This window comes from Heptranchias perlo, chromosome 2 (genome assembly GCF_035084215.1).
Source record: "Heptranchias perlo isolate sHepPer1 chromosome 2, sHepPer1.hap1, whole genome shotgun sequence".
In the NCBI taxonomy this organism is placed as follows: domain Eukaryota; kingdom Metazoa; phylum Chordata; class Chondrichthyes; order Hexanchiformes; family Hexanchidae; genus Heptranchias; species Heptranchias perlo.
This window is the reverse complement of record NC_090326.1, coordinates 42,603,715-42,675,803: the sequence shown is the minus strand read 5'-3', so window position 1 is coordinate 42,675,803 and position 72,089 is coordinate 42,603,715. Positions and strand designations below refer to the sequence as shown.

The 72,089-nt window shown below is 44.5% G+C and overlaps 1 long non-coding RNA gene across 1 annotated transcript; it reads right to left on the bottom strand.

The window, feature by feature from the left end:
* Positions 1–37,196: 37,196 nt before the first annotated feature.
* LOC137333461 (uncharacterized) lies at positions 37,197–66,797 on the bottom strand. Its single transcript, XR_010965896.1, has 3 exons — positions 66,709–66,797; positions 38,756–38,857; positions 37,197–37,276 (listed from the first exon to the last, which is right to left on the bottom strand). It is a non-coding gene; the product is annotated as an uncharacterized lncRNA (long non-coding RNA).
* Positions 66,798–72,089: the final 5,292 nt, after the last annotated feature.

Sequence of the window (72,089 nt, the reverse complement as noted above, 5' to 3'; positions counted from 1 at the left end):
GAAAACATCGCCGGGAATTTTCTCGGGGATTCCTCGAGGCCGCCATACCGTAGATCAGCGGAGACCGTATTAATGCAGTTTATCTGGGGTTTTCGCCAAAGTTACAGATCGGGACTTTCCCACCACATCTGTTTACCCTCATTCTTCAAATTCCATAATATTCAAAACTAGAAACTTATTACAAAAACAATGGCTCTCCCATAGTATTGCATGTGGACAAAAAGTAAACGAGCAGTGTCTCTCTTTCTGCAATCACAGTATTTTGCTCTGTTTCTGTAATTGTCTTTCTGCTTGTCTCCCACACTTTAATACTTTATTTCTCCTTCTTTGTCTTTCTGTTTGTCTGCAAGTCTTTCTCTCTCTCGATGGCTTATGCACACATTCTTTTATTGACATCCCTATAACCTTTCTCTTCACTCTATCTCTCTCCTTTCTGTGAGTCTCTTCTTCCCCCATCTCCTATATCTTCTGTAAGTCTGCCATTCACTCTGCATGCCTCTGACACGTGTCCCTTTATTGACTTACTCAGTTTGTATCTTTTACTTTTGTTAAAGCCTACATGCAGAAATGGATTAGACGTGGGCACCAGGGCCTGGCACATACAGGCTGGGTCTCTGGTTTAGGTGGGGAGAGGCCAGCTGGGAGCAGCTGCAATGCAAATAGGTGGCAAAAAAGCAGGGATCGGAGCCTGGGCTGGGAAGGAGCAAGGGAATGAGTCCAGAATTGAGTGGGGGGACCGGGAGCCTGGGCTGGGAAGGAGAGGAAGTCCACATAGTCTGAGGCTGGGGCGTAGAGGGAGTGGGAAGGACCCTGCGGGAAGTGCAGGGGTGAAATTAAAAAGGAAATTAGGAAAGCAAAGAGAGGGCATGAAGAAATACTGGCAAGTAAAATCAAGGAAAGCCCCAAAATGTTTTATAAATACATAAAGAGCAAGAAGATAACTAAGGAAAAAGTAGGGCCTATTAGAGACCAAAAAGGTAACCTATGTGTGGAGGCGGAAGATGTGGGTATGCTTTATGTCTGTCTTCACAAAAGAGGGGGATGATGCAGAAATTGTAGTTAAGGAGGAGGAGTGTGAAATATTGGATGAGATAAACAGTGAGAGAGGAAGTATTAAGGGGATTAGCATCTTTGAAAGTAGATATATCACCAGGCCGGATGAAATGTATCCCAGGCTGCTAAGAGAAGCAAGGGAGGAAATAGCGGAGGCTCTGACCATCATTTTCTAATCCTCCCTGGCTATAGGCATGGTGCCGGTGGATTGGAGGACTGCTAACATTGTAACATTGTTTAAAAAGGGAGAAAGAGATAGGCCGAGTAATTGTAGGCCAGTCAATCTAACTCGGTGGTGGGCAAATTATTGGAATCAATTCTGAGGGACAGCATAAATCGCCATTTAGAAAGGCACGGGTTAATCAAGGACAGTCAGCATGGATTTGTTAAGGGAAGTTCGTGTCTGACTAACTTGATTGAATTTTTTGAGCAGGTAACAAGGAGGGTTGATGAGGGTAACGCGTTTGATGTAGTGTACATGGATTTTAGCAAGGCTTTTGACAAGGTCCCACATGGCAGACTGGTAAAAAAGTAAAAGCCAATGGGATCCAAGGGAAAGTGGCTAGTTGGATCCAAAACTGGCTCAGTAGCAGGAAGCAAAGGGTAATGGTTGATGGGTGTTTTTGCGACTGGAAGGCTGTTTCCAGTGGGGTCCCGCAAGGCTCAGTACTCGGTCCCTTGCTTTTTGTGATATATATTAATGATTTGGACTTGAATGTTGGGGGCTTGATCGAGAAGTTTGCAGATGATACAAAAATTGGCTGTGTGGTTGATAGTGAGGAGGAAAGCTGTAGACTGCAGGAAGATATCAGTGGACTGGTCAGGTGGGCAGAAAAGTGGCAAATAGAATTCAATCTAGAGAAGTGTGAGGTAATGCATTTGGGGAGGGCAAACAAGGCAAGGGAGTACACAATAAATGGGAGGATACTGAGAGGTGTAGAGGAACAATGGGATCTTGGAATGTATGTCCACAGATCCCTGAAGGTAGTAGGACAGGTAGATAAGGTGGTTAAAAATGCATACGGGATACTTTCCTTTATTAGCCGAGGCATAGAATATAAGAGCAGGGAGGTTATGCTAGAACTGTATAAAATATTGATTAGGCCACAGCTTGAGTACTGCGTATAGTTCTGGTCACCGCATTACAGGGAAGATGTGATTGCACCAGAGAGGGTACAGAGGAGATTTACGAGGATCTTGCCAGGGCTGGAAATTTTTAGCTATGAGGAAAGATTGGATAGGCTGGGGTTGTTTCCCAATTTTCCAATGATTAAAACAAAATGTTATCTGAATATTCTCAAACTGGTGTTCAAATTAGAAACAATATTTTGCTCCAATAAATATATTGTGGGAAAGTTTCCGCTTTTACATCATTTTTCCAGGGTTTCTGCAGCTCTTGTGACGAACTTAAAGTGGGTGAGGGGGGCACCCCCACAGAAATTCACCCCCCAGCTCCTATTAGCTATTATTAGTAGTAACTATAAATTGTATTCCAGACTGGAGGAAACTTATGATAAATAAAACAAACCTAATCTCTACAAATTTTTCCTACAAATGGATCTCCATATTAGTGACAGAAACAGTAGAGATAATGATAACATTTCTTGAGGTCCCCAGTGGTTATACCAGGATGCTTTAGAAAGAATAAGTTAACAATGGGAAATACATGAATAATGTTAAAAAGTAGGTAAACAATTTATTATGGGGATAATTAAATAGCGATAATGAAATGTGCATCTCGCAGTGATTATTCTTTCCAAATCAATAAATTCAAAATAAATAAGTTGTTAAAAATAGCACAGCGGCCTGTTCATCTGTTTCTTCTCAATAAACTCTGTATTTGCTGTACCGTTCAATAAATCTATGTGATTGTTTTCTGTTTCTCCTAGCTCTTACAACTTCCTGATTACACTGTAAAAGTACTTCTTTGGCTGTACAGCGCTTTGGGATGTCCTGAGGTTGTGAAAGGCGCTATATCAATGCAGATTCCTTTTATTCTATTGGTACCAGGTGTTACAATCTACCGTCGATTCCTGATAATTAACTAATTGTTTCACAGCGCACAGTTGAATCCACTCATCAAGAACGTGGAGAGAATGAGGCCAGTAAAGGCAAGAGTTGGGGCAGGAAGCCAACAACAGCAAGAATGCTTCTGGGGACTGCTGGCAAGTCCAGGGCCGGGAATCGGCTTTTCAATGATTTTTACCTGGTGGTTACGGTGACAGACCAGTAAAACTATTTCAGCACCAGTGGAATGATTCTGTCCTATTCTCAGTTGAGCAGGATTCAACTTGTGTTTAGAATCCGCTCTCTACACCCTCCACCACAAAAGCCATTAAAGAAAACTTTGCCAATTGATCAGGCTTCCCATCTTCTCCTTCTTGATGCCTAAGGATGTGTTTCCAGTTCAAAACCCTCCAGGTCGCCAGCCCCAGAATCAGCCGTAAGGTATAATGGTTAATGGATGTTTTTCAGACTGGCGGGATGTACACAATGGTGTCCACCAGGGGTCAGTGTTGGGAACAATGATCTTCTCAAAACCAGCATATCGCTCTGAATTTCCATAGGAGTTTTCCTGATCTCTCACTGTAACTTACAACATTTCTCTGTTAAACTGAGGGCTCGTCTGCCCTCTCAGATGGATGTAAAAGATCCCATGACGCTATTTCAAAGAACATCAGGGGAGTTCTCCCCGATGTCGTGGCCAATATTTATCCCTCAACCAACATCACTGAAACAGATTATTTTTATTCATTCATGGGATGTGGGCATCGCTGGCAAGGCCAGCGTTTATTGCCCATCCCTAATTGCCCTTGAGAAGGTGGTGGTGAGCCGCTGCAGTCCGTGTGGAGAAGGTTCTCCCACAGTGCTGTTAGGTAGGGAGTTCCAAGATTTTGACCCAGCGACGACGAAGGAACGGCGATATATTTCCAAGTCGGGATGGTGTGTGACTTGAAGGGGAACGTACAGGTGGTGTTGTTCCCTTGCGCCTGCTGCCCTTGTCCTTCTAGGTGGGAAAGATCGTGAGTTTGCAGTCGAAGAAGCCTTGGCAAGTTGCTGCAGTGGATGGTATGCACTTCAGCCACGGTGCGCCGGGGTGGAGGGAGTGAATATTTAAGATGGTGGATGGGGTGCCAATCAAGCGGGCTGCTTTGTCCTGGATGGTGCCAAGCTTCTTGAGTGTTGTTGGAGCTGCATTCATCCAGGCAAGTGGAGAGTATTCCATCACACTCCTGACTTGTGCCTTGTAGATGGTGGAAAGGCTTTGGGGAGTCAAGAGGTGAGTCACTTGCTGCAGAATATCTAGCCTCTGACCTGCTCTTGTAGCCACTGTATTTATGTGGCAGGTCCAGTTCAGTTTCTGGTCAATGGTGACCCCCAGGATGTTGATGGTGGGAGATTATGTGATGGTAATGCCATTGAATGTCAACGGGAGGTGGTTAGACTCTCTCTTGTTGGAGATGACAATTGTAAACAATTTTACAACACCAAGTTATAGTCCAGCAATTTTATTTTAAATTCACAAGCTTTCGGAGGCTACCTCCTTCCTCAGGTGATCGATGTGGACACTACCATTGTTGGAGATGGTCATTGTCTGGCATTTGTCTGGCGCGAATGTTACTTGCCACTTATCAGACAAAGCCTGGATGTGGTCCAGGTCTTACTGTATGTGGGCACGGACTGCTTCATTATCTGAGGGGTTGCAAATGGAACTGAACACTGCAATCATCAGCGAACATCCCCATTTCTGACCTTATGATGGAGGGACAGTCATTGATGAAGCAGCTGAAGATGGTTGGGCCGAGGACACTGCCCTGAGGAACTCCTGCAGCAATGTCCTGGGGCCGAGATGATTGGCCTCCACCAACCACTATCATCTTCCTTTGTGCTTGGTATGACTCCAGCCACTGGAGAGTTTTCCCCCTGATTCCCATTGACTTCAATTTTACTAAGGCTCCTTGATGCCACACTCGGTCAAATGCTGCCTTGATGTCAAGGGCAGTCACTCTCACCTCACCTCTGGAATTCAGCTCTTTTGTCCATGTTTGGACCAACGCTGTAATGAGGTCTGGAGCCGAGTGGTCCTGGCGGAACCCAAACTGAGCATCGGTGAGCAGGTTATTGGTGAGTAAGTGCCACTTGATAGCACTGTCGACGACACCTTCCATCACTTTGCTAATGATTGAGAGTAGACTGATGGGGCGGTAATTGGCCGGATTGGATTTATCCTGTTTTTTGTGGACAGGACATACTTGGGCAATTTTCCACTTTGTCGGGTAGATGCCAGTGTTGTCGCTGTACTGGAACAGCTTGGCTAGAGGCGCAGCTAGTTCTGGAGCACAAGTCTTCAGCACTACAGCCGGGATGTTGTCGGGGCCCATAGCCTTTGCTGTATCCAGTGCACTCAGCCGTTTCTCGATATCACGTGGAGTGAATCGAATTGGCTGAAGACTGGCTTCTGTGATGGTGGGGATCTCAGGAGCAGGCCAAGATGGATCGTCCACTCGGCACTTCTAGCTGAAGATGGTAGCAAACGCTTCAGCCTTGTCTTTTGCACTCACGTGCTGAACTCCGCCATCATTGAGGATGGGGATGTTTGCAGAGCCGCCTCCTCCTGTTCGTTGTTTAATTGTCCACCACCATTCACGACTGGATGTGGCAGGACTGCAGAGCTTTGATCTGATCCGTTGGTTGTGGAATCGCTTAGCTCTGTCTATAGCATGTTGCTTCCGCTGTTTAGTATGCATATAGTCCTGAGTAGTAGCTTCACCAGGTTGGCACCTCATTTTTAGATATGCCTGGTGCTGCTCCTGGCATGCTCTTCTACACTCCTCATTGAACCACGGTTGATTCCCTGGCTTGTTGATAATGGTAGAGTGAGGAATATGCCAGGCCATGAGGATATAGATTGTGTTGGAATTCAGTTCTGCTGCTGATGGCCCACAGCACCTCATGGATGTCCAGTTTTGAGCTGCTAGATCTGTTCTGAATCTATCCCATTTAGCACGGTGGTAGTGCCACACAACACGATGGACAGTGTCCTCAGTGTGAAGGCGGGACTTCGTCTCCACAAGGACTGTGCGGTGGTCTCTCCTACCAATCCTGTCATGGACAGATGCATCTGTGACAGGTAGATTGGTGAGGACGAGGTCAAGTAGGTTTTTCCCTTCTGTCGGTTCTCTCACCACCTGCCGCAGGCCCAGTCTGGCAGCTATGTCCTTCAGGACTCGGCCAGCTCGGTCAGTAGTAATGCTACTAATCTAATTATCTGATCATTATCACATTGCTGTTTTTTGGATCCTTGTTGTGTGCAAATTGACTGCTGTGTTTCCTACATTACAACAGTGACTACACTTCAAAAGTACTTCATTGGCTGTAAAGTGCTTTGGAACGTCCTGAGGTCGTGAAAGGCACTATACAAATCCAAATCTTTCTTTCTTTCTTTATTGCTCCTACAATCCTCTTCTTTGAACCTGACAACTAAATTTAAACAGTTTCCATACACACCCTCAGACATACCTTATCATCCTCAATTTTATTCTATTTAATTCTCATTTCCTGACTGCAGGGACAAGAGGGAGAGAAGACTGATTTTCTTTGCCCCTTGCTGTAGTAATGGCAGATTTGAGACTTGAACTAGGTGGGCTTCAGATGTCCCTAGTGTTCGAATCCCTGAGCTTGCCATTATAGACTTTTTTCCAATAAATGATTATGTCTTTTCTATTTAAAAGGTTTTCTGAGTAACACAAAAAAAATAGTAAATTCTACTTGTTATTTCATTTTTATTATTTAAATTTCCTTAATAGCTGATAAAGGATTTAAATCTTGTGTTAACCTTGCACATTTGGGCTCCATTTGCCAAATAGATTTTTTGAAAATTTAACACCAGTTAATTTACTAATAGGGGAAAAGTAGATTTAAACTTAAATTTTGAACTGAATAAAATTGAATTTATTTTTTAAAAAACACCCTTTTGCCCCAAAATGCCTGAATGTCAAATGGGTGAATTCACACTCTGGCCAAGATATCCATAAGGCTCCTGTTCATCACCAATCAAATAATAAAACAATACCATTTAATAGAGATGCTCAGGCAGAGTGGAGACTGAAACAGAGGGAGACTCCTTGAGAAAGGAACAGGGACATCTGGAGAAGAGCGGGGACTGCCAGAGAGACTCCTTGAGAGAGAAGCAGGGTCAGAAAGACTCCTTGAGAGAAGCAAGGGTCAGAAAGACTCCTCGAGAGAAGCAGGGTCAGAAAGATTCCTTGAGAGAAGCAAGGGTCAGAAAGACTCCTCGAGAGAAGCAAGGTCAGAAAGACTCCTTGATAGAAGCAGGGTCAGAAAGATTCCTTGAGAGAAGCAAGGGTCAGAAAGACTCCTCGAGAGAAGCAGGGTCAGAAAGACTCCTTGATAGAAGCAGGGTCAGAAAGACTCCTTGAGGGAAGCAAGAGTCAGAAAGACTCCTCGAGAGAAGCAGGGTCAGAAAGACTCCTTGAGAGAGAAACAGGGTCAGAAAGAATCCTTGAGAGAAGCAGGGTCAGAAAGACTCCTTGAGAAGCAGGGTCAGAAAGACTCCTCGAGAGAAGCAGGGTCAGAAAGACTCCTCGAGAGAAGCAGGGTCAGAAAGTTTTCTTGATAGAAGCAGGGTCAGAAAGTTTTCTTGATAGAAGCAGGGTCAGAAAGACTCCTTGAGAGAGAAGCAGGGTCAGAAAGACTCCTTGAGAGAGAAGCAGGGTCAGAAAGACTCCTTGAGAAGCAGGGTCAGAAAGACTCCTCGAGAGAAGCAGGGTCAGAAAGACTCCTCGAGAGAGAAGCAGGGTCAGAAAGACTCCTTGAGAGAGAAGCAGGGTCAGAAAGACTCCTTGATAGAAGCAGGGTCAGAAAGACTCCTTGAGAGAAGCAGGGTCAGAAAGACTCCTCGAGAGAAGCAGGGTCAGAAAGTTTTCTTGATAGAAGCAGGGTCAGAAAGTTTTCTTGATAGAAGCAGGGTCAGAAAGACTCCTTGAGAGAGAAGCAGGGTCAGAAAGACTCCTTGAGAGAGAAGCAGGGTCAGAAAGACTCCTTGAGAAGCAGGGTCAGAAAGACTCCTCGAGAGAAGCAGGGTCAGAAAGACTCCTCGAGAGAGAAGCAGGGTCAGAAAGACTCCTTGAGAGAGAAGCAGGGTCAGAAAGACTCCTTGATAGAAGCAGGGTCAGAAAGACTCCTTGAGAGAAGCAGGGTCAGAAAGACTCCTTGAGAGAGAAGCAGGGTCAGAAAGACTCCTTGAGAGAGAAGCAGGGTCAGAAAGACTCCTTGAGGGAAGCAAGAGTCAGAAAGACTCCTTGAGAGAGAAGCAGGGTCAGAAAGACTCCTTGAGAGAGAAGCAGGGTCAGAAAGACTCCTTGAGAGAGAAGCAGGGTCAGAAAGACTCCTTGAGAGAAGCAGGGTCAGAAAGACTCCTTGAGAGAGAAGCAGGGTCAGAAAGACTCCTTGAGAGAGAAGCAGGGTCAGAAAGACTCCTCGAGAGAAGCAGGGTCATAAAGACTCCTTGAGAGAGAAGCAGGGTCAGAAAGACTCCTCGAGAGAAGTGCGGGGACAGGCAACAATATTCCTTAGGAGAGGAGTGGTGATAAAGAGACCCAACACAACATCAGAACTGTAGGAGAAGCGGCAGTGAAAAGACCCTGGTAGTTGGGAAATGCGGAGGCCAAGCAGCAGAAGAAACAACAGGACTTCCGCAGGCTAACTAAACAACTGATTATTCACCGTCAGGATCTGTAGTTAGACAATGAAACCAGAGAACTGGAAAACAAATTGAAATATAAGGCCATTTACCACACAGGTTAAAACAAGCACTGCAAACGGACAAAGTAGCACAATCACGATTTGAAGGAGTATTCAAAGACGAAGGAATGCCATTTTAAAATTTGGGTTTGCCACTTTTAGGACATCATCGAAATTGATCTGCAAAATCAAAACAATCAGGAGGTACAAGGGGCGATTTTAACTAGCAACCGGCTGGCCAATCCCTCCAGCAGGAAACCATTTTGAGGGCAGGGCCTCATTAATGTGCTGCCGGCGAGCTGCACGTCCTGAATGGGTGTCCCATGGCAGCTCACCGGCTCCGGACCACTGTAAAATCGGGCAGCCTGGAGGCCAACCTGGCTGGAAGCTAGGTAGGTCTAGTGGGGGGGGAGGGGCGGGGGGAGGGGGGGGCGCGGAACAATCGTGAATGGTGGAGAGCCCTGCGTGGCAGCGGGCCACGTTATTCTGTGGAGCTTGGAGGAGCACTCCCGCTCCTCCTCACCCCACAAAAGTAATTTTAGGCTCACCTTTTTGGTGCCAGGTTTTCCAAACTCCATCAGGGTCCGGTGTACATCAGAGGACCCCAATTTGCATACATCAATGAGGCTCCCACCTGAGCCGTTCAGTGGGAGGCCTGAGTTAAAATAACAGGAACGTGGTGGTAAGTCAGCCACCTCGATTTGCGCCAGGTGTGGGCGGGAGGGAGGAGGGGAGTCAAAATTGCCCCTTATTAGCTCCTTAACCCAGCCAATTGAAAAGGATAAGCAAATATGATAGTTTTGTGGGCATTTGTTACCTGGTGCCAACACCATCAGCTCCTGGAAATTTAAAAAGAAAGCGAAAACTTGAGTGGGCTAATTTGGAGAATTGCTGCGGTTCTACCAATTATTCACAATATTTATTAACAACTTAGATGAAGGCATAGAAAGTCTTATATCTAAGTTTGCTGATGACACAAAGATTGGTGGCATTGTAAGCAGTGTAGATGAAAACATAAAATTACAAAGGGATATTAATAGATTAGGTGAATGGGCAAAACTGTGGCAAATGTGAGGTCATCCACTTTGGATCAAAAAAGGATAGAACGGGGTACTTTCTAAATGGTAAAAAGTTAAAAACAGTGGATGTCCAAAGGGACTTAAGGGTTCAGGTACATAGATCAGTGAAGTGTCATGAACAGGTGCAGAAAATAATCAAGAAGGCTAATGGAATGCTGGCCTTTATATCGAGAGGACTAGAGTACAAGGGGGCAGAAGTTATACTGCAGCTATACAAAACCCTGGTTAGACCGCACCTGGAGTACTGTGAGCAGTTCTGGGCACCGCATCTTCGGAAGGACATATTGGCTTTGGAGGGAGTGCAGCGTAGGTTTACTAGAATGATACCCGGACTTCAAGGGTTAAGTTACGAGGAGAGATTACACAAATTGGTGTTGTATTCTCTAGAGTTTAGAAGGTTAAGGGGTGATCTGATCGAAGTTTATAGGATATTAAGGGGAAGGGATAGGGTGGATAGAGAGAAACTATTTCCACTGGTTGGGGATTCTAGGAGTAGGGGGCACAGTCTAAAAATTAGAGCCAGTCCTTTCAGGAGCGCTGAGAGGAGCCGAGCCGAGCGGAGGGAGCGTCCGATAAAAGGCGGGATTTCAGAGCGCTGAGAACAGCTGAGAGGAGCCGAGCCGAGCGGAGGGAGCGTCCGATAAAAGGCGGAATTTCAGAGCGCTGAGAGGAGCCGAGCCGAGCGGAGGGAGCGTCCGATAAAAGGCGGGATTTCAGAGCGCTGAGAACAGCTGAGAGGAGCCGAGCCGAGCGGAGGGAGCGTCCGATAAAAGGCGGGATTTCAGAGCGCTGAGAACAGCTGAGAGGAGCCGAGCCGAGCGGAGGGAGCGTCCGATAAAAGGCGGGATTTCAGAGCGCTGAGAGGAGCCGAGCCGAGCGGAGGGAGCGTCCGATAAAAGGCGGGATTTCAGAGCGCTGAGAACAGCTGAGAGGAGCCGAGCCGAGCGGAGGGAGCGTCCGATAAAAGGCGGGATTTCAGAGCGCTGAGAACAGCTGAGAGGAGCCGAGCCGAGCGGAGGGAGCGTCCGATAAAAGGCGGGATTTCAGAGCGCTGAGAGGAGCCGAGCCGAGCGGAGGGAGCGTCCGATAAAAGGCGGGATTTCAGAGCGCTGAGAGGAGCCGAGCTGAGCGGAGGGAGCGTCCGATAAAAGGCGGGATTTCAGAGCGCTGAGAGGAGCCGAGCCGAGCGGAGGGAGCGTCCGATAAAAGGCGGGATTTCAGAGCGCTGAGAACAGCTGAGAGGAGCCGAGCGGAGGGAGCGTCCCATAAAAGGCGGGATTTCAGAGCGCTGAGAACAGCTGAGAGGAGCCGAGCCGAGCGGAGGGAGCGTCCGATAAAAGGCGGGATTTCAGAGCGCTGAGAGGAGCCGAGCCGAGCGGAGGGAGCGTCCGATAAAAGGCGGGATTTCAGAGCGCTGAGAACAGCTGAGAGGAGCCGAGCCGAGCGGAGGGAGCGTCCGATAAAAGGCGGGATTTCAGAGCGCTGAGAACAGCTGAGAGGAGCCGAGCCGAGCGGAGGGAGCGTCCGATAAAAGGCGGGATTTCAGAGCGCTGAGAACAGCTGAGAGGAGCCGAGCCGAGCGGAGGGAGCGTCCGATAAAAGGCGGGATTTCAGAGCGCTGAGAACAGCTGAGAGGAGCCGAGCGGAGCTGCGACCGAGTTCGAAGTGACGTCAGGAATCAGATCGGGACGCGACACAGGGGAGGCACCTGATTGGTGAGTAGGTTCAGGTGAGTATTTCTCCTTATCTACAGTAACTGAAGTAAAAGGAAAGGGAAGGTCTGCAGGTCTTATAGGAAGTAGCGTTTATTTTTTAGTGAATCAAGGTCCCTAGTGTAGTTAACATTCTCTAAATTGAGAACAATTTAAAGGAGTAAACTCCTTAAAGGGAGTGGTAAGTAGTTTTTCTTTCCTTTTTTTTTCTCTTGACATTGTAGTTGTTCTTAAGCTAATTTAAGGGTTAAGTCATGGCAGGAGATCCCAGCGCCGTGTCATGTTCCTCTTGTGGGATGTGGGAATTCAGGGCTCCTTCCTGTATCCCTGATTCCTTCACCTGCGGGAAGTGTGTCCAGCTGCAGCTATTGTTTGACCGCTTGACGGCTCTGGAGCTGCGGATGGACTCACTTTGGAGCATCCGCGATGCTGAGAAAGTCGTGGATAGGACGTTCAGTGAGTTGGTCACACCGCAGATAAAAATTACTGAGGGAGATAGTGAATGGGTGACCAACAGACAGAGGAAGAGTCGGAAGGCAGTGCAGGGGTCCCCTGCGGTCATCTCCCTCCAAAACAGGTATACCGTTTTGGATACTGTTGGCGGAGATGGCTCACCAGGGGAAGGTGGCAGTGGCCAGGTTCATGGCACCGTGGCTGGCTCTGCTGCACAGGAGGGCAGGAAAAAGAGTGGCAGAGCTATAGTGATAGGGGACTCGATTGTAAGGGGAATAGACAGGCGTTTCTGCGGACGCAACCGAGACTCCAGGATGGTATGTTGCCTCCCTGGTGCAAGGGTCAAGGATGTCTCGGAGCGGCTGCAGGACATTCTGGAGGGGGAGGGTGAACAGCCAGTTGTCGTGGTGCATATAGGCACCAACGATATAGGTAAAAAACAGGATGAGGTCCTACAAGCTGAATTTAGGGAGTTAGGAGTTAAACTAAAGAGTAGGACCTCAAAGGTAGTAATCTCAGGATTGCTACCAGTGCCACGGGCTAGTCAGAGTAGGAATGACAGGATAGCTAAGATGAATACGTGGCTTGAGAGATGGTGCAAGAGGGAGGGATTCAAATTCCTGGGCCATTGGAACCGGTTCTGGGGGAGGTGGGACCAGTACAAATTGGACGGTCTGCATCTGGGCAGGACTGGAACCAATGTCCTAGGGGGAGTGTTTGCTAGTGCTGTTGGGGAGGGTTTAAACTAATGTGGCAGGGGGATGGGAACCGATGCAGGAAGTCAGTGGGAAATAAAGTGGTGACAGAAACAAAAGGCAGTAAGGGAGAGTGTACAGAACATGACCGGACAGATGGTCTGAGAAAGCAGGGCAAAGACCAAGGGAAGACTAGATTAAACTGCATTTATTTCAATGCAAGAAGTCTGATGGGCAAGGCAGATGAACTCAGGGCATGGATGGGTACATGGGACTGGGATGTTATAGCTATTACTGAAACATGGCTAAGGGAGGGGCAGGACTGGCAGCTCAATGTTCCAGGGTACAGATGCTATAGGAAAGATAGAGCAGGAGGTAAGAGAGGAGGGGGAGTTGCGTTCTTGATTAGGGAGAACATCACGGCAGTAGTGAGAGGGGATATATCCGAGGGTTCGCCCACTGAGTCCATATGGGTAGAACTGAAAAATAAGAAGGGAGAGATCACTTTGATAGGATTGTACTACAGACCCCCAAATAGTCAACGGGAAATTGAGGAGCAAATATGTAAGGAGATTACAGACAGCTGCAAGAAAAATAGGGTGGTAATAGTAGGGGACTTTAACTTTCCCAACATTGACTGGGACAGCCATAGCATTAGGGGCTTGGATGGAGAGAAATTTGTTGAGTGTATTCAGGATGAATTTCTCATTCAGTATGTGGATGGCCCGACTAGAGAGGGGGCAAAACTTGACCTCCTCTTGGGAAATAAGGAAGGGCAGTTGACAGAAGTGTTAGTGAGGGATCACTTTGGGACCAGTGATCATAATTCCATTAGTTTTAAGATAGCTATGGAGAAGGATAGGTCTGGCCCAAAAGTTAAAATTCTAAATTGGGGAAAGGCCAATTTTGATGGTATTAGACAGGAACTTTCAGAAGTTGATTGGGAGAGTCTGTTGGCAGGCAAAGGGACGTCTGGTAAGTGGGAGGCTTTCAAAAGTGTGTTAACCAGGGTTCAGTGTAAGCACATTCCTTATAAAGTGAAGGGCAAGGCTGGTAGAAGTAGGGAACCTTGGATGACTCGGGAGATTGAGGCACTAGTCAAAAAGAAGAAGGAGGCATATGACATGCATAGGCAGCTGGGATCAAGTGGATCCCTTGAAGAGTATAGAGATTGCCGGAGTAGAGTTAAGAGAGAAATCAGGAGGGCAAAAAGGGGATATGAGATTGCTTTGGCAGATCAGGCAAAGGTGAATCCAAAGAGCTTCTACAAATACATAAAGGGCAAAAGGGTAACTAGGGAGAGAGTAGGGCCTCTTAAGGATCAACAAGGTCATCTATGTGCGGAACCACAAGAGATGGGTGAGATCCTGAATGAATATTTCACATCGGTATTTACGGTTGAGAAAGGCATGGATGTTAGGGAACTTGGGGAAATAAATAGTGATGTCTTGAGGAGTGTACATATTACAGAGAGGGAGGTGCTGGAAGTCTTAACGCGCATCAAGGTAGATAAATCTCCGGGACCTGATGAAATGTATCCCAGGACGTTATGGGAGGTTAGGGAGGAAATTGCGGGTCCCCTAGCAGAGATATTTGAATCATCCACCGCTACAGGTGAGGTGCCTGAAGATTGGAGGGTAGCAAATGTTGTGCCTTTGTTTAAGAAGGGCGGCAGGGAAAAGCCTGGGAACTACAGACCAGTGAGCCTGACATCTGTTGTGGGTAAGTTGTTAGAGGGTATTCTGAGGGACAGAATCTACAGGCATTTGGAGAGGCAGGGACTAATTAGGAACAGTCAGCATGGTTTTGTGAGAGGAAAATCATGTCTCACGAATTTGATTGAGTTTTTTGAAGGGGTAACCAAGAAGATAGATGAGGGCTGTGCAGTAGACGTGGTCTACATGGACTTCAGCAAAGCATTTGACAAGGTACCGCATGGTAGGTTGTTACATAAGGTTAAATCTCATGGGATCCAAGGTGAGGTAGCCAATTGGATACAAAATTGGCTTGACGACAGAAGACAGAGGGTGGTTGTCGAGGGTTGTTTTTCAAACTGGATGCCTGTGTCCAGCGGTGTGCCTCAGGGATCGGTGCTGGGTCCGCTGTTATTTGTTATTTATATTAATGATTTGGATGAGAATTTAGGAGGCATGGTTAGTAAGTTTGCAGATGACACCAAGATTGGTGGCATTGTGGACAGTGAAGAAGGTTATCTAGGATTGCAACGGGATCTTGATAAATTGGGCCAGTGGGCCGATGAATGGCAGATGGAGTTTAATTTAGATAAATGTGAGGTGATGCATTTTGGTAGATCGAATCGGGCCAGGACCTACTCCGTTAATGGTAGGGCGTTGGGGAGAGTTATAGAACAAAGAGATCTAGGAGTACAGATTCATAGCTCCTTGAAAGTGGAGTCACAGGTGGATAGGGTGGTGAAGAAGGCATTCAGCATGCTTGGTTTCATTGGTCAGAACATTGAATGCAGGAGTTGGGATGTCTTGTTGAAGTTGTACAGGGCATTGGTGAGGCCACACTTGGAGTACTGTGTACAGTTCTGGTCACCCTATTATAGAAAGGATATTATTAAACTAGAAAGAGTGCAGAAAAGATTTACTAGGATGCTACCGGGACTTGATGGTTTGACTTACAGGGAGAGGTTAGACAGACTGGGACTTTATTCCCTGGAGAGTAGGAGGTTAAGGGGTGATCTTATAGAAGTCTATAAAATAATGAGGGGCATAGATAAGGTCGATAGTCAAAATCTTTTCCCAAAGGTAGGGGAGTCTATAACGAGGGGGCACAGATTTAAGGTGAGAGGGGAGAGATACAAAAGGATCCAGAGGGGCAATTTTTTCACTCAAAGGGTGGTGAGTGTCTGGAACGAGCTGCCAGAGGCAGTAGTAGAGGCGGGTACAATTTTGTCTTTTAAAAAGCATTTGGACAGTTACATGGGGAAGATGGGTATCGAGGGATATGGGCCAAGTGCAGGCAATTGGGACTAGCTTAGTGGTATAAACTGGGCGACATGGACATGTTGGGCCGAAGGGCCTGTTTCCATGTTGTAACTTCTATGATTCTATGATTCTATGAGTGAGATTAGAAAACCTATCTACACACAAAGGGTGGTAGAAGTTTGGAACTCTCTTCCACAAACGGCAATTGATACTAGCTCAATTGCTAAATTTAAATCTGAGATAGATAGCTTTTTGGCAACCAAAGGTATTAAGGGATATGGGCCAAAATCAGGTATATGGAGTTAGATCATAGATCAGCCATGATCTTATCAAATGGTGGGGCAGGCACGAGGGGCTGAATGGCCTACTCCTGTTCCTATGTTCCTATGTACCTGCCGTCCTAGCAAAACCCACTAATTCAGCACAGACCATAGATCAAGGCCCCAATATTTACAGGGAGGCTTGGATGGAACAGGGGGAGGTTTATTGGCCAGGAAACGCGGGAATACGGGTTTCCCGGAGGTCCTGCTGAATTTTACGGCCGGACCTAATTAACATTTTTGGACTCCGTTTCCCGGCCTTAGCCAGCTAGATTGAAAGGCTGGCTGCCTGTCGGGCAGATAGGCCTGCGGCACCAGGCTGCAGCCGGGGAGCAGAGAGGAGGGAGGGAGGGGGAGATCGTGGATTAGGAGTGGACATCGGTGAGGGGAACCCAATTGTGGGAGGGTGTGATCCCGGAGACGGAGTCCAATCACGGGGTTAGGGGTTCTGATTGCAGGGGGTGGTCCAATCGCTGGGGGGAGGGGGTCCGATCGCGGGGTGAGGGGGCTCCGACCATGGGGGTGTTCCGATCACAGTGGGGGCTGCAGGGTAGTCCGATCATTTTCCTTGGGGCCATGGTGCAGGCAGGCAGTTTCTAAATAACCGATTGATTTTCTGAGCTCTACTGGGTTATTCCTGCCCGGACTTGGCTTCAAGGCCCAGAACTACTGTTTTTGGCTCCCACCTGGGTCCTGGTGCCAGTGGAAATCACTAGAAAAATTATTTTACTGAACTGTGATTATAAACTTCCTTACAGTTACATTTTACACACAGAGCAAAACCTATCCCCAGTGCTCATGTAAACGTACACGCTGCCTTACAAATTCAATCCCACTGTATCTCAAACACTTTCTCATAAACACACATAAACTCTGACACTAGTGGCTTAATTCCAGGAATTCAGTAATTAGTTGGACAAATGCCAGCAAATAAATAAAGCTGCCTAGGGATCAATAAAATAACAGTACTTGGTACAAGGACAAACCCTTGAACACAAATCATCCACCAATGCATGCTTGCATCCTTTCAAATGCTCTCATCCCAGTTGCAGTGAGTGTTGGTACTATTATGACAATCTCCCTAATCAGACTTTTCCTGCATATTGCATGTTTGTTCCTACAAAGCCAAATGCTTTTTATGCATTCTTTGTATACCCAAAGTTGAAAACACAATCAAAAAACAATTTAACAAAATATTAGAACAATTGTAGTTCAATGTGGGCAAGTGCGAGGTCGGCCACTTTGGACCCAAGAAATATAAATCGGAGTATTTTCTAAATGGTGAGAAACTAGGAACTGTAGAGGAGCAAAGAGATTTGGGAGTCCAAGTACACAAATCATTACAAGGTAGTAGACAGGTACAAAAAACAATCAAAGAGGCCAAAAGAAGTTTGGCTTTTATCTCAAGGGGGCTGGAATACAAAGGGGAGGAAGTTATGCTTCAGTTGTATAGAGCCTTGGTCGGACCCCATCTGGGGAACTGCATTTAGTTTTGGGCACTGCACTTCTGGAAGGCTATATAGGCCTTGGAGGGAGTACAGCGCAGACTCACCAGAATGATACTGGGCCTTAGAGGGTTAAATTATGAGGACGGGTTGTTTAAACTTGGCTTGTATTCCCTTGAGTATTTAGATTGAGGGGTGATCTGATCAAGGTGATTAAAGTGTTAAAAGGATTTGATAGGATAGATACGGAGAAACTATTTCCTCTGGCGTGGGAATGAAGAACAAGGGGACATAATCCTAAAGTTAGAGCTAGGCCATTCAGGAGCGAAATCAGGAAGCTTGTTCACAGAAATGGTAGTAGAAATCTGGGACTCTCTCCCCAAAAGGCTGTGGATACTGGGAAAATTGAAGCTTTCAAGACTGAGATTGAAAGATATTTGTTAGGTAAGGGTATTAAGGGATATGGAGCAAAGGCGAGCAACTAGAGTTAAGGTGCAGATCATCCATGATCTAATTGAATGACGGAGCAGGCTTGAGGAGCTGAATGGCCTACTCCTGCAAAACAAAGAATATAGCAGTTGCACCAGGCTCAGACTGGCCTAACTCATTAACCTACAATAGCCACTTACATAAAGAGTCCAATACACTATATTCCTGTCTGTATCTTGATCCATGTACAATAAAGGCAATACTTTCTGCCCCCTGTAATTTCTTCTCCTGAAGGTGCTGCCTCACCCTGAGCCACAATTCCACAGATGGTAACTGTCCACCTGTACCTCGCCTAGGTGGAATTCTTCATGCATGAGCTCAGACAATGAGTGTTAACTATTTTTATTTGACTATAATTGATTTCACAGTTGAGTCTAGCCCATGCCCTGAGTTTAGTGACCATCTGTATACTTTCTGGGAGGATTCACAGTATACCATTCAGAAGGTTGAATGATTTGGCTGATTTTTCCCCTCCACTGCCCGGTTACATTGAAGTCAACTGCAGGGACCCTAATGGGCAGTACATTTACCAGTTGAGCCCTTGGGGCAGGTGTTTAAGACATCCCTCTGCAAATAGGAGCACTGGGATTTGGTCGTCTGCAATTTAGCTGAATTTCACAATCACTTGTGCCAAGTAATTGCATGGCATGATTCCAATTTCAGAATCTAGTGACTAATGTAACTTGCTCCATGTCAAAATGCCCAAATCACAATGTTTTGTATTTGTGCCAGCTAGGAACATCCTATAAGTTTGTACACTATCCCTGCAGTATTTTTGAATGAAGTTATCATTGTAAAACAGTCTGTGTCCGGTTTAGACTACTCCCCCCATCACTGATAAGGGCATCTTTAACCATTTCCTCATATCCCTCATCACCCATTTCCCATCCTTTTCCAACCCCACTTTCTCTGGGTCCATTCCTAGAAAAAACTCTCTCCCAAGTCACTTGCAACTGCACCTTTCTGAAACAATTCATAGTGCAGCAACATCGCCCTATCCCAAATCAATGGCACTGCACGCCTTCATGAAATTAAATTTGCAACAGCAAAAATATTAAATACAACTAAACATAAAACACTACCCATTTAAAGAGACTATACTTTCCTCCACCTGTCCCATCGAAACCGCCATGGTGGGTCCCTTAGCACCAAGTCACACCTTGGTCTCAGCTCTCATTCCTCTGGTACATTCGGCTCCTTTGAGCACCTCACCTTCTTCCACCTCTCTAGACTCTTCTGTAAAATCCTTATTGTCTGCCGCACTCGCCCAAATCCCACCCCTAGTTTCTCCCCAAGCTATCCTCTCACCTTTCTTCCCTTAGACTCTGCACTGACAGGAAGTTATATTAGATAACTCCTAAAAACGGACGATGGGATTACAGAACGTGCTTAACCCGTGCCCGTTTGTTGCGATGCAGGCTACGCCTGAGAGAGAGCATGCACCAACATTCTCTGATGATGCACTAGAGGCCTTGGTGCAAGACGTGAACAGAAGGAGCGCCATCTTATATCCACAGGGGGGGCAAGAGGCCCTCCAGACAAATGCTGAAGAGGCAGTGGGAGGAAGTAGTGGATGAGATAAACGCCAGGAGCATAACACCAAAAACAGGGATGCAGTGCAGGAAGAAGTTCAATGATTTAACACGAGTTGTCAAGGTGAGTGAATTCAAGTTTCAAGTGGCATATCATACCAACTGCACCACGAGCCTAATCCACTGCTCCACACACTACACCCCCAACACCCACCTACCAACAATCTCGTTCAATCAGTATTCAACCGTTCAAATCAGATGCTTCATCTGACCCTCACACATTACCACTGTTGAAAGCCACACACCCATAACTCACCGGTCATGCACACTGGCAATTATTCAACTATGACAGCCACATCACCCAAACATCTTGCAAGACACTCACTGACACACTTCCCTCTTTCTTGCAAGAGAAGGTGGCGCATAGCAGAAGGCAGCAAGAAAGAACTGGATGAGGACAAGCACGCCTACACGTCCTCACCCCCATGGAGGAGACACTGAGGGAGTGAAATCCCTTTCTGTTCATGAATATGATCGGGTTCAGATGTGGAGCACGCATGACAATATGCATGCAGTCAACGGCACCCTGCATCATGGGGAAGCCTGCTATGCGAGCAAACCCTCATGTTCACTCCTCCTGCTTGTCTCTGACAAGAGGGAATGAGATGAATCTGTTTCTCATTGCGTACAGAGTCTCAGTGACCTCCCCATACAGCAGTGCACCGCAAATAGGTCCTGTTCCCTTGACCCCGTTTCTACCAAACTGCTAACCATCCACCTTCCCTCCCTGGCCTCCATGCTACATGACATTGTAAACGGTTCCATGACCTCAGATACTATTCACTTCTGTTTCAAAAACTTTATAATCACCCCCCTCATAAAAAAAATACCCTTGACCCCGGTCTCATTGCCAACTAAGCTCCCATCCAACCTCCCTCTCCACTCCAAAATCCTTGATCATGTTGTCACCTCCCAAATCCGTGCCCATGACTGTAACCGTGGTGCATCATCCTTCTTTGTCCTCATTGACCTCTCTGCTACCTTTGACATGGTTGACTTCACCCTCCTCCTCCAACGCCTCTCCTCAACTATCCAGCTCGGTGGGATTACCTTGATTGGTTTCATTCATACCAATCAAATCTTAACTAGAACATCTCCAGCAATGGCTTCTCTTTCCTTACACCCCCCCCCCCCCCACTACACCTTTACCTCCTGAGTCCTCTGAAGATCCATCCTTGGCCCCCCCTCTTCTACATGCTTCCTCTTGGCGACACCATCTGTAGACATGTATGCTGATGACATCACTCTTCCTCTCCACCACACTTCACGACCCCTCCACTGCCTCTGTGTTGTCAGACTGCTCATCAAACATCCACTCGAGGATAAATGCAATTTCTTCAGCTAAACATTGAGAGGACACTGCCACAAACTCTGTACCCTTCTCACCAATTCCATTCCCCTCCCCACCTACTCTCTCAGGCTGAACTAGACTGTTTGCAAACTCAGCAAACTATTTGACCCTGAGATGACCCTCTAACCACCTCTGTAAATTTCAGTTCATCCAAAACTCAACCATCTGTATCCTATCCCACTCTGAGTCCTGCTTACTCATCACCTCTGACTCGTTGACTCACATTGGCTCCTGGTCCCCCAATGTCTCGCATTTAAAATTCTCATCTTCATGTTTAAATCCCTTCATGGCCCCACCCCTCTGTACTCTTTAACCTCCTCCAATTCTACAAGCCTCCCCCGAACTCTCCATTCCACTGACTCTAACATCCTGTGCATCCTCCCCTTTCTTTGACCCATCGCTGGTGACCGTGCCTTAAACTATTGAGCCCTGGAGAAAGAGTTGATGTTAGATAAGCTTTCAGAACTGGCCAGGGCACTTGATCTAGCTGAATGCTGTGCAGCACGTGTAGAAACTAAGCAAAAAGTCGAATACAAATCTCGTCACACCAAGTTGCAACTACAGTCAAGCCAGGTTAACACCAATTTCCACCATTTTTACAATGGTGGAAATTGCCCTTTTACTGGTGATTGTCCAGCAAAGAGCAAAGAATACTGGAAATGAAGTCACTTCTCATGGTGGTATTAGTCATTCAACCTCTAGAAAAACACCCACTGAAACTTGGTGGCCCAGGCCCAGCTGCATTCTTATCTGCCATATGAGAAAGCCAAACCAAATTAGCAATAATACTGTGGAGGATGAATTCCTGGAGTGTGTACTAGATGTTTTTTTAGACCAGTACATTGAGGAGCAAATATGAACAGGCTATCCTAGATTGGGTATTGTGCAATGAGAAGGGGTTAATTAATAATCTTGTTGTGCGGGGTCCTTTAGGGAAGAGTGACCATAACATGATAGAATTCTTCATTAAAATGGAAAGTGAAGTAGTCCAATCCGAAACCAGGGTCCTAAATCTAAACAAAGGAAACAACAAAGGTATGAGAAGTGAATTGGCTATGATAGATTGCTTCATTAAGCTTCATTAAAAGCTTCATTAAAAGGCATAATGGTGGATAGGCAAAGGCTAACATTTAAGGAACAAATGCATGAATTGCAACAGTTATACATTCCTTTCTGGTGCAAAAATACAAAAGGAAAAGCGGCCCAACCATGGCTAACAAAAGAAATTAAGGATAGTATTAGATCCAAAGAGGAGTCATATAAAGTTGCCAGAAAAAGGAGCAAGCCTGAGGATTGGAAGCAGTTTAGAATTCAGCAAAAAAGGACCAAGGGATTGATTAAGAGGGCAAAAATAGTGTATGAGAGTAAACTTGCAAGGAACATAAAAGTGGACTGTAAAAGCTTCTACAAGAATATAAAAAGAAAAAGATTAGTGAAGACAAATGTAGGTCCCTTACAGTCAGAAACGGGAGAATTTATAATGGGGAACAAGGAAATGGCAGAGCAATTAAACAAATACTTTGGTTCTGTCTTCACGGAAGAGAACACAAATAACTTCCCAGAAATGCTAGGGAACCAAGGGTCTAGTGAGAAGGAGGAATTAAAGGAAATTAGTATTAGTAAAAAAATAGTGCTGGAGAACTTAATGGGACTGAAAGCCGATAAATCCTCAGGGCCTGATAATCTGCATCCCAGAGTACTAAAAGAGGTAGCCATGGAAATAATGGATGCATTGGTTGTCATCTTCCAAAATTCTATTGATTATGGAACAGTTCCTGCAGATTGGAGAGTGGCAAATGTAACCCCAAAAGGAGGGAGAGAGAAAACAGGGAACTACAGACCGGTTAGCCTAACATCAGTAGTAGGGAAAATGCTAGAGTCTATTATAAAGGATGTGATAACAGGACACTTAGAAAAATATCAACAGGATTTGACAATTTCAACGTGGATTTATGAAAGGGAAATCATGTTTGACAAACCTACTGGAGTTTTTTAAGGATGTAACTTGGTAGAATAGATAAGGGAGAACCAGTAGATGTGGTTTATTTGGATTTTCAGAAGGCCTTTGATAAAGTCCCACATAAGAGGTTGGTGTGCAAAATTATAGCACATGGGATTGGTGGTAATATACTGGCATGGATTGAAAATTGGTTAACAGACAGGAAACAGAGAGTAGGAATAAATGGGTCTTTGTCAGTAGGCAGGAGGTGACTAGTGGGGTACCGCAGGGATCAGTGTTTGGGCCCCAGCTATTCACAATATATATCAATGATTTGGATGAGGGAACCAAATTTAATAATTCCGAGTTTGCTAACGACACAAAATTAGGTGGGATTTTGAGTTGTGAGGAGGATGCAAAGAGGCTTCAATGCGATTTAAACAAGTTGAGTGTGTGGGCAAATACATGGCAGGTGCAGTATAACGTGGATAAATGTGAAGTTATCCACTTCGGAAGGAAAAACAGAATGGCAGAGTATTATTTAAATGATGATAGATTGGGAAATGTTGATGTACAAAGGGACCTGGTTGTCCTTGTACACCAATCACTGAAAGCAAACATGCAGGTGCAGCAAGCAGTTAGGAAGGCAAATGGTATGTTGGCCTTCATTGCAAGAGGATTTGAGTACAGGAGCAAGGATGTCTTACTGCAGTTATACAAGGCCTTGGTGAGGCCATACCTGGAGTATTGTGTGCAGTTTTGGTATCCTTACCTAAGAAAGGATGTACTTGCCATGGAGGGAGTGCAGCGTAGGTTCACCAGACTGATTCCTGGGATGGCAAGACTGTCATATGAGGAGAGATTGGGTCGACTAGGCCTGTATTCACTAGACTTTAGAAGAATGAGAGGGGATCTCATTGAAACGTAGAAAATTCTGACAGGGCTAGACAGACTGGATGCAGGGAGGATGTTTCCCTTGGCTGGGGGGGTCCAGAACAAGGGGTCACAGTCTCAGGATATGGGATAGGACATTTAGGACTGAGATGAGGAGAAATTTTTTCACTCAGAGGGTGGTGAACCTGTGGAATTCTCTACCACAGAAGGGTGTGGAGGCCAAGACACTGAATGTATTTAAGAAGGAGATAGATAGATTTCTAGAAACAAAAGGCAACAAGGGGTATGGGGAGAGAGCGGGAATATGGTATTGAGATAGAGGATCAGCCATGATCATACTGAATGGCGTAGCAGGCTCGAAGGGCCGAATGGCCTACTCCTGCTCCTATTTTCTATGTTTCTATGCACCATCAATTCAGTAATCAAGCCGATATGAATAGTAAATGTTCAAGAGTTATACCATTCTTGATTCCAGTTGTCCACTGAATATCATCAGTGAATCTAATTATCAATCTATTGTTGCTGGTTGTAAATCTCAAGTGAAGCTCCACCATATGCAGATCCAGTTAGACACCTTTCCACATGCTTGGTAAATTTTTTGCACACAATTGAATCTGGCAAGCAAGCAATGTCTGCAGATATGTCTGTCATGAAGGGAAAGCTTGTCTACTTCACCTATATGCAGCTCAAACATTACAACTCAGTAGTCTGCCTTCAGCAGTATATAGCATCAATTCACCAACATCAGCAGAGGCCAGTTGTAGTGAATTCTCTCAAATATTTAACACAATAGGCAAGCTGAGGGGCAAGCAGGTCAAATTCTGTAGTGACACGTCTGTTATCAGTGTCATCACAAGATAACATTTCATCGATGGAAGAAAGTTAAGGCACACCCAAAAGAGTCGGTGGATGTGGTATAATAGAATATACTGATTGTCCTACACCTGGTCTCACCTCTAGTGATCACCCTCAAGCCCAAGAATGCCAATGACAAGCACATTTGTGTCAGTCAGCAAACAAATCAACTAAATATGAACATGATATTCCACCCTGGATGAGGTTATCGTAGAGGTAAATGGACTCTGCGCTTTCCCAAAACAAGACCTAAAATCTGGGTAACACCAGCTGGAGCTCGATGAGGAACACCATTTAGTTATAATGTTTGCAACACTCATTGGTCTGAAGCAATACAAAAGACTAACTTCCTGTTTGTTTTTAGCAGTGGAGGTATTTCACTGTATGATCCAACAAGCTATTAAAGGAATTCTAGGTATCTTCAATGTAAGTGATGATATTCTGATACGAACACACACAACCAAATAGAACACAACATGTGCCTTTACAGTGTCCTTCACCGGCTACAAGAAAAGGGCCTTACACTCACATGTGTGAAGTGTGAAGTTGGTAAGGAAGACTTGGAATATTTTGACCCAGTCTTTACAAATCAGGGAATGTCACCAGACTCCAAGAAGGTTAATGCAATCCGTAATGTCACAGTTCTGAGTAATGCATCAGAAGTTCACAGGCTTCTAGTCATGGTTGATTGCTGTTCCTATTTTATATTCAATTTGGCTACAGTTACAGAGCCATTTAAAAATTACAACAACTTGTATTTATATAGCGCCTTTAACACAGTAAAACGTCCCAAGGCGCTTCACAGGAGAGATATCACAAACAAAATTTGACACCGAGCCACATAAGGAGATGTTAGGACAGGTGACCAAAAGCTTGGTCAAAGAGGTAGGTTTTAAGGAATGTCTTAAAGGAGGAGAGAGGGGTAGAGAGGCCTTAAGGTTTAGGGAGGGAATTCCAGAGCTTATGGTCTAGGCAGTTGAAGGCACGGCCGCCAATGGTGGAGCGATGAAAATTGGGGATGTGCAGAGATCTCGGAGGGTTGCAAAGCTGGATGACAAAAAAGATAGAGAGTTAGATGAAGCAGAATAAGGGGCGTACGACAGATGTCAGGTTGATAATACAAGTGAGAACTAGGCTGAATATAGAAAGTACAGAGAAGAAGTGAAAAAGGAAGTAAGAGGGGCAAAGAGGGAGTATGAGAATAGAGTAGCGGCAAACATAAAAGGGAATCCAAAAATCTTCTATAGGCATATAAATAGTAAATGGATAGTAAGAGGAGGGGTGAGGCCTATTGGGAACCAAAAAGGAGATCTACGCATGGAGGTAGAGGGCATGGCTGAGGTACTAAATGAGTACTTTGCATGTCTTTACCAAGGAAGAAGATGCTGCCAAAGTCACAGTAAAAGGGGAGGTAGTTGAGATACTGGATGGGGTGAAAATTGATAAAGAGGAGGTACTAGAAAGGCTGACTATGCTTAAGGTAGATAAGTCACCCAGTCCAGATGGGATGTAGCCTAGATTGCTGAGGGAAGTAAGGGTGGAAATTGCTGAGGTACTGGCTGTTATCTTCCAATCCTCCTTAGATATGGGGGTGGTGCCAGAGAACTGAAGAATTGCAAATATAACACCCTTGTTCAAAAAAGGGTGTAAGGATAAACCCGGCAACTACAGGCCAGTCAGTTTAACCTCAGTGGTGGGGAAGCTTTTAGAAATGATAATCTGGGACAAAATTAATAGTCACTTGGACAAATGGGGATTAATAAAGGAAAGCCAGCACAGATTTGTTAAAGGCAAATCGTGTTTAACTAATGTGATTGAGTTTTTTGATGAGGTAACGGAGTGGGTCGATGAGGGCAATACGATGAATGTAGTGTATATGGACTTTCAAAAGGCGTTTGATAAAGTGCCACATAATAGTCTTGTCAGCAAAATTGAAGCCCATAGAATAAAAGTGGCAGTGGCAGCACGGATACGAAATTGGCTAAGTGACAGGAAACAGAGAGTAGTGGTGAATGGTTGTTTCTCGGACTGGAGGGAGGTATACAGTGGTGTTCCCCAGGGGTCGGTACTAGGTCCACTGCTTTTTCTGATATATATTAATGACTTGGAATTGGTTGTGCAGGGTACAATTTCAAAATTTGCAGATGACACAAAACTTGGAAGTGTGATAAACAGTGAGGAGGATAGTAATAGACTTCAAGAAGACATAGACAGGCTGGTGGAATGGGCGGACATGTGGCAGATGAAATTTAACGCAGAGAAGTGCGAAGTGATACATTTTGGCAGGAAGAATGAGGAGAGGCAATATAAATTAAATGGTACAATTCTAAAGGGGGTGCAGGAACAGAGAAACCTGGAAGTATATGTACACAAATCTTTGAAGGTGGCAGGACACGTTGAGAAAGCTGTTAAAAAAGCATATGGGATCCTGGGCTTTATAAATAGAGGCACAGAGTACAAAGGCAAGGAAGTTATGTTGAACCTTTATATAACACTTGGTTCGGCCACAACTGGAGTATTGTGTCCAATTCTGGGCACCGCACTTTAGGAAGAATGTGAAGGCCTTAGAGAGGGTGCAGAAAAGATTTACTAGAATGGTTCCAGGGATGAGGGACTTCAGTTACATGGATAGACTGGAGAAGCTGGGGTTGTTCTCCTTAGAGCAGAGAAGGTGAAGAGGCGATTTGATAGAAATGTTCAAAATCATGACGGGTTTAGATAAAGTAAATAAAGAGAAACTGTTCCCATTGGCAGAAGGGTCGAGAACCAAAGGACACAGATTTAAGGTGATTGGCGAAAGAATGAAAGGCGACAGCTGTGAGAGCATTGGAATAGTCCAGTCTAGAGGTAACAAAGGCATGGATGAGAGTTTCAGCAGCAGATGAGCTGAGGCGGGGAGGAGACTGGTGATGTTATGGAGGTGGAAGTAGGGGGTCTTGGTGATGGAGCGGATAACAACTAAACATAGTAACATCAAGTGGGAAAACAATCATGATCAGGCCCTAATTCAGTGTAAGCAATCACTACCTAGTTATATACTGATAGCTTATTTTGCTGCTAATAGGCTAGATGAGATCGATGTTGATATCAATCCTGTGGGCTTTGGAGCCAGCCATATGTCAATAGTTGATCTTAAGATAACTAGACCATAAATCTATGCTGGTCATTCATTCAATTTCATAGAGAAACCCTACAGCCAGATTAAGTGTGAAGTGTTGACAGTTATATGGACTGTGCAACAGTTGCAGCTAAACATCTAAGTTACAATCTGTTGATCGCTGTGCTCTACGGGCTGTTCCCCGTATATGCATTAAGTTGTAATAATTTTGTTACCATTAATAGAGTGGGTGCTAATATTTGCCTAAACTTCTAAAACAGAGGGAAAAGGTGCAAGGCACATCAGCCCACTGACTTGTTGCTAACTAATTTTTTTTGCTTTTCAAATGGTTGTCAAGCAGCATTAGTGGAAACATGCAAATTTAGTCGGGCTTTACTTCATTTGCAAATTACATTAATTTTCGCACAAGTGAAGTTGTTGTAAAAACAACGGAGGTAGCAAACAGAATTTGAGATGTGAGCAGAGCAGGAGTTAGTTTGCAGTACCAGTCAAAGAGGAATCTTGTCGTGAATCTGTAGCATTGGTTTTGCATTAAGCGTCCAAATGCTAGGTACTTTGGAGGAGAAGGAACAGTGGGAGACCATGGCTCAGAAGGTTCATGGCTATAGGAAGGTGAGCCGAATTTTAGAACCCTCTACTGCCCTTTGCAGCATAAATACTGCTGACATGCCACTGACCAGACTAGATCTCAATGCTATAAAGATGGAAAAGCAGTTTGAGTGTATTCATATTGGTATTGCAATTCCAGCCATGTATAAAGATAGTGGGGCTAATTTTGACTTTGGTCGGTAGTGTAAAACGTGCAGTGTTGGCTTGGCCAGCAGTTAAACACCTCTCCTGACTTTTGTCTCCCCAATGAAAATGAACATTGGGAGAGGTGTTTAACGGGTGGCCAAGCCAATATCGTGCATTTTACACTATCATCTAAAGTCAAAATTACTCTCAGTGACTTTAGCATGTTTGTCTTTTCTAGCCAGTTGCAATACATGTGAAATATTCTCATTACATTTCTTTTGTGTTCCACGTATAGCAACCTACTGGCTAAACTTGGGTTAGGCAAACATGGCTGGCACCTGCAAACTCCTTGGATAAACTTTTCTGCCAACGTAAGACAATTTGGCACTCATACCCATAAAAGCAATTTGAAGTAATTAACATTCACACTCCTATACAGCTGTGTGAGATGATTGCCATTGATCCTTGTTACTTACATTGAGACTTTTCTTCAATTCAGACACTTTCTTCATCACGTCCTCTTAAAGGGACCAGATTGTTGACATCACACTGACTTCCTGCTTCATTGCTGCCCTTATGTGCTGAACCCTCTCTTTTGTTTTCAGTTGTCCTTCCAACCCATGAAGAGCTCACACATGCTGTACATATTACCTCCTTCGTTAACATCCCAGAGTGCACATTTCACAGCTGGATTGATGCACCATGCATTATTTGTAACACTTACTTAACTATTAAGGGAGTTAAAGGTGACTCAGCATATTATTTCAGGTTTCTTCTGATTGGATGCTCAGTTGTGTGCTAACTATAACGCATCTGAGTTCCAAGATTGCACGATTTGACCCGTGTGTTCCTGCAAGGATGTTAAAAAGGAGGAAAAGAGATATACTCTCCTTTTTTAATGCATAATCAATAGGCTAAGAACAAATTAAACTCCATCATATATAAAATTAAACTAATTTTTGAATTCTAATACAGTAAGGTACAAGTTTCACAACTGAATAAGGCACACTAAGTAAATGCTAGGTTGAAACCTGTCTACCCTTGGGACTAACAAACAGAATTCAATCAACAAAGTAAGTGATGCAGAAGAAATACTTCAGCGGCTGATGGGCTGAATTAATGTCACCAGACAATTGGCGCATTGTGAAAAAATATCCTGTTCAGAGTTTAAAATTAAATTAAGTTAGATGGGGTGAATTCTGTCAGCTTTTTTATTATAACAGCATAGATTAACTCATTGGAGTTGGTATGGATGAGGAAGGCAATAGTTCAGAATGGCTGCTGAGAATATATTATTGCCTCATCCTCTGAAGTACTAGTCCAAATTGCTAGAAAACGCACCAAATAAAGGGAGATTTTATCAAAAGCAAAATACTGCGGATGCTGGAAATCTGAAATAAGAACGGAAAATGCTGGAGAAGCTCAGCCAGTCAGGCAGCATCTGTGGAGAAAAAAATAGAGATAACGTTTCAGGTCGAAAACCTTTCGTCAGTTCTGCTCTTCTCTTCGACGGGATTTTCGTTTGTCTCTTTTACCTTGTTTACCTTCATTGATTTCTGTTTCGCTTCTCATGTTTGATCAGGTTTCTTCTAAAACTTGCTTTCACAGCCACATCTCTTTCCTCAGCAACTGTCTCCAACTCCAACTTATTCCACGTAGATTCCAACTTAAATTCCACCCTTCATGTTTCGGATCCACCCGTGATTACAGATATCTCCATGATATTCAGCATTCCTCGAACCACTGCTCTTGCCACTTTCTGAGATCCACACTCAACGCCATGCACCACCACATGCGTGCTCTCAACCTCTCTGTCCAGCAGCACCGACTCACTCTATTTCAGAATTGTCCTGTTCCGCAGTTCCATTTCATCCTTCGCCTCATCCGTCACTTTAACAAACTTTTCTTCTTCCTTTCAGGTGTCAAGGACCGCAAGCTTCAACAACTGTTAGATACCAACACCCCTCCTGATCCTTCCTCCCCTTCACTTTCCTCTGACCCCATCTCTCCCTCCAATCTCACCTTTTGTCGTGTTTTCACTATCCCCTCTGACCTTCCACTCTCTGACTCTGAACATTCAGTCTGCCGCAAAGGCCTTAGCTTCATTCCCTCACGTCCCCACCTCAATGAATTTCGAGTTCGACACGATGCTGAGCTCTCCTTCCGTCGCCTTCGCCTCCGCGCCCACTTCTTTGGCCAGGAGTCTTCCCCCCGCACAGCGGACCCTTTCTCCTGTCTTCAGAATTCTCATTCCACCTGGACCCCTCCCTCTGGCCTCTTACTCTCTCTTGATCTTTTCATTGCGAACTGCTGGTGTGACATCGGCCGTCTCAATTTCTCTGCTCCCTTCACTCACTCTAACCTACCTCCCTCTGAACTTGCAGCACTCCGTCATCTCAGGTCCAACCCTGACATAGTCATTAAACCTGCTGAGAAGGGCGGCGCTATTGTTGTGTGGCAAACAGACCTCTATCTTGCAGAGGCTGAACGCTAACTCTCCGACACCTTCCTCCTACCTCCCCCTGGACCGTGACCCCACCACCGAACATTAAGCCATAGTTTCCTAGACTGTCACTGACCTCACCTCTGCTGGAGATCTTCCTCCCATGGCCTCTAGCCTCATCGTCCCCCAACCCCACACAGCCTGCTTCTACCTCCTTCCCTAGACCCACAAACAGGACTGCCCTGGGAGACCCATCGTTTCAGCCTGTTCTTGTCCCATGGAACTCATTTCCTCCTATCTCGACTCAATTTTTTCTCCCTTACTGTAGGTCTCATCCCACCTACATCCATGACTCTTCCGACGCCCTCTGCCACTTTAACAGTTTCCAGTTCCCCAGCCCTAACCCTCTCCTTTTCACCATGGACTTCCAGTCCCTCTACACCTCCATCCCCCACTAGAACGGCCTGCGGACCCTCCGCTTCTTCCTTGAATGAACCAATCCCCATCCACCATCACCCTCCTCCGCCTGGCTGAACTTGTTCTTACGTTGAACAACTTCTCCTTTGACTCCACTCACTTCCTACTCAGGTCCCCTCCATCACCTCTTTTTCTTGTACATTGATGACTGTATCAGTGTCGTTTCCTGCTCTCACCCCGAACTGGAAAATTTAATCAACTTTGCTTCCAATTTCCATCCTTCCCTCGCCTTCACCTGGTCCATCTCCAACTCTTCCCTTCCCTTCCTCAACTTCCCTATCTCCGTTTCTGGGGATAGACTGTCAACCAATATCTATTATAAGCCCACTGACTCCCACAGCTACCTTGATTACACTTCCTCCCACCCCGCTTCCTGTAAGGACTCTATTCCCTTCTCCCAGTTTCTCTGTCTCCGTCGCATCTGTTCTGATGATGCCACCTTCCACACCAGTGCTTCCGCTATGTCTTCTTTTTTCCTCAACCGAGGATTCCACTCCACTGTGATTGACAGGGCCCTCGACTGTGTCCGTCCTATTTCCCACACTTCTGCCCTCACCCCTTCCCCTCCCTCCCGGAGCCATGATAGGGTCCCTCTTGTCCCTCACCTTCCACCCCACCAGCCTCCACATTCAACGTATCATCCTCCAACGCCTCCAGCGCGATCCCACGAACAAACACATCTTCCCCTCCCCTCCCTTTTCAGCATTCCGAAGGGACCGCTCCCTCCACGACACCCTGGTCCACTCTTCCATCACCCCCAACACCCGCTGTCCTCCCCACGGCACCTTCCCGTGCGAGCACAGGAGATGCAACATCTGCCCTTTCATCTCCTCCCTTCCCACTGACCAGGACCCCAAACACTCCTTCCAGGTGAAACAGCGGTTTACTTGTACTTCTTTCAATTTAGTATACTGTATTCACTGCTCACGATGCAGTCTCCTCTTCACTGGGGAGACTGGGTGATCGCTTTGCTGAACACCTCCACTCAGTCCACAAGCATCACCCTGACCTGCTGGTCGCTTGCCATTTTAATTCCCCATCTCACTCCCACTCTGACCTCTCTGTCCTCGGCCTCTTACACTGTTCCAATGAAGCTCAACGGAAGCTCGAGGAACAGCACCTCATCTTTCGTTTAGCACTTTACAACCTTCCGGACTCAAAATTGATGCCAAGAACTTCAGATCATAACCACTGCTCACATTTTTTTTTGTGGGACTGCAGCTGCTGGTAATGGTTCTGCTGTTGCCATTCACAGTAACTCTAGACCGATCTTTTGTGTCTTAACCTGTCCCACTACCACTCTACTTGCCTTGCACCATCATCCCTTCTGTCATTTAATCACTCTTGCTCTCTACGCTATCACAGACCTTCCCTTTTGTTCTTTCCTCCCCCCCAACTCCCCATTTCCCTGGCTCTGTACTGGCTTAAAAATTGTTAACTCTTTAACATCTTCCAGTTCTGACGAAAGGTCTTCAACCTGAAACATTAACTCTTTCTCCACAGATGCTGCCTGACTTGCTGAGCTTCTCCAGCATTTTCTGTTTTTATTTTAAAAGGGAGATTTTATTTGTGTGCTAGATTTAGTAAAATTGCAATTGCATTGATAAAGAAGGCATTAATGATTGTGCTACACCTAATCCATGAGATTGAGATACTGGATGGGCTAAAAATTGATAAACAGGAGGTACTAGAAAGGCTAGCTGTACTTAAAGTAGATAAGTCACACGGTCCAGATGGGATGCATTCTAGGTTGCTGAGGGAAGCAAGGGTGGAAATTGCGGAGGCACTGGCCATAATCTTCCAATACAGGGGTGGAGGATTGGAGAATTGCAAATGTCACACCTTTGTTCAAAAAAGGGTGTAAGGATAAACCCAGCAACTACAGGCCAGTCAGTTTAACCTCGGTAGTGGGGAAATTTTTAGAAACGATAATCTGGGACAAAATTAACAGTCACTTGGACAAGTGTGGATTAATAAAGGAAAGCCAGCACGGATTTGTTAAAGGCAAATCATGTTTAACCAACTTGATTGAGTTTTTTGATGAGGTAACAGAGAGTGTCGATGAGGGCAATGCGGTTGATGTAGTGTATATGGACTTTCAAAAGGCATTTGATAAAGTGACACATAATAGGCTTGTCAGCAAAATTGAAGCCCATGGAATAAAAGGGGCAGTGGCAGCATGGATACGAAATTGGCTAAGTGACAGGAAACAGAGAGTAGTGGTGAATAGTTGTTTCTCGGACTGGAGGAAGGTATACAATGGTGTTCCCCAGGGGTCGGTACTAGGACCGCTGCTTTTTTTGATATAAATGACTTGGACTTGGGTGTACAGGGCACAATTTCAAAATTTGCAGATGACACAAAACTTGGAAGTGTGGTAAACAGTGAGGAGCATAGTGATAGACTTCAAGAGGACATAGACAGGCTGGTGGAATGGGCAGACGCGTGGCAGATGAAATTTATCGCAGAAAAGTGTGAAGTGATACATTTCGGCAGGAAAAATGAGGAAAGGTAATATAAACTAAAGGGTACAATTCTAAAAAGGGTGCAGGAGCTGAGAGATCTGGGGGTAAATGTGCACAAATCTTTGAAGGTGGTAGGGCAGGTTGAGAAAGCGGTTAAGAAAGCATACGGGATCCTGGGCTTTACAAATAGAGGCTTAGAGTAAGGAGGTTATAATGAACCTTTATAAAACACTGGTTCGGCCACAACTGGAGTATTGTGTCAAGTTCTGGGCACTGCACTTTCGGAAGGATGTGAAGGCCTTAGAGAGGGTGCAGAAGAGATTTACTAGAATGATTCCAGGGATGAGGGACTTTTTTTTTATTCGTTCATGGGATGTGGGCGTTGCTGGCGAGGCCAGCATTTATTGCCCATCCCTAATTGCCCTCGAGAAGGTGGTGGTGAGCCGCCTTCTTGAACTGCTGCAGTCCGTGTGGTGAAGGTTCTCCCACAGTCCTGTTAGGAAGGGAGTTTCAGGATTGCTGCAGGAGTTCCTCAGGGTAGTGTCCTAGGCCCAATCATCTTCAGCTGCTTCATCAATGACCTTGGAGGAGGCCGAGATGGATCATCCACTCGGCACTTCTGGCTGAAGATGGTTGCAAACACTTCAGCCTTGCTTTTTTTTATTGCATTATTTACCTCCGTCACTACTTTTAGTTATTTGTGTATCTGTACCCCAGATCCCTTTGCTCCTCTGCTCCATTTGGGCTCTGATTTTCCAAGCAGTATGTGGCCTCCTTATTCTTCCCACGAAAATGCACCACCTCACACTTATCTATATTGAAATTAATTTGCCAATTACACACCCATTCTGCAAGTTTATTAATGTCTTTTATTTTGTCTAATTCTTCCCTTGTATTATCTGTACCCTCCTCCCAATTTGGTGCCATCCACAAATTTTGAAATTGTACTTCTGATTCCAGAGTCCAAACCGTTTATGTAAATGGTGAACAACAGTGGTCCCAGCACCGATCCTTGTGGAACACCACTTCCCACCTTTTGTCAGTCTGAGTAACTACCTTTAACCCCTACTCTCTTTTTTCTGTTTTGTAGCCAGCTTGCTATCCATCCTGCTACTTGTCCCCTGACTCCCCATGCTCCGACATTAGTCATGAGTCTACTACGCAGTACCTTATCAAAAGCCTTTTGATAATCTAAATATATTACATCTACTGCATTCCTCTTCTCCAGTCTTTCTGTTATTTCTTCAAGGAATTCAATAAGGTTGGTCAAGCATGACCTGCCCTTTTGAAATCTGTACTGACTATTCTTTATTATATTTTCGGTTTCTAGATGTTTTTCTATTACATCTTTGAGTAAAGATTCCATTATCTTTCCTACCACCGACGTTAAACTAACTGGTCCATAGTTCCGTGGACTTATTCTATCGCCCTTTTTAAATATAGGAATCACATTAGCTGTCCGCCAGTCCTCTGGCACTATTCCCTTTTCTAATGAATTTTTATATATATGTAATAGTGCCTCTGCTAACTCTTCCCTAACTTCTTTTAATATGCATGGATGCAATCCATCCAGACCAGGGGTTTTATCCTCTCTAAGCTTGATTAGTTTAGCAATTTATCTCCCCCCTTTCTATCTTAAATGTCTTTATATCTTTTTCGATCTCTTCTTCTAATATCATACCCACCTTGTTAGTCTCCCTGGTAAATACTGAGGCAAAGTAACTATTCAATATTTCTGCCATTTCGCTGTCATTACCTGTGAGTTTATCATGTGTATCCCTTAGTGACCCTATCCCTATTCCAATTTTTCTTTTATTATTTATGTGTCTGTAGAATACTTTACTATTTCTTTTTATATTCTTTGACAATTTAATTTCGTAGTTCTTATTTGTTTTCCTAATTGTTTTTTTGACTTCTTTCCTAACCTCTTCGTATTGGCTTTTGTCATCCTCTCCTTTATTGTCTATGTACATAGTGTATGCCTTTTTCTTTAGTTTCAATTTTACCCTTATCTCTTTATTCATCCATGGTGTTTCACAATTGCTTTTGTTATTGTTTTTTAGAGGAATATATTTCTCCTGGACTCTTTTGATCACCATTTTAAATATTTCCCACAGCTGTTCTATCTCTGCCTGTCGATTTTTTCCCCAGTTTACCTTCCCTAGTTCCATTCTCATCCCCTCAAAATTAGCTTTTTTCCAATCTATTAATTTGATCTTTGTCTTACTTACGTCTTTCTTAATCATTATTTTAAACCCTGTTATGTTGTGAATTTTATTGCCTAGATGTTCCCCTACGCTTACTTCTCTTATCTGCTCTGGTTCTTTTCCCATTACTAGGTCCAGCAGCAACTTTCTGGAGAGATTTTCTGGGCCAATGTCCCAAAATCACGCTGAAAATTAACTCTTTCAGAATCTCTAAATCCTGCATGGCTGTTTGCTTTTAAAATAGAAATTGTCTCTTTTTCCCCTAAAAGTTTGTGCCGTGCCAAATTTCCCGATAATAGAGTGGATATATGAGCTCCCATATGTCTATGGTAATCCCTTTCCCAATAATTCAGCTTAGTAACATCAGGTCTGGCCTGTAGTAAAATACTCACCACCAGATTTTATGGTGCAGCTATGGATCATTATTGGAGAGTTATTCACAGTTAAGACAATGCTAATTATGAACAAATAGTCTAATAGTCCATACTTTCATCCATGGTGCAGTGGTAGCTCTCTCACTTCTGAGTCAGAAAGTTGTGGGTTCAGAATCCCACTCCAGAGTCTTGAGCACAAAAGCCAGGCTGGCACTCCAGTGCAGTAATGAGGGCATGCTGCGTTGTCGGAGGTGTCGTTAAAGTAAGAACCCTTTTGCCCTCTCAGGTGGGCATAAATGAACCCATGGCACTATTTTGAAGAAGAGCAGGGCAGTTCTCCCTGGTGTTATGGCCAATATTGGTCCCTGAACCAACATCAAAAACAAATGGTCTGATCATTATCACATTGCTGTTTGTAGGACTTTGCTGTGAGCAAATTGGCTGCCGTGTTTCCTAAATTACAACAATGACTACACTTCAAAAAGTACTTAATTGGTTGTAAAGCGCTTTGGGACATTCTGAGGTCGTGAAAGGTGCAATAAAAATGCAAATCTTCTTTTCTTTCTTTTACTGCATCCATTCTATTAGAAGAGAGGATAGCTGTGTGTTGTTACTTTAATTTACTCCTCAAATCAATAGGGTTCACAACATTGAATGTCAGATGTCACAGAAATTAAACATACACTTAATAGCAGTAGTTACCTGCCCACATGCATAACACTACGCTTTTATAAATTAAACATAATTTGCCAATCACAGTCCCAGTCCCCCAACACATCAAGACCTGCTTGCAGTTGTTGAGCATCCTCTACATATCTTGGTGTCGTCCGCAAACTTGCAGGTCGTTCCCCAACACCTCCATCTAATATAATACAGGATTTTTATAACATGAAGCAGAATGGAGCTCTATGTCCATCACAAAAATACATAATTCTTTTGCTGCCTGTAATTTTATTTACTCCTCCAATTTCTTTCTTTCATTATCCTTTCTCTCCTGAAGGCAACAATTATGCTGGGGTGAAGATCTGGAGCCAGCAATTGACCAGTACCTTTTTTTTTTTATTCGTTCATAGGATGTGGGCATCGCTGGCGAGGCCAGCATTCATTGCCCATCCCTAATTGCCCATGAGAAGGTTGTGGTGAGCCACCTTCTTGAATCGCTGCAGTCCGTGTGGTGAAGGTTCTCGCACAGATAGGGAGTTCCAGGATTTTGACCCAGCAACGATGAAGGAACGGCGATATATTTCCATGTCGGGATGGTGTGTGACTTGGAGGGGAACCTTTCCTTCTTCATGGATGAGCCTGGACAGTGAGTCTTGGTGAGATGACCATGACATGGTTATCAGCTAGCCTAACCCTAACCACCTCCCCCCATTAACCCAATATGGACCGGGGATCGATCCTGAGCTGTGACCTTTCTAATCTGTGTGACTCAGTATCACACCATATAGTATAGTTTCAGATTGCACCATCGAATTATTAACCACTAAGCTGACTCCTCCCATTATGATCAGCAACGTACTTTTATGATTTTTGCCCTGAGGATTGTTTTAAAATTGTAAATATAACAAATCTAGGAGCTAAAATGACATGCAGATCTCCTTAAATGAATTTTTTGTTTGCATTTAGAAGAAAACACAATGGGCTCGATTTTAAATGGGCGGCAGGATGGCAGCGGTGGTGGGGTGGGCAGTCAATGGGCACGTGGCAAACCTGGATAATAAAAACTTACCTATCCCCACACAATCGAGACTTAATCAGTGGCCATTAACATGGCTGTCTGAAAGCTGCGCAGTGGGCAGACTGCACACCCACATGACAGGCTGTCAGCTGGAGCATCTGTATTTAAAGGGCCATTGCTCCAATGGCTTTTGTTGGAGCAAAGACCAAAAAGATCCAATGGAGCAGCACAGGGGCAAGGCTGCTCTAAGGTTTAATGATGCCTCACTTCAGGTGCTACTAGTTTTACCCGGCTGACAGGAGGAAGCGCCCTGCCTCTGCCAACAAGAAGGCCTGGCTCGAGGCGGCAGAGGAGGTCACCAGCAGCAGCAACATCTCCTGCACCTGGGTCCAGTGCAGGAAGCGTTTCAATGACCTAACTAGGTCAGCAAATGTGAGTACACTTACTGATTCTCCTGCATTCTGTGGTGCACATCAACCCCTTCCCCCCACCCCCTTATATCATTCTGCACTGCCAAGACTACTCCATCACATCACTCCTCACACCCACTTAAGGTTCATCCTCAACTTACCCTTCACTTCCTCACCTCCCCATTTGTGACCCCACCACTACCACTCACCCCAATCCTCATCCAATGTGATGTTTCTGTCTCATACTCACCCTCTGATGCATCTCTTTCATGGTCAGCCTCACCCAAAGCAATGCATTCATCGGTTGGCCACTTCACCCTCACTCACTCACACGTCTGTACTTTCTCCCCTTCTAGAAGAGAGCACAAAATGCACGTGAGAGGACGAGGACTGGAGGGGGGTCACAGCAACTAGTGGTCCTCACAGAGGTGGAGAGGAGGCCCTGGAGAACAGCCGCATCCTCGAGTGCCTGTCCTTTGGGGACGCTGAGACTGGCACCTCACAAATGTCTGGCGACACAACTTTAACATTCATCACACACAACATGAATTGACGTTAACAATGCTTGGCGTGTTGAACACCTCAGTATGCTCAGCGCAACATAACACATCTGTGATGATGCTTAATGTTGCCTTCTGTTCTCTTACGGGCCCTTCAGCGACTGCAGTGACGGCAGAGGGCGATTCCTCAGAGGAGCTCCTGGCATCTAAGGGTGCACCATCACATCTCAGTGAGTCATCCACCAGCACAGATACTCACACCTTGGTGGGTCCTAGTAGTCAGTTAGTTGGGTTGGCACCCGGTGAGTCACCACAGAGAAGTGAGCACAAGCAGACACTGGTGGCAGGGGCAGCTGTGGAGAGTCCGTGTCAATGGGAGCTCTCCAGGCTCTGCTCAGCTGGATGCAGATGCTGAACCGGGGGCCATCTCTTAAAAGGAGAATGACCGAGGGACAGCAATGCATTTGCGAGGTACTGGAACAGGTGCCACGCACACTCTCCCCAATAGCGCAGGGGATGGAGGAGTCCAACTCCTGCTTGAGTGGAATGGTGGCACAGGTACGTGAGGGAATCTCTGAGATAGTGTCACAGGGACTTGTGGGAATCACTGAAATAGTGTCACAGGGAAGTGAGCAACTGTCTAAGATAGTGTCGCACTAATTGCTGAAATGTCTGAGATAGTGTCGCAGGTAAAGTGTGGGAATGTCTGAGCTACAAAAAGAGAGTATGAAGAGCTACAAAAAGAGAGTATGAAAAGAAACTTGCAAGGGATATCAAAACCAATAAAAAGAACTTTTATAGTTATATTAGGAAAAAGAGGGTGGTCAGGAGCAGTGTTGGCCCCTTAAAAACTGAAAGTGGGGATATTGTCATTGACAATGGGGAAATGGCGGACATGTTCAATAATTACTTTGCGTCAGTATTTACAGTAGATAAAGAGGATAGCATGCCGGAAATCCCAAGAAAAGTAATATTGAATCGGGGACAGGGACTCGATAAAATTAACATAAGTAAAGCAACAGTAATGAAGAAAATAATAGCACTAATGACTGACAAATCCCCAGGACCAGATGGTTTCCATCCCAGGGTTTTAAAGGAAGTAGGTGAGCAGATTGCAGATGCCCTAACTATAATCTTTTAAAGTTCTCTAGATTCAGGAACTGTCCCTCTAGATTGGAAAATTGCACATGTTACTCCGCTTTTTAAGAAAGGAGAGAGAGGGAAACCGAGGAATTATAGACCAGAAAGCCTAACATCTGTTGTGGGGAAATTGCTGGATAGGGTGACTGAATACCTCCAGAATGTTCAGTTAATCAGGGAGAGCCAGCATGGATTTGTGAAAGGTAGGTCGTGCCTGACAAACCTGATTGAATTTTTTGAAGAGGTGACTAAAGTAGTGGACAGGGGAATGTCAATGGATGCTATTTATATGGACTTCCTGAAGGCATTTGATAAGGTCCCACATAAGAGACTGTTAGCTAAGTTAGAAGCCCAGGGAATCGAGGGAAAAGTACGGACTTGGTTAGGAAATTGGCTGAGCGAAAGGCGACAGAGAGTAGGGATAATGGGTAAGTATTCACATTGGCAGGATGTGACTAGTGGAGTCCCGCAGGGATCTGTCTTGGGGCCTCAATTATTCACAATATTTATTAACGACTTAGATGAAGGCATAGAAAGTCTCATATCTAAGTTTGCTGATGACACAAAGATTGGTGGCATTGTAAGCAGTGTCATAGAGTCATAGAGTCATAGAGTTATACAGCACGGATAGAGGCCCTTCGGCCCATCGTGTCCGCGCCGGCCATCAGCCCTGTCTACTCTAATCCCATATTCCAGCATTTGGTCCGTAGCCTTGTATGCTATGGCATTTCAAGTGCTCATCCAAATGCTTCTTGAATGTTGTGAGGGTTCCTGCCTCCACAACCCTTTCAGACAGTGAGTTCCAGACTCCAACCACCCTCTGGGTGAAAAAGTTCTTTCTCAAATCCCCTCTAAACCTCCCGCCTTTTACCTTGAATCTATGTCCCCTTGTTATAGAACCCTCAACGAAGGGAAAAAGCTCCTTAGTATCCATCCTATCTGTGCCCCTCATAATTTTGTACACCTCAATCATGTCCCCCCTCAGCCTCCTCTGCTCCAAGGAAAACAAACCCAATCTTCCCAGTCTCTCTTCATAGCTGAAGCGCTCCAGCCCTGGTAACATCCTGGTGAATCTCCTCTGCACCCTCTCCAAAGCGATCACATCCTTCCTGTAGTGTGGCGACCAGAACTGCACACAGTACTCCAGCTGTGGCCTAACCAGTGTTTTATACAGCTCCATCATAACCTCCTTGCTCTTATATTCTATGCCTCGGCTAATAAAGGCAAGTATCCCATATGCCTTCTTTACCACCTTATCTACCTGTTCCGCCGCCTTCAGGGATCTGTGAACTTGCACACCAAGATCCCTCTGACCCTCTGTCTTGCCTAGGGTCCTCCCATTCATTGTGTATTCCCTTGCCTTGTTAGTCCCTCCAAAGTGCATCACCTCGCACTTTTCCGGGTTAAATTCCATTTGCCACTGTTCCGCCCATCTGACCAACCCATCTATATCGTCCTGCAGACTGAGGCTATCCTCCTCGCTATTTACCACCCTACCAATCTTTGTATCATCAGCGAACTTACTGATCATACCTTTTACATTCATATCCAAGTCATTAATGTAGACCACAAACAGCAAGGGACCCAGCACCGATCCCTGTGGTACCCCACTGGCCACAGGCTTCCAGTCACAAAAACAACCTTCGGCCATCACCCTCTGCCTTCTGCCACTAAGCCAGTTTTGTATCCAAAGTGCCAAGGCACCCTGGATTCCATGGGCTCGTACCTTCTTGACCAGTCTCCTGTGGGGGACTTTATCGAAGGCCTTACTGAAATCCATGTATACCACATCCACTGCGTTACCCTCATCCACACGCCTAGTCACCCCCTCAAAAAATTCAATCAAATTAGTCAGACATGATCTTCCCTTGACAAAGCCATGTTGACTATCCCTGATTAATCCTTGCTTCTCCAAGTGGAGACTAATTTTGTCCTTCAGAATTTTTTCCAATAATTTTCCTACCACTGATGTTCGGCTCACTGGCCTGTAGTTCCCCGGTTTTTCCCTACTCCCCTTCTTGAATAATGGTATTACATTAGCGGTTCTCCAGTCCTCTGGCACATCCCCTGTGGCCAGAGAGGTTCTGAATATATGTGTCAGAGCCCCCGCAATCTCCTCCTTTGCCTCACACAGTAGCCTGGGATACATTTCGTCCGGGCCTGGGGATTTATCCATTTTTAGGCCTGCTAAAACCGCCAATACCTCCTCCCGCTCGATGTTAATATGTTCGAGTATATCACAGTCCCCCTGCCGTATTTCTATGTCTACATCGTCCTTCTCCATAGTGAAAACAGATGCAAAAAATTCATTTAGAACCCCTCCTACATCTGCCGGCTCCACACACAGATTGCCATTTTTGTCCCTAATGGGCCCTATTTTTTCCCTAGTCATCCTCTTACCCTTAATATACTTATAAAACATCTTAGGATTTTCCTTTATTTTGCTCGCCAGTGTTATTTCATGGCCCCTCCTTGATCTCCTAATTTCTTTTTTAAGTATCCCCCTGCACTTTTTGTACTCCTCTAGGGCTTCCTCCGTCTTTAGCCTTTTGTATCTGCCAAGTGTAGATGAAAACATAAAATTACAAAGGGATATTGATAGATTAGGTGAATGGGCAAAATTGTGGCAAATGGCATTCAATGTAGACAAATGTGAGGTCATCCACTTTGGATCAAAAAGGATAGAACAGGGTACTTTCTAAATGGTAAAAAGTTAAAAACAGTGGATGTCCAAAGGGACTTAGGGGTTCAGGTACATAGATCATTGACGTGTCATGAACAGGTGCAGAAAATAATCAAGAAGGCTAATGGAATGCTGGCCTTTATATCTAGAGGACTAGAGTACAAGGGGGCAGAAGTTATGCTGCAGCAATACAAAACCCTGGTTAGACCGCACCTGGAGTACTGTGAGCAGTACTGGGCACCGCACCTTCGGAAGGACATATTGGCCTTGGAGGAAGTGCAGTGTAGGTTTACTAGAATGATACCCGGACTTCAAGGGTTAAGTTACGAGGAGAGATTACACAAATTGGTGTTGTATTCTCTAGAGTTTCGAAGGTTAAGGGGTGATCTGATCGAAGTTTATAAGATATTAAGGGGAACGGATAGGGTGGATAGAGAGAAACTATTTCCGCTGGTTGGGGATTCTAGGAGTAGGGGGCACAGTCTAAAAATTAGAGCCAGACCTTTCAGGAGCGAGATTAGAAAACGTTTCTACACACAAAGGGTGGTAGAAGTTTGGAACTCTCTTCCGCAAACGGCAATTGATACTAGCTCAATTGCTAAATTTAAATGTGAGATAGATAGCTTTTTGGCAACCATAGGTATTAAGGGATATGGGCCAAAGGCAGGTATATGGAGCTAGATCACAGATCAGCCATGATCTTATCAAATGGCGGAGCAGGCACGAGGGGCTGAATGGCCTACTCCTGTTCCTATGTTCCTATAGTGTCGCAGGTAAGTGTGGGAATGTCTGCAATGGAGAGAAGGCTAACCATCATTGAGCTTCAAGCATGGCTCACAAATGAGTCCTTTCAGGCCCGGACAATGGCCGTTCGGACTCACGGTGAACAACATTCTGCCGCCTTAAACAGGCAGACAGAAACTTTAGAAGTGTTCTTACAAGGCATCACACATATCCTCCAAACTGTTTTCCAGAAGGGTGGTGGGAGTGATGTGGGCCTGGCCCAGGAGAGGGATGATGGCGAAAGGGGACATGGAAGTGGGGATGCCACTCAAAGTCTAGGAGTCCTCCAAAAGCAGTTACAAATGTCTGGGCAGCCAGAAGCAATAATCTAGCCACTAACCTGTAAATCCTGCATGGTCCCTTTGAGTAGCACTAGTAGGGGGTCCTTCAGGCACTCTAAGACACGTTCAGATGGTCAGGGTTAAGACTGTGCGTTGAGTTGAGCGTTAAGACCCAAAATGGTGTCTATCACTTTAAATCAGCGTTGCACACTGATTGAAGCCATTTTCTCCCTATTTTACATGATTCCAGCGTGCGTTATCTACACCTGCGCTAACTCCTATACCAAGATGGCATCTGGCGCACTTCACGCTGGAAACGTGCGTGCGCATCCAAGATACCATCTTGGATGTCAGAGAGGCCGTGTCCCGCCAAAACAACGGGCACTACATGGCCCAATTTCGCGCCCTACATTCTCGTCTCCACTCACTGGGGCTGTCTGGAGTGGGTCTTCGAACTCTTTACTTTCAGACTCAGAGGCAGGAATGCTACTACAAAGCCAAAGGCTCACTCCCACTATATAAATAGATCTCTGCAAAGAGCAACATGATCTTTTGAGGTTCTGGCCATTGCCAGTTTTCCACCAAACGTGAGATTTGTAAAGACATTCCAACCTATGACAAAACAGCCACACAGTTACTCGAAAGTGAAAAACAATACAAATCTCTTTAACACATTTATACATCACATACAATTCAACAGCTTCAATTCTGGCAATTATTTTCTTACAGTAAGATTAAATTGCGGATTTTGGCAAATTACGATTATACATTAAAATGATTCATCAGGCAAAGGTATATATGAAATACCAGCTATCTGACAGTGAAAACTAGTCTTCAGTGCCATAACCTTCACTATTTGTTTCAATAAAATACAAAAGTGAAATTTTAATCCAAATAAATAATTCCTAATTATTATGAAATAATTTCCCATGCAAATTTTTGAATAATTTATTTAAAAGCACTCGGCAACCGTAAGGAGCTCTGTGCATTTATACAAATTTACATTTACACAGAAACATCCACACACATATACACAGCAAATAACTTAAACCAGATTTAATAGTAAACGTAAATACTATATAAATAGATACATTATAAAATGGCTAGACGATGCAAAGCAGTAATTGAGTCAAGATAAAATTATAAGCCACTTGGGCTTCAGTCTCAGGTTGTAATATCATCAGTAAGCCTCAATTCAATTAGTGTCTCCTACCTCAATGATAACCCTCCATTATCCTATTGGGAGAGAGAGAGTGAGAGACAGACAGAGAGAAAGAATAATAGAGCTATTTCCATATCAATAACATATTTAAAGATGTGATGATTCTGTGCCCTTTCTGTCAATTTTCCCATCATTGGAACAGGAATAGGCCATCCAGCCCCCTTGAGTCTGTTCCGCCATTCTACTAGATTATGGCTCATCTGTACCTCAACTCCATTTACCCGCTTTTGCTCCATATCCCTTGATACCATTACCTAACAAAAATCTATCAATCTCCAAATTGAAAATTTTAATTGACCCAGCATCTACAGACTTTAATCCCTACTTTCTGTCTCCTGCCTCTCAACCAATTACCAACCCATGTCATAAGGTTACCTCCAATTCTGTGTACTTTCATTGTTGCTAATAATCTCTTAAGCGGTACCATCTGGAACATCAAAGGCACTCCCTTATCCACCTGGTTAGTGACCTCTTCAAAAAATTCAACTAGATTGGTCAGACATGTCCTACCTTTCACAAATGCATGCTGACTCTTGTTGATGAACTCATACTTGTCCAAGTTCTCAGTCACTCTGTACCTGATGATAGATTCCAGTAACTACCCCACAACTGATGTTAAACTGACAGGTCTGTAGTTTCTTGGTTTAGTCCTCCCTCCCTTATTAAATAATGAAGTGACATTGGCAATTTTCCAATCCAAAGGCACGATTCCCAAATCTAGAGAACTTTAGAAAATGAAGTTCCTCACCTATTTCTTTTAATACCCTGAGGTGGAAACCATCAGGTCTTGGAGATTTGTCTATCTTAAGTCCCATTATTTTCTCCATTACTTTTTTTTAAACTTATATTAAATTCAATAAGTTCCACCCCTTAACTTATCTTTAGATTTCCTTTTCCTCCAATGTGAAAATGGATGTAAAGTATTAATTTAACAAGTCTGCCATTTACTTATTGTCCATTATATTCTCACCTGCATCTGTCTTTAATGGGCCCACATTTCTCTTTACCACTCTTCTTCTCTTAATACGTTTATATAAACTTTAACTGTTAGCTTTAATATCCCTTGCAAGTTTTCAAATATTCCCTTTATGCACCTCTTATTACTTTCTTTGTATCCCTTTCTTGCTTTTTATAGCTCTCTCAGTCTGCTGGATTTCTACTTTTCCTGCATTTGTGTAAGCCTTTTCTTTTAATTTGATACTGTCTCTTATCTCATTTGTTGCCCATGGTTGCTTAACTACACAAGTGGAGCTTTTGCCTTTTAGGGGCATGTATTAGTTTTGTATTTTACAAAATATTTTTTGAATACTTCTCACTTTTCGTCTGTAGGTTTACCTGTTAACAGCTCAGCCCAGTTTATTGTGGTCAATTTGGTTCTCATCCCTTCAACATTTGCCTTACTTAAATTTAAGACCTTGCTTTGTGACTCTCTCTTCTCCCTCTCAAAGTTAATATCAAATTCAATCATATTATGGTCACTATTTGCAAGATGTTCCCTTTGCAACTATTTCTGGTTTGTTCCTCATCACTAAATCTAGTATGGCCTCTACCCTTGTCAGTTCTAAAACAAATAGCTTTAGAAAACTGTCCCGAATACATTCTAGAAATTAATACTTGAGCTGTTCTGATTCTCCCAGTCTATGTGAAAATTAAAATTTCCCATTATAACCACATTGTTTTTGCTACATGATCCCCTGAACTTATTTATACATTTCCCCTCCCCCACTTCATCACTCCTACCAGAGTGTTGAATCCTTTGCTGTTCCTTAATTCTACCCAGGGTGTATCCACTGCCTGATCACCCTTACTGAAATCCTTCCATTATATGGCTGAAATTGTGTCTTTTATCAATATCCTCCTTTTCCAATTTCCCTGCCCTACCTAAAGATTGTGTAACCTGGAATATTTAGCTCCCACTCATGCCCAGCTTGTAGCCAGATCTTTGTAAATTCCTATGTCTACATTTATGATGGAGATGACTTATGTATACTTGTCACTGTCCACCACCACCCCACCGCAGCCCCACCCCCCGCCAGCCAGTGGTGGCAGTGTAGTGCATCAGCCTTGTTTCTCCCAACTCCTATGCTAGTACTGCAGAAGAACCCGCCTGCTGACCTGTGTCAGTGCAAGACTATGCTTTCTTTTGACTCCCCCTATGCAACACCAGCAGGGAATAATTGGACCTGGGCACGCAGATATAATTCAGTCCCCATTTTGAAGCCTTGTATTCTGTTCTTATTTTTATATATTTCCTCTATGAATCCCTATGTCCACATTTATAATGGGAACTACTTTTGTAAACTTATCACATTATAATTACACCCTCCCCCCAGTGGTGGCATTGCAGTGCCTCTGCTTGCGAGAATGTGTAATTACAACACAACAACCTCACATAGTTAGTTTCCATTATAAAGGTAGACATAGGGATTTATAGAGGAAAACGTTGACAGGGAGTGCACGCAGACATAAGATTAATATATGACGAGGCGATCTCTCATGAAATTGCACACGGGGCGTCAAGACCAAGTATAGTTTTCAGCTCAAACAGGGTTACAGGAGTGGGGGAGGGGGGGTTCCAGAGTATCAGGTAGAGATGAGTGGAAAGCATAGAAGAGGATATGGGAAAAAGTCAGAGCAGGAAAGAAGAAATTTAGGGTGAAAATGTGGGAAAATGTGACGTCATCCACTTTGGGAGGAAAAATAAAAAAGCAAAATATTATTTGAATGGAGAAATACTACAAAATGCTGCGGTACAGAGGGATCTGGTGTCCTCGTACATGAAACACAAAAAGTCAACATACAGGTGCAGCAGGTAATCCGGAAGGCAAACGGAATATTGGCCTTTATTTCTAGGGGGATGGAGTATAAAAGCAGGGAAGTCATGTTACAACTGTTCAGGGTGCTGGTGAGACCACACCTGGAGTACTGCGTACAGTTCTGGTGCCCTTATTTAAGGAAGGACATACTTGCATTGGAGGCAGTTCAGAGAAGGTTCACTAGGTTGATTCTGGGTATGGAAGGGTTGTCTTATGAGGAAAGATTGAACAGGTTGGGTCTATACTCATTGGAGTTTAGAAGAATGAGAGGACATCTTATTGAAACATACAAGATTCTGAGGGGACTCGATAGGGTAGATGCTGAGAGGATGTCACTCCTCATGTGAATCTAAAACTAGGGGGCATAGTCTCAGAATAAGGAGTCGCCCGTTTAAGACGGAAATGAGGAGGAATTTCTTCTCCGAGCAGGTTGTGAATCTTTGGAATTCTTTACCCCAAAAAGCTGTGGAGGCTGAGTCATTGAATACATTCAAGGCTGAGTTAGACAAATTTTTGATCAGCAAGGGAATCAAAGCATATGGGGAAAGGGCAGGAAAGTGGAGTTGAGGTAAAAATCAGATCAGCCATGATCTCATTAAATGGCGGAGCAGGCTCGAGGGGCCAAATGGCTTACTCCTGCTCCTATCTCTTAAGTTCTTATGGTCTAAGAGAAAGATGAGGAAAAAAGCAGGGAGGAAAGCTGAAAATAATGACCCTGAATTTCCTCGATTGCACTTACGCAGAAATTTCGCCAAAATTTACATTAGTTTCTGTGCCGAACATGCCGACAATAACTTCACCGGAATTTCCTGCAGAGCTTGTTTCCCTACGCCAGGATGTAAAAACCATTTGCATCTGCTTCTGCTCACTTGTGCTGAATGAATCACCCTGCGCAGACCCCTCTAACTTACTATCTAGTCTACCCGGAGTGCCGACTTAGATGCTGGTAGTTGGAAAGGTAAGTTCAAATGACGGTGCATCTTTGGGAGCATGGTCCCATCCCCCTCTCCATCTGCTCGGCTGAAGGGCCTGAGTCATCGCCCTGCATGAGGACCGAGAAAAAGGAAAGAAGGACAAAGGTTAGGAAGTAATGGTAAACAGTAGCAGATGAGTGGCACTGCAGTGCAGCCTCAGGGTGCTATGCTGTGTGCGTGTGTGAGCTAGAGTGTTAGGTGGAAAGAGTAAAGAAAGGGAAAATGGCTAAGCACCCTGTTGTGGGTGACGTCCAGCCTTGCCACTTCCCATGCTGTACGTCTACCCTTTGCCAATGATGGCGATGGCGATGGTGGCGTCCTCCATTGGAGTGGGAGTTTGCAACGTGGCTGCAGCTACCCTGGTTCCTACAGTCTCCCTTCTGTTGTGTTGCAAGCTTGTCCTGTAAGAAGAGTGGGAATGGGTTAATGTGTGCCATCTGGAAGGGTTGTGAAGGTAGGTGAGGCAGCTTAGCATAGTGTGCGTGCTGCGAGGAAGGAACAGCAAGTGTGGGAAAGAGGGTGAAGTCGTTGGATGAAAGAAAGTGTATACAGTGCGAAGTATCAAAGAACTTAGAAAAATGTGAGAATGAATTCAGGTCCAATCAACATGAAAGCAGAATGTTGTTTGTGCCAGTTTTGAGAGCAGCAGCAGGTGCTGAGTGTGTGAGTTTAAGCAGAAAGTAGTGTAGCCAAATGTCCCGCTGTATTTGGAGGAGAGGCTTGTGCAGGTAGAGAGGGGGAACTGGTCGTGCTGGGAGAAAAGTGTGGTGTTACAGGGCTGTATTCAGAGTAAGAGATGCGAAGAGGAGTCTTATCTTGGCAGTCCTGGTACGGTCATTAAAAATATTTCGGCACTGCAGCCAGGTCATGGGGCTGATGCTGCTGGCACTGACCTGCTAAGCCACATCTCTCCATGCATGCTGACTTGTCATGGTATCATCTGCTGTCTGAGGGAAATAGGAGCCTCCATTCTGGCCTTGACTTCTTCAATAAGCACCTCCATGGCAGAAAGTCAGGGTGCCCTGACCATCAACATTTATAATGCTTTGTATAGATCTGAGCTCTATAACATTATATATAGTTCTGACCATAAAATATATATAACTCTGAGCCATTTATAACATTGTGTAAAGTTGTCACCCACAGTGGAAATTGCTCCCACCCGCAGTGTATATAGCTCTCACGAGTGTAATGTATCCAAGTTTGCTGATGATACAAAGCTAGGTGGGAAAGTAAGTGGTGAGGAGGACACAAAGAGTCTGCAAAGGGTATAGACAGGTTAAGTGAGTGGGCAAGAAGGTGGCAGATGGAGTATAATGTGAGGAAATGTGAGGTTATTCACTTTGGTAGGAAGAATAGAAAAACAAAATATTTTTTAAATGGTGAGAAACTATTAAATGTTGGTGTTCAGAGTCCTCGTACAAGAAACACAAAAAGTTAGCATGCAGGTACAGCAGGCAATTAGGAAAGCAAATGGCATGTTGGCCTTTATTGCAAGGGGGTTGGAGTACAAGAGTAAGGAAATCTTACTGTAATGTACATGGTTTTGCTGAGACCTCACCTGGAGTACTGTGTACAGTTTTCATCTCCTTATCTAAGGAAGGATATACTTGCCTTAGAGGCGGTGCAACAAAGGTTCCTTCCTGGATGAGAGGGTTGTCCTATGAAGAGAGGTTGAGTAGAATGGGCCTATACTCTCGTGTTTTAAGAATGAGAGGTGATCTCATTGAAACATAGAAAATTCTGAGGGGGCTTGACAGGGTAGATGCTGAGAGGTTGTTTCCCCTGGCTGGAGAGTCTAGAACTAGGGCTCATAGTCGCAGGATAAGTGGTCAACCATTTAAGACTGAGGTGAGGAGGAATTTCTTCACTCAGAGGGTTGTGAATCTTTGTAATTCTCTACCCCAGAGGGCTGTGGATGCTGAGTCATTGAATATATTCAAGGCTGAGATAGATAGATTTCTGGACTCTTGGGGAATCAAGGGATATGGGGATCAGGCAGGAAAGTGGAGTTGAGGTTGAAAATCACCCATGATCTTGTTGAATGGTGGAGCAGGCTCGAGGGGCTGTATGACCTACTCCTGCTGCTGTTTCTTATGTTGTTATGTTCTTATGTTCAACAATGGAGTGATTGCTAGCTCAGTGGTAGTTTCCCACCTCAGATGGGTTGGGTTCAGGCCACACTGCAGGCAGCCCCAGAAAGTGGGGACCGGAGCACAGGCTCTGAACACTGGATTGGCATCCAGCAGGGATCTGATGGGTATGAGCGGCCTCCCACTATCATATAGGATAGGTGGGGGCTCCGTAGCCTTGGTTGCTGCTGACGTGGGAGAACGTACGCTGAAGATAAAAACTTTGAGGAAGGCAACAGGAAGCCACCTCATCTACTCTTCACCAGTAGGCAGGTCAAGAATCTCATGTGTGAGGCTTGCATTAGCACCTGCCCTATGGCAGAGTATAAGGGACATTGTATATAGCTCTGACCCACTTATAACACTGTACATATTCCTCACCCTCAATGTCTATAGCTCTGTCCCATTTCTAACACTGTATATTGCTCTAACTCCCAGTGTTTATAACTTTGATCCATTTAAAACACTATATAGCACTGGCCCATTCAAAAGATTGTATATAGCTCTCACCTCTGTGTCCATAACGCCAACCTATTTACCACCACCACCACCACCACCACAACAACAATAACTTGCATTTCTATAGCATTTATATTTAATGTAGTAAAACATCCCAAGGTGCTTCACAGGAGCACCATCAAACTAAATTTGACACCGAGCTACAAAAGGAGAAATGAGCACAGGTGACCAAAAACTTGGTCAAAGAGGTAGGTTTTAAGGAGCCTCTAAAAGGAGGAGAGAGAGGTCGAAAGGTGGAGAGGTTTAGGGAGGGAATTCCAGAGTTTAGGGCCTAGGCAGCTGGAGGCATGGCCGCCAATGGTGGAACGATTAAACTTGGGGATGCGCAAGAGGCCAGAATTGGAAGAGTGCAGAGATCTTGGAGGGTTGTAGGGCTGGATAGGGAGGGGCGATGCCATGGAGGGATTTGAAAACATGGATGAGAATTTTAAAATTTAGAACACTGCATACCCTATGCGCACCCTAACCCGAACCCTAACCCACTTAAAACACTGTATATAACTCTCACTCCAGAAATTATAATAGAAAAAGTTGACACAAAAAAGTGACAACATGAAGTCAAGCGGTGCAGACAGGAAGTACACAAAGACCAAAGGTTTTCTCACCTTTGAATTCAGTTTAAGCTATTGTTTAGTTTAGCACATAATAAAAATAATTTTATCAAAGCACCTTTTATTGATCTTACTCAACCACTTATTTTGCTTTTCCTTCCACATTTGTGACTCTTTCTTGCTACCCTATTCTCAGGTTTCTTCTTTTTAATATCTCACATCAGATAGATCAAGTTGTGTATTTGAAAGTTCTTGAGTCCGTGACTCATACAGCAACACTGAAATTACCCTACTAATATTACTGTCACAACTTGTGTCCTAAAATGTATTCAACCTCGTGAATGTTTCCAATGGATTAGCAATTCTAATTTTCCACTTTTGTTATATTCTTTCAATTGAACGGTAAAATAACATAGAATCATAGAATGATACAGCACAGAAGGAGGCCATTCGGCCCATTGTGCCAATGCTGGATATTTGAAAAAGCTATCCAATTAGTCCTACTCCCCTGCTCTTTCCCCATAGCCTGTCAAATTTTTTTGAAAGTTATTATTGAATCTGCTTCCACCACCATTTCAGGCAGTGCATTTCAGATCATAACAACTCACTGTGTAAAAAAATGTCTCCTCATCTCGCCTCTGGTTATTTTGCCAATTACCTTAAATCTGTGTCCTCTGGTTACTGACTCTCTTGCCAGTGGAAACAGCTTCTCCTTATTTATTCTATCAAAACTGTTCGTGATTTTGAACACCTTTATTAAATCTCCTCTTAACCTTCTCTGCTCTCAGGAGAACAACCTCAGCTTCTCCACATAACTGAAGTCCCTCATCCCTGGTTCCACTTTAGTAAATGTCAGGCAATGACCATCTCCAACAAGAGAGAGTCTAACCACCTCCCCTTGACATTCAACGGCATTACTATCACCGAATCCCCCACCATCAACATCCTGGGGGTCACCATTGACCAGAAACTTAACTGGACCAGCCATATAAATATTGTGGCTACAAGAGCAGGTCAGAGGCTGGGTATTCTGTGGCGAGTGACTCACCTCCTGACTCCTCAAAGCCTTTCCACCATCTACAAGGCACAAGTCAGGAGTGTGATGAAATACTCTCCACTTGCTTGGATGAGTGCAGCTCCAACAACACTCAAGAAGCTTGACACCATCCAGGACAAAGCAGCCCACTTGATTGGCACCCCATCCACCACCCTAAACATTCACTCCCTTCACCACCGGCGCACAGTTACTGCAGTGTGTACCATCCACAGGATGCACTGCAGCAACTCGCCAAGGCTTCTTCGACAGCACCTCCCAAACCCGCGATCTCTACCACATAGAAGGACAAGAGCAGCAGGCGCATGGGAACAACACCACCTGCACGTTCCCCTCCAAGCCACACACCATCCCGACTTGGAAATATATCGCCGTTCCTTCATCGTCGCTGGGTCAAAATCCTGGAACTCCCTTCCTAACAGCACTGTGGGAGAACCTTCACCACACGGACTGCAGCGGTTCAAGAAGGCGGCTCACCACCACCTTCTCAAGTGCAATTAGGGATGGGCAATAAATGCCGGCCTCGCCAGCGAAGCCCACATCCCATGAACAAATTTTTTTAAATCTCCTCTGCACCCACTCTAAGGCCTTGACATCCTTCCTAAAATGTGGTGTCCAGATTTGAACACAATACTCCAGCTGGCCAATTGTCGAAACTTAACACTATACAACTGTTCATGCATTTCTACATTAACATGGTCAAGTATCTGTTCATGCATTTCTACACAATAATCCAGTGATTTATAAAGGTTTAGCATAACTTCCTTGCTTTTGTACTCTATGCCTCTGTTGATAAAGCCAAGGATACAGTACACTTTTTTAACAGCCTTCTCAACTTGTCCTGCCATCTTCATAGATTTGTGTATGTACACCCCCGGGTCTCTCTGTTCCTGCACCCCCTTTAAAATTATACCATTTAGTTTATATTGCCTCTCCACATTCTTGCTACCAAAATGCATCACTTCACACTTCTCTGTGTTAATTTTCATCTGCCACATGTCTGTCCATTCCATCAGTCTGTCTATGTCCTCCTGAAGTCTGTTACCATCCTCCTCACTGTTTACCACATTTCTGAGTTTCGTGTCATCTGCAAACTTTAAAATTATGCCCTACATACCTAAATCCTAAATCAAGAAGAGCAATGGTCCTAATACTGACCCCTGGGGAACACCACTGAAAACTTCCCTCCAGTCTGAAAAACAACCGTTCACCAATACTCTCTGCTTTATGCCTCTCAGCCGATTTTGTATCCACACTGCCACTGCTCCTTTAATCCCATGGGCTTTAATTTTGCTAACAAGACTATTATGTGGTGCTTTATCAAACTCCTTTTGAAAGTCCATGTATGCAACATCAACCGTATTACCTTCATCAACCCTCTCCATGACTTCATCAAAGAACTCAATCAAGCTAGTCAAGCATGATTTGCCTTTAACAAATCGGTACTGGCTTTCATTTATCAACCCATATTTCTCCGAGAGACAGTCAATTTTGTCTCGGATTATTTCTCTAAAAGTTTCCCCACCATTGACATTAGGCTAACTGGCCTGTAATTGCTGGGTTTATCCCTCTCCCCATTTTTGAGCAGGGGTATAACAATTGCAATCCTCCAGTCCTCCGTCAATGCTCCCATATCTCAGGAGGATTGGTTGATTATAGCCAGAGCCTCCGCAATTTCCACCCTTACTTCCCTCAGCAGCCGAGGATGCAACCCATCCGGACTGGGTGACTTTTCCATTTTGAGCCCTGCCAACGTTTTACGTACCTCCCCTTTATCTATTCTTATCCTATCCAATGTCGCTACGACCTCCTTCTTTAGTGACATTGGCAGCATCCTCTTCTTTATTGAAGACAGATGCAAGGTATTCATTTAGCACCTCAGCCATGCACTCTGCCTCCACAAGAAGACTCCTTTTGGTCCCTAGTTGGCCCGACGCTTCCTTTGACGACCGTTTTACTGTTTATACGTTCATAAAAGACTTTTGAGTTCCCTTTTATGTTACCCGCTAATCTATTCTCATACACTCTCTTAGCCCCTCTTATTGCCTTTTTCAGGTCTCCTCTGTACTTTTTGTGATCAGCTTGGTTCTCCACTGTATTATGAACCTGACATTTATCAAAAGCCTCCTTTTAATCTCTGTATCTTTAGTCATCCTGGGAGTTCTCGCTTTGGATGCCCTTCCTTTCCCCATTGTGGGAATGTGACTAGTCTGCACCCAAACCATCTCCTCTTTGAAGGCCTTCCATTGCTCTTTTACTACTTTACCTGCCAATCTTTAAATCCAATCCACCTGGGCCAGATCCCTTTCAACTCACTGAAATTAACCCTCTGCCAGTTGAGTATTTTCAGGTTTGATAGTTCCTTGTCCTTTTCCACAACTATTCTAAACCTAATGATATTTTGATCACTGTTTCCCAAATGCTCCACCACTGAAACATGGTCCACTTGCCCGAATTCATTCCCCAGAACCAGATCTTTTTTTTATTCGTTCATGGGATGTGGGCGTCGCTGGCAAGGCCAGCATTTATTGCCCATCCCTATTTGCCCTTGAGAAGGTGGTGGTGAGCTGCCTTCTTGAACCGCTGCAGTCCGTGTGGTGACGGTTCTCCCACAGTGCTGTTAGGAAGGGAGTTCCAGGATTTTGACCCAGCGACAATGAAGGAACGGCAATATATTTCCAAGTTGGGCTGGTATGTGACTTGGAGGGGAACGTGCAGGTGGTGTTGTTCCCATGTGCCTGCTGCCCTTGTCCTCCTAGGTGGTAGAGGTCGCGGGTTTGGGAGGTGCTGTCGAAGAAGCCTTGGCGAGTTGCTGCAGTGTATCTTGTGAATCGTACACACTGCAGCCACGGTGCGCCGGTGGTGAAGGGAGTGAATGTTTAGGGTGGTGAATGGGGTGCCAATCAAGCGGCTGCTTTGTTCTGGATGGTGTTGAGCTTCTTGAGTGTTGTCGGAGCTGCACTCATCCAGGCAAGTGGAGAGTATTCCATCACACTCCTGACTTGTGCCTTGTAGATGGTAGAACGGCTTTGGGGAGTGAGGTGGTGAGTCACTCGCCACAGAATACCCAGCCTCTGACCTGCTCTTGTAGCCACAGTATTTATGTGGCTGGTCCAGTTAAGTTTCTGGTCAATGGTGACCCCCAGGATGTTGATGTTGGGGGATTTGGTGATGGTAATGTCATTGAATGTCAAGGGGAGGTGGTTAGACTCTCTCTTGTTGGAGATGGTCATTGCCTGGCGCTTGTCTGGCGTGAATGTTACTTGCCACTTATGAGCCCAAGCCTGGATGTTGTCCAGGTCTTGCTGCATGCGGGCACGGATTGCTTCATTACCTGAGGGGTTGCGAATGGAACTGAACACTGTGCAATCATCAGCGAACATCCCCATTTCTGACCTTATGATGGAGGGAAGGTCATTGATGAAGCAGCTGAGGATGGTTGGGCCTAGGACACTGCCCTGAGGAACTCCCATAGAACCATAGAAAAGATACAGCACAGAAGGGGGCCATTCAGCCCATCGTGTCCGCGCCGGCTCGAAGAACAACCAGGTGCCCATTCTAATCGCACCTTCCAGCACCCAGTCCGTAGCCCTGCAGCTTACAGCACTTTTGGTGCAGGTCCAGGTACTTTTTAAAAGAGTTGAGGGTCCCTGCCTCTACCACCAATTCGGGCAGCGAATTCCATACACCCACCACCCTCTGGGTAAAAAAGTTTTTCTTCATGTCCCCTCTTATCTTTCCGCCAATCAGCTTAAATCTATGACCTCTAGTTCTTGAACTCTCTGCTGGGGGAAACAGGTACTTCCTGTCTACTCTATCTGGGCCCCTCAAAATTTTGTACACCTCAATCAAGTCTCCCCTCAGCCTCCTCTGCTCCAAGGAAAACAAACCCAGCCAATCCAATCTCTCCTCGTAGCTGCAATTTTCAGGCCCTGGCAAGATTTTTGTAAATCTTCTCTGCACTCTCTCCAGAGCAATTACGTCCTTCCTGTAATGTGGTGACCAGAACTGCGCACAATACTCCAGCTGTGGCCTTACCAGCATTTTATACAGTTCCATCATTACATCCCTGCTTTTGTATTCTATACCTCGGCTAATAACGGAGAGCATTCCGTATACCTTCTTCACAACCTTATCTACCTGTACTGCCACCTTCAGGGACCTGTGCACATGCACTCCAAGGTCTCTCACTTCCTCTACCCCTCTCAATATATTCCCGTTTGCTGCGGATTCCCTTTTACTGTTTGCCCTCCCTAAGTGCATTACCTCACACTTCTCCAGGTTGAACTCCATTTGCCACTTTTCCGCCCACTCCACCAACCCATTGATATCTTCTTGGAGTCTACAGCTATCCTCTTCACTATCAACTACAAGGCCAATTTTTGTGTCGTCTGCAAACTTGCCAATCATGCCCCCTACATTCAAGTCCAAATCATTAATATATACCACAAACAGCAAGGGACCCAACACTGAGCCCTGTGGCACACCACTGGAAACGGATTTCCATTCGCAAAGACATCCATCGACTTTTACTCTTTGTTTCCTGTTACTGAGCCAATTTTGGATCCAATTCGCCACATTTCCCAGTATCCCATGGGCTTTTACCTTTCTGAACAGTCTGCCATGTGGGACCTTGTCAAATGTCTTACTAAAATCCATGTAGACAACATCCACTGCACTACCCTCATCAATCCTCCTTGTCACTTCCTCAACGAACTCAATCAGATTTGTAAGGCATGACCTTCCCTGAACAAATCCATGCTGACGATCCCTGATTAAACCATGCCTTTCCAAGTGACAGATTATCCTATCTCTCAGTATTGATTCTAATAGTTTGCCCACCACCGAGGTAAGACTGACCGGCCTATAATTGTTCGGCCTTTCCCCCGTACCCTTTTTAATCAATGGTACTACGTTTGCAGTCTTCCAGTCCTCCGGTACCTCCCCCGTATGTAGTGAGGATTGGAAAATGATCCTCAGAGCATCCGTTATTTCCTCCCTGGCTTCCTTCAATAGCCTAGGAAACAATCCATCCAGCCCTGATGACTTATCAACTTTCAAGGATTCCAGTCCCTCTAGTACTTCCTCTCTCATTATGTTTACCTTATCCAATATTTCACACCTCTCCTCTTTAACTACTGCATCCGGATCATCCCTTTCCTTTGTGAATATGGAGACAAAATATTAATTTAAAACCCTACCCACATCCTCTGCTTCTACACACAAGTTACCCTTATCATCCCTGATAGGTCCCACCCTTTTCCTTAGCTATCCTCTTGTTCTTAATGTACTGATAAAACATCTTTGGGTTTTCTTTAATCTTGCTAGCTGATATTTTTTCATGCCCTCTCTTTGCTTTCCTTATTTCCTTTTTTACTTCATCCCTGTACTTTCTATACTCCTCTAGGCTTTCTGCTGTATTTAGTTTTCTGTGACAGTCATAAGCTTTCTTTTTCTGCTTTATCTTGCCCCTTATACTTCTAGACAACCAGTGGGCTCTAAATTTGCCAGTGCCACCCTTTTTCTTTGAGGATACGTGTCTGCATTGCACCCATAGAATTTCACTTTTTAGTGCCTCCCACTGGCTTGCCACTGATTTCTCCTCAAGTAGTTGTGTCCAGTCCACTTCTGCCAAAACACCTCTTAGTTCTGTAATATTTGCCTTCCCCTAATTTAAAACGTTTACTCCTGATTTAATTCTGTCCATTTCCATAATAATGTTAAAAATAACTGAATTGTGGTCACTATCCCCAATATGGTCACCCATTGTCACTTCACCCACTTGCTCATCTTCATTTCCCGGGACTAAATCTAGAATCGCATCCCCTCTTGTTGTCTTGTCACGTACTGGCTAAAAAAGTTCTCCTGGGTACCAATCAAGAATTTTGCGCCCTCTGTGCCCCTCACACTGTTTGAACCCCAGTTGATGTTAGGGTAGTTGAAGTCCTCTACTATTATTGCCCTCTTATTTTTGCACTCAGAAATTTGCCTACGTATTTGTTCTTCTATCTCTCTTTCGCTATTTAGGGGTCTATAGTACACTCCTAGTCAGGTGACTGCCCCTTTTTTATTTCTTAGCTCAACCCATGTGGCCTCGATTGATGATCCATTTAGCAGATCATCCCTTCTCACAACTGTAATTGATTCTTTAACAAATAATGCTACCCCCGTCCTTTTTTTTATCACCCACTCTATCCTGCCTGAAAACTCTATATCCAGAGATATTGAGCTGCCAATTATCCCCCTCTTTAAGCCAGGTTTCCATTATAGCAATGATATCATGTTGCCATGTGTCTATCCGTGCCCTTAGCTCATCTGCTTTGTTTATAATACTCCTTGCATTGAAGTATATACCCTTCAACCCCGTCAAATTCCTGTGCTGAACACTATTTAACCTTTGCTTCTTTTGCCTTTCTGAGTCGCTAACTACGTCACTAACTGCTTTTCTACTTCCCGTTTCCTGGTCTGAATTTGACCTATCTGTACCTGCCCTTTGGTTCCCATCCCCCTGCCATACTAGTTTAAACCCTCCCCAACAGAACTAGCAAATGCCCCCACGAGGATATTGGTCCCTGTTCTGCTTGGGTGCAACCCGTCCAGCTTGTACAGGTCCCGCCTTTCCCCAGAATCAGTCCCAATGCCTCAGGAATTTAAACCCCTCCCTCCTATACCATCTCTCAAGCCACGCATTCATCTGGTCTTTTCTCCTATTTCTGCTCTCGCTAGCACGTGGGACTGGGAGTAATCCTAAGATTACTACCTTAGAGGTCCTGCTTTTTAATTTATTTCCTAACTCCCTATATTCTGCTTGCAGGACCTCATCCCTTTTTTTACTGTTGTCGTTGGTACCAATATGGACCACGACCTCTGGCTGTTCACCCTCCCCCTTCAGAATGTCCTGCAGCCGCTCCGTGACATCCTTGACCCTAGCACCAGGGAGGCAACATACCATCCTGGAGTCACGTCTGCGGCCGCAGAAACGCCTATCTGTTCCCCTTACGATGGAATCCCCTATCACTATTGCTCTCCCATTCTTTTTCCTTCCCTCCTGTGCAGCTGAGTCACAAGTGGTGCCACAGTCTTGGCTCTTGCTGCATTCCCCTGATAACCCATCTCCCCCAACAATATCCAAAGCAGAATATCTGTTTGAGAGGGAGATGGCCCCAGGGGACTCCTGCTCTACCTGCCTAGTACTTTTACTCTGCCTGGCGGTCACCCATTTCCTTTCTGCCTGCGTAATCTTTACCTGCGGTGTGACCACCTCACTGAACGTGCTATCCACGATAATCTCAGCATCACGGATGCTCCATGGTGAATCCACCCGCAGCTCCAGCTCCAAAATGCGGTTAGCCAGTAGCTGCAGCTGGATACACTCCCTGCACACATGGTCGCCAGGGACACTGATAGTGTCCATGACTTCCCACATAGTGCAGGAGGAGCATATACCAGCAGTACGTCCTTCCTTGTTGGGCTGGAAACAAACTAATCAAGAAATGAAAATATATTTATAATATTTACAATCTCCACCAGCTGAAATGTTGTTTCTAATGTGATGATTAATAGTCAGGTGGAATTATACAAAGCCTGACTTGCCTCTCCTAATCTCTACCATGCATATGTGACCTGCATACCCTCTGCATTCATTTGCATGGGCATTTTGGCTGCCACTCTGGACCCAGATCTATTATCACTATCTCCTTTTTTTCTCTTGGTCTTTCTCGGGCCCTTCTTCCTTGTTTCTTCCCCTTCCTGTCACCCAGTTATGCTACTTTTCATTTCCCCTCTTCTGGGTAAATTGCCTCCCAATCACTGCCTCTCCTACTGCCATCCCAGGCTTAAATCCCCTTGGATAAGCCCATGGCTACCACTGTGTCTCTCTTGGCGTTCACCAAAGGGCGCATTGAGGCAACTAACACTGCCTCCTCGTAAACAGCAATCGCCACAGCCCCATCCTCCTCCCTTGCTGACCTTCCCATTCAGTGCACCTGCTGGGGGCTAATCTGCACAACCCAGCTTCCTCTCCCATTCACCCCACCCACCATTGCCCCTTGGAGTCAGCCAGTGGATCAACCATCATTGTTCCTCGACACATTTCCCTCCAGTATGTCCTTATTGTGGACAATTGCATTGATATCCTGGCTTTGATTGAAACTCGGCACAAGCGTGGTGACACCTTGCCCCCTACTGAAGCCTCCATAATTGACTAAACTTTCCCCCACCTGCCCCGCCCAAGCCACTGCAGTCCTTATTACCATATCACTGCTTGCTCTCTCCCCCAATCCTCCAGCACCTCACCTTGGTCCACCCCTCACGCCACTCCTCTAAAATCCTCATCTCCACCATCTGTCCAAGCTATCTTCCTTCCTTCCCTCCCTCAGCCTCGGCACTGAGCGACTCCTTCTCGGTGACTTCAATCTCCATCTCAGCTCACCTTGCCCTCTCTCCTCTGATTTCACTGTCCTCCTATCCTCCCTAAACCTCTCACTCCACATAAACTGTCTTACCCATATTCACGGCCACTCTCCAAGTATTTTGATGGGCACCGTTGTAGTGTAGCATGGCTATCTCTTGTAGCTAGGCCACCTGCTTCACATGCAATCTGTAAGCCTGCGTCAAGGCATGAAGCTGTGAGGTAGCGAGCAGTCATGAAGATTCCAAGAGAGGTGGTGCCGCAAGGAGGCAAAAAGTGAGGTTGGAGCAGTCGCGGTGGAGCTGTGTTTCTCTCTAACTCTAACTTCTGCTTAGCTTTAAAAGTCTTTAACTTTAAGAAACAGAAGCAGGAGTAGGCCGTATGGCCCCTCAAGCCTGCTCTGCCATTCAATAAGATCATGGCTGATCTTCGACCTCAACTCCACTTTCCCGCCCTATCCCCATATCCCTTGATCCCCATAGTGTCCAAATATCCATCAATCTCAGTCTTGTATATACTCAACGACTGAGCATTCACAGCCCTCTGGGGTATAGAATTCCAAAGATTCACAACCCTCTGAGTGAAGATATCATCTTGGTCCTAAATGGCCGACGCCTTTCCTGGAGACTGTGCCCCCTAGTTCTAGACTCTCCAGCCATGGGGAAACAACCTCTCAGCATTTACCCTATCAAGCCCTCTTAGAAGTTTATACATTTCAATAAGATCACCTCTCATTCTTCTAAACTCCAGAGAGTATAGGCCCATTCTACTCAATTTCTCCAAATAGGACAACCCTCTCATCCCAGGAATCAATCTAATGAACCTTTGTTGCACCCCCTCTAAGGAAAGTATATCCTTCCTTAGATAAGGGGACCAAACTGTACACAGTACTCCAGGTGTGGTCTCACCAGAGCCCTATATAATTGCAGCAAGACCTCCTTACTCTTATACTCCAACCCCCTTGCAATAAAGGTTAACATGGCATTTGCCTTCCTAATTGCTTGCTGTACCTGCATGTTAACTTCTTGGTTCATGTACAAGGACACCCAAATCCCTCTGATTACCAACATTTCCTAGTCTCTCACCTTTTAAAAAATATTCTGCTTTTCTATTCTTTATATCAAAGTGGATAATTTCACATTTCCCCACATTATACTCCATCTGCCACCTTCTCGTCCACTCACTTAACCTGCGTATATCCCCTTGCAGGCTCTTTGCGTCCTCCTCACAGCTTACTTTCCCACCTAGCTTTGTATCGTCAGCAAACTTGGATACATTACATTCGGTCCCCTCATCTAACCTCATTGATATATATTATAAATCGTTGAGGCCCAAGCACTGATCCTTGTGGCACCCCACTAGTTACAACCTGCCAACCCGAAAATGATCCATTTATTCCTACTCTCTATTTTCAGTCCATTAACCAATCCTCTATCCATGCTAATATGTTACCCCAACCCCATAAGCCCCTATCTTGTGTAACAACCTTTTATTGTGGCACCTTATCGAATGCCTTTTGAAAATCCAAATATATTACATCCACTGTTTCTCCCTTATTTACCCTGCTAGTTACATGCTCAAAAGACTCTAATAGGTTTGTCAAACACAATTTCCCTTTCATAGAACCGTGTTGACTCTGCCTAATCATGTTATGATTTTCTAAGTGCCCTGTTATTCCATCCTTAATAATAGATTCTAACATTTTCCCTACTACTCATGTCAGGATAACTGGCCTATAGTTCCCTCTTTTCTCTCTCCCTCCTTTCTTGAATAGCACGGTTACATTTGCTACCTTCCAATCCATGGGGACCATTCTAGAATCTAGGGAATTTTGGATGGTCAAAACCAATTCATCCACTATGTCTGCAGCCGCCTCTTTTAAAACCCTAGGGTGTAGGCCATCAGCTCCAGGGTATTTGTCGGCTTTTAGTCCCATTAATTTCTCAAGTACTTTTTCTTTACTAATCTTAATTGCTTTAAGTTCCTCTCATTAGACCTTTGGATCCCTATTATTTCTGGTATGCTTTTTGTTTCTTCTACTGTGAAGACAGATACAAAATATTTGTTTAACATCTCTGCCATTTCCTTATTCCCCATTATAATTCTTCCTGTCTGCCTCTAAGGGAGCCACTTTCATTTTAGCTAATCTCTTCCTTTTTACATACTTGTAGAAGCTCTTACAATCTGTTTTTATTTTTCTTGCTAGTTTACTCTCATATTCAATTTTCTCCCTCTTTATCAATTTCTTGGTCATCCTTTGCTGATTTCTAAAACCATCCCAATCCTCAGGCTTACTACTCTTCTTGGCGACATTGTAAGCCTCTTCTTTCAATCAATATTAACCTTAACTTCTCTAGTTAGCTACGGTTGGTTCATTGTTCCCATAGAGTTTCTATTCCTCAAGGGAATATATATTTGTTGAGAATTATGAATTATTTCTTTAAATGTTCACCATTGCTTATCTACCATCGTATCTTTTAATCTAATTTCCCAATCTACCTTAGCCAACTTGCCGCTCATACCTACATAATTGGCTTTGTTTAAATTTATGACCCAAGTTTCGGAATTAACTACATCACTCTCAAACTCAACATGAAATTCTATCATATTATGATCACTCCTTCCCAGAGGATCCTTAACTATAAGGTTAATAATTAATGCTGTCTCATTACACAATACTAGATCTAAAATAGTCTGTTCCATAGTTGGTTCCTCGATATATTGTTCTAGGAAACGGTCTTGAATGCATTCCATGAACTCATCCTCCAAACTACTTTTGCCAATTTGGTTTGCCCAGTCCATATGAAGATTATAGTTCCCCACAATTATTGCATTACCCTTGTTACATGTTCCTCTAATTTCCTGATTTATACTCTATCCAACACTAGAACTACTTTGACTTTGAACTACCCCTCTGGGTGGTAGCTTGTCAACAACAGGTTCCTCCAAATATAATCAGCGACTGATTGAGACTTCACTTGTTTTCTCTCCGTGTCCAGGATGTAATCAAGTTAACTAGGCAGGTGTTCAAACATCTCCAGCTGTCCTGCCGTCGAGTTCTTGTTGCTATGGTCAAGTTGCTGTGGTGATCTGTCCTTTTCTGTGTGGTTTTTTTATGACGTGTAAATTCACAATCCTTTTAACAGGTCCTTTCCTTCAGCATGCTGGAGCTGATTTAATATCGAGCTTTCGTTTATCAGATGTAGTTTTACCACAACGACAACAGTTCTCCTCCTTTGAGGGATGCAGTGACTTTTCAATAATCCATTTCTTTGAGTTAGAATTCAGGCAACTAGTTCAATGATTTTTAACTCTGCTGAACCCTTCTGATTCCACAGACAGGCAAGATGCAAATAAGACTACTATTTTGGCTTCACTTAAACTTTCAGATTTCAAAATTAGCCTAACTAAAGAAAACAGTCTCTCTGAATAGATAGAATTACATCGAATGTACAGCACAGAAACAGGCCATTTGGCCCAACAGGTACATACCGGTGTTTATGCTCCACACAAGCCTCCTCCTTCCCTACTTTATCTAACCCTATCATCATATCCTTCTATTCCTTTCTTCCTCATGTAATTATCCAGCTTCCCCTTAAATGCACATATGCTAGCCGCCTCAACTACTCCTTGTGGTATTGAGTTCCACATTCTTACCTCTCTCTGGGTACATAAGAACATAAGAACATAAGAAAAGGAGCAGGCCCCTCGAGCCTGATCCGCCATTCAATCAGATCATGGCTGATCTTCAACCCCAACTCCACTTTCCCGCCATATCCCCATATCCCTTGATTCCCCTAGAGTCCAAAAATCTATCGATCTCAGCCTTGAATGTACTCAACGATTCAGCATCCACAGCACTCTGGGGTAGAGAATTCCAAATATTCATGACCCTCTGAGTGAAGAAATTCCTCCTCATTTCAGTCCTAAATGGGTAAAGAGGTTTCTCCTGAATTCCCTATTAGATTTATTAGTGACTATCTTATATTTATGGCCCCTAGTTCTGGTCTCCCCTGCAAGTGGAAACATCTTCTCTACATATACCCTAATCAAACCCTTTCATAATCTTAAAGACCTCTATCAGGTCTCCCCTCAGCCTTCTCTTTTCCAGAGAAAAGAGTCCCAGCCTGCTCGATCTTTCCTGATAGGTAGAACCTCTCAATTCTTGTATCATGCTTGTAATTTTTTTTTTGCACCTTCTCCAATGCCTCTATGTCCTTTTTATAATATGGAGACCAGAACTGTTCACAGTACTCCAAGTGTGGCCTAACCAAGGTTCTAAACAAGTTTAACATAACTTCTCTGTTTTTCAATTCTATCCCTCTAGAAACGAACCCCAGTGCTTGGTTTGCTTTTTTTATGGCATTATTAACCTGTGTCGCTACTTTTAGTGATTTGTGTATCAGTACCCCCAGATCTCTCTGTTCCTCAACCCCATTTAGACTCATATTATCCAAGCAGTATGTGGCCCCTTTATTCTTCCTACCAAAATGTAATACCTCACATTTAACTATATTGAAATTCATTTGCCAATTACATGCCTTTCTGCAAGTTTATTAATGTCTTCCTATATTTTGTCGCAGTCCTCCTCAGTATTAACTATACCCCCAAATTTGGTGTCGTCCTCAAATTTTGAAACTGTACTTCCGATTCCAGAGTCCAAATCGTTTATGTAAATGGTGAACAGTGTCCCAGCACCGATCCTTGTGGAACACGACTTCCTACCTTTTGCCAGTCTGAGTAACTACCTTTAACCCCTACTCTCTGTTTTCTGTTTCGTAGCCAGCTTGCGGTCCATTCTGCTACCTGTCCCCTGACTCCACATGCTCTGACCTTATTAAGAATCTACTATGCGGTGCCTTATCAAAGGCCTTTTGAAAATCCAAATATATTACACCTACTACATTACCCTTGTCTACCTTTTCTGTTACTTCTTCAAAGAATTCAATAAAGTTGGTCAAGCACGACCATCCCTTTTGAAATCTGTGCTGACTATTCTTTATTATATTTTTGGTATTTTTATATATATATACATATATATATATATACACATATATATATATATATATATATATATATATATAGAGAGAGAGAGAGAGAGTTGGCATAGGATGACTACAAAAAAAAACTTTAAATACCTTGCTAGATCAGGACGGTGAAAGCTGAGAGGAGATAACAGGCCTGTCTACCTTCCCCTCAGATCTGGTAACAGAGCTGGATGCCTTTTGTTCCATGTAGATACCAAATTGAGCGACTCCTTCTGCTGCCACTCCAGGTCAAATCATTTTCTCCTTTATTCCAGAAGGACCTGTCAGCTCTTCTGTTCCAGTCTTTATTGGCCAGCAACTTGGGGATTGGTACGGATATCGTGGATTCAAACTGCATACAATGCTCATCATTTTGGGTCAGTACTAAGAAAAGGAAAAGAATTGCAATTAAGTGGCACCTTTTATGTCCTCAGGGTGTCCCAAAGCACTTCACAGTCAATTAAGTACTTTTCAAGTGTACTTATTTTTGTAATATAGGCAAACACAGCAGCCCAATCTGCACACAGCAAGATCCTACAAACAGAAATGTTATAAAGACCAGATAATTTATTCTTAGTGGTGTTGGTTGAGGGATGAATGTTGGCCAGGACACTGGAAGAACTCCCCTGTTCTTCTTTGAATAGTGCCATGGGACCTATTGCATCCACTTGAACAGGCATACAGGGCCTCAGTTTAATGTCTCATTAAATGGCTCCTCCAACAGCACAGCACTGTCCTCACTACTGCACTGAAGCACCAGCCTAGATTATGTGCTGAAATCTCTGGAGTGAGGATTGAACCCACAACTGTCTGGCTCAGAGGCAAGATAGCTATCAATGAACCAAGATTGACACTGGGTGGCTTGAGGGTAATACTGAGATCTGTTCTTTCTAAAATTCTTCCCTGTCCCTACTTTCTGTCATTTCTCTTTGCACTTGACTGTTATCCCCGGGCAGAACATGGAATACCCAGTTTCCAGATACCCCTATAGCTAATGACAGCACAGCAACTGTTTTCAGATGGTGAGCAATTCCACTACCATTTTAAACAATTTTACAACACCAAGTTATAGTCCAACAAATTTATTTTAAATTCCACAAGCTTTTGGAGGCTTCCTCCTTCGTCAGGGAACGGTATGCATTATATGTAGCAAAATCATAAACATTTTCATTATGAAACCTATTATAATATTATTACATATAGTGCACACAGGTAGCACCCAAGTGAAATCTTCCCTTCAGCTTTTTCCACACCGTTCACCTGACGAAGGAGGAAGCCTCCGAAAGCTTGTGGAATTTAAAATAAATTTGTTGGACTATAACTTGGTGTTGTAAAATTGTTTACAATTGTCAACCCCAGTCCATCACCGGCATCTCCACATCATGGCTACCATTTTAGTAACTGAAGCTGCCCGAGCTTATGGTGGTTGTAATTTTGTGAGCAGTCTGTTTGCATTCCCTGTGTGGGCCAGGTGCCTCTCATATTAGTAATTACATGAATCCCTAATGCTTTCATTTAAAAATAAAGAGATTTTCATTTTTAAAAGCTGAAGGGAAGATTTCACTTGGGTGCTACCTGTGTGCACTATATGTAATAATATTATAATAGGTTTCATAATGAAAATGTTTATGATTTTGCTACATATAATGCACAGTGGAAATCTTCTCTGCCCATATATAAAGCAATTTCACCATTTCATGTGACTATTATGGTCATGACTGCGGAGAAACAAGTGCAGCACTTGATGTGAAGCTGCAAGTTAAATGTTTCATGTGCAGTAGAAACAGTTCCACTTAAAAAATAAAAATCACTCACTGCTGTACTTAAGTGTCAGAATTGTAAATTTGAATGGTCTGCATTTTTTTGCCTATCCTATAAAAACAAGGACTTCATTAGAAATAATCTAATCAAATTCATCTCCGGTCTGCTAACCAGCAGTCTGTAGATTGAATGGTACATTGAGTATCATGTATTTCTGTAGAACTTGCACACAGCTCCAGAACAGCTTAGTAATTATTGTTGTATTAAATGGCAATGTGTTTAAAATCTGAAAGTTGCACAGCATACAATTTATTCTTTGAAAGAATAAAAAAAAAGATTCATTATAATCCATCAGTGTTATGGTAAATGGCAGAATGATTTGCTCGCTGCACATGAATATGCCTTATAGCAAGCTTAAGGGAAGAATGTGTAAAAACCATGGGCAGAGTGCTCTGTGTTTTTCCTCACCAAGCATCGCAAACGTGTAGCTTAACTTGTCAGTTTAAAATATAGTTCAGATAGGATTTAAATTATCAATGATTGAATAGATGAAAGCAGCAGAATTTTCTGTTTGCTGAACAAAGTAATGGAGGGTCCATTGGTTACGTCCTGTCTGGTAACATGTAAATGGGGTTTGGCGATGCAGATGAATATGTATCTTCAATTCTGTTGGGTATGTGCCTACAAATATGATCATGTGCTCTCGTTTTAAAGGCATAAAACGAGCGCTTATGGGTCCAGTATAGCGGCTGGTATGCGTGCACTCTTTCCGTGTCAGAAATGCACCACTCACCCTGTTGGATCTGCCTCCTCTATAGGTGCCCAGAGTACGTGTTAGAAGAATTAATAATTTTCATTGTAATATTTAAATAAGAGTCCTATGCTTGTTGTAGGATCTTTTGTGTAATTGGTCTTCTCCAGCACCTGACTCGCCATATGATAAATGCGCTCAGCAACCTGTGGTGTTAACAGGCAGCAAGAATCCTGCAGCAGTGCTATTTAAAGGGCTCACCCACTCCATACAGGTTAGTTGTTAGTTTGTCCTTTTAGGCTGCTGGTTAACTTCTGAGCACTTTTTGCCCATTTTCTGCATTCCACAAGTGAATTCTAACTTCTGCAAACAACTTTTTGGTGGTGCTGGACTGCTTTTGTCTGCCTTCAAAACAGTTTAATTGCTGTCATGGGTAGTCTGATAGGTCTGCTTTTGGGGCTGGAGGACAAAGGGGGACAGTGAAGAAGACAAGAGAGAGCAGGAGCAGCTAGGAGAAGAGGGAGGAGGAGGGCACTACGCAGAAGGCCATTCCCACAACGGATCTTCAGCGAGCACTTCTACTACCTTAATGTCACTGAAAAGCAATGTGTCAGACATTTGCACTTCATCAAGGAGGCTGTCACTGAGCTATATCACCTGCTACAGCTCGAGCCTCAAACCAGGACATGGACAGCACTGCCTGCAGCTGTCAAGGTCATCGTGACCCTTAACTTTTACCCAACCGGCTCCCTCCAAGTTGCAAGCAGGTGACATCAGCGACATCATCCAGTTTGCAGTGCACTGTTGTATCAGGGTGGTCACTGAGGCTCTCCATGCCAGCAGGAACACCTTCATCACCTTGTCAATGGACAGAGCAAAGCAGGATGAGAGAGCACTAGGCTTGACATGCATTGCAGGCTTGCCCAGGGTACAAGATGCGATAGACTGCACCCATCTTGCCTTGCATGCTCCCCATCACCATCCTGGCATCTTTCTGAATAGAAAGGGATTCCACTCCCTCAACGTACAGTTGATTTGCGGCCACAGCCAGTGCATCATGCAGGTCTGTGCCCAGTAGCCTAACAGCAGTCATGACACTTCCATCCTGAGCCAGTCCTCTGTGCTGTCTTTATTTGAACCTGGCTGTCAGGCTGGCCAGTGGGCGGCAAGGGATATCTGCTCCATTCATGGCTCCAGCCTGTACTCCACAGTCATCAGTGTTGGTTCTATAACCAACTCATTGAAATGCAACCGTGGAATTTAACAGCCAATAGAAATTAAGGATCAAGTTAAATAGTAATAGAGTAACTAGATCTAAGAAAATTAGTTTACTTGTTTTAAGGTAGTTTTAGATGATAACAGGAATTAAACACAGCAAGAGAATCCCGAAATTTATGAATTAATGTAAACTCTTCAGCTGTTGTTGCAACTCCATCCTCCCTATTGTTCTACAAGGGTAATTTTCCAAGGTTGTGCTTCCAGTGGGGAGCCCCACCTGCAGGGAGACAAAGTCAAAACATTACCCCTTCTATGTATCGACCCATAAACAGTGGCTAGCTTATCTTATTTTAATTAACAAAAGCCAAGTGTTCAGCCTTAATTGCAGACATATATTGAACTAATCGGAATTGCTCACTGAAAAATAACATAACTAGTGTCACTACATGACACTTAATGCACTAAGACAGAGGAACAATAAGGTATAATGGGCGCTAAATTGGGCCGTTCAGTGCCCGTTGTTTCGGCATTACACGACCTCTCTGAATCCAAAATGGCGTCTTGGATGTGCACGCATGTTTCCAGCGTGACATGCGCCGGACGCCATTTTGGTATAGGAGTTAGCGCAGGTGCAGATAATGAATGCTAGAATCATGTAAAGTAGGAAGATAATGGCTTCAATCAGAGTGTAACGCTGATTTAAAGTGATAGACACCATTTTGGGACTTAACGTTCAACTCAACGTACAGTCTTAACCCCGACGATCTGAATATGTCTTAGAGTGCCTGGAGGAACCCCTACCAGCGCTATTTAAAGGGACCATGCAGGATTTACAGGTTAGTGGCTGGATTATTGCTTCTGGCTGCCGAGACGTTTGTAACTGTTTTTGGAGGTCTCCTAGACTTGAATACTAGGACACGGGGACTTAGTCTAACATTTAGAGGCAGGACATGCAGGAGTGAAGTTAGGAAATGCTTTTGCAAAGGGTGGGAGACGTTTGGAACGCTCTTCTGCAGATGGCAGTTAATGCTAGCTCATTTATGAATGTTAAATCTGAGATTGATAGATTTCTGTGAACCAAGGGTATTAAAGGATATGGGGCTAAGGGGGTATATGGAGTTAGGTCACAGGTCCACCGTGATCTCATTGAATGGTAGAACAGGCTCGAGGGGCTAAATGCCGCTGCCACTTGCTCCCTCCTGATATGCGCCACCTTCTCCTGCAAGAAAGCGGGACGTGTGTCTGAGTGTTGTGCCTGTTGTGGTTGAATAGCTGCCAGTGTGTGTGGCCCATGAGCTGTGGGTGGGTGGCTTGAAACAGTGGTAATGTGTACGGGAGAGAGAAAGCTTCTGGTTGGAAGAGTTGAGTACTGATGGAGTGAGTTTGTTGGTATGTGGGTGTTGGGGGCTGTAGTGCATGGTGCAGTGGATGCGGCTAGTGATGCAGTTGGTAGGAGATGCCACTTGACAGTTGACCTCACTCACCCTGACCACTCATATCAAAGCATTGAACTTCTCCCTGCACAGCATCCATGTTCATGATGCTACGTGCCTGGCATTGGCTTCGTCCCCCCGCTGCCTCCCACTACCGTTTGGTTATATGTCTGGAGGACCTCTTGCCCCCCCCCACCCCCTGCGGATATAGGACGCCCCTCCTTCTGTCCACCTCTTGCACCAAGGTCTCTAGTGCATCTGCAGAGAACCTTGGTGCACGCACTCTCGCAGGCCTGGCAGATTGGTGAGGTCTAGTGTGGAGGTTGGAG